We start from the raw sequence: 72,089 nt of genomic DNA, 5'->3' as shown, positions 1-72,089 counted from the left end.
GGCATCACTGGAGTTGTATGGAGTTTTGGCAAGGTTGATTTTCTTTTCATATTAGAAACTAAACTTTTATGGATGTAAGTTAGTTAATGACAATATTTATTCTATTTCTTGAAGAAACACTGGAGAAACGGTGACAGAGGGCTTGAATGCCAGTTTGATCCTACAGATGAGCTTATTGCTGCTTCGATAGGACATTGTCGTGTTTATATATTCAATTCTATCTAGCACCACATTGCATTATTCTAAGAAGGCTGGATCACAGAGGCTGTGTAATAGTTTCTGGAATTAATGGGTTTAAAACCTCAGGTCTCACCTCTGGATGTTACTGTGACACGTACCACCTACCTAATTATAGTCATAGGCTGTGTGCAATTTTTAAAGGAAATACTACAAAGCGATGGCTGCAGCCTCTTTTAACAACGTGATGCTTCCTGTAACTAAACAAAAAAGGATTCATGGAGGGTTTGAGAAGCCCAATGAGTTCAATATATTAACTCATATTAACTTACTACATCTCAATTAAATGAGCAATCTGTGTGATGTGGTCTAAAACAAGTCTATCCAATGTAAAGGACAACATGGCAGGCCCGCACATGTCTGGTGGTGTCCAAGCTCATTGCAGCCTTTCAGCAATCTAGCTCAGTGAGGTCTCAAGGAACCAGGAAGAGGCCACAACAGATGTAAAGATCAAGATACCAAGACCCCCAACTTGACTACCAACATCAAACCTCAAACTAAAGTAGTAAAACCCAGTAACCTAGTGCCGATTGGAAGGTAGAGACAAGCAAATATATCATGCCTTCCAAGCTAACTATAAAAACGAAGAGTGCTGTAGAGAAAACACAACTTTTCATCAAAACATCTCAATGATCAAACTCCATATAATCAACCTTTTCAGTCTCTGTTCATGCATTACGCCTTCATGCACGTGCACCAGACGGACTGTCAGCCAACTCTGCAGGGATGGGGTGGATAAGGACTCAGTTCTCAGTACTTTGAATGGTCAACATGACTTGGACGATAAACTCTTTAATAGAAAAGAACTTAAAATCTGTCCCTAATCTTTTTTTTTTTATTATCTTCATCTTTAGATGGATACAGTCAGTTGCCATCTGTAGCTTGACCACTAAATGTCACCTCATAAACGTTAAGACATTTTTTCAAGACCACAAATGATTTTATCCTAAAGTAAACCACCAGTTGTTACAGTTTAGATGTTTGTTAAGTAATCATGTTTTTTTTAAAAGGAAGACGAAAATAAAATGCAATGCAACAAAAGTGCGACTTTTTACTATTCAGTTAGTGTATCCCATTGGTTAAGTTGTGGTCTTGCACAAATATATTCCACTTTTTGAAGTTGCAAACATGTTTTTAAAAGTGCCAAGTTTTTACCTAACAAATATATATATATATATATATATATATATATATATATATATATATATATATATATATATATATATATATATATATATATATATATATATATATAAAGGAAAGTATGATTATGCCATGAAATCTATCTACCTCTCCTCTCTATTACTAACTCAAATCCAACTCAAAGATACTGACAGTGAAAAAATAAAGGTAAAAGACAGAAAAATATCTTCAGGACAATATTGAATCCCTTCAAATGAGCCTTTTTTTCAATGGTTAAGTGTCTGTCTTTGTCTGTGTTCCTATAATCGAGGTAGATCATTGATTTCGCTCGAGTGTAATTCATTCTCATCTTTGACATTCTGACAGAAGATTGTGCTGTGTTAGCCAGATGCAATCAGGGCACAGAAACAATAGAAGCATTGTCTGCCACATTTCATTGTACGAGGATGATTTCATTCTTCAGCAAACCTACAGCAGCAGCAGAATACCTCTGGGTCCGCTGGCAGCCTTGACACAGGAACCTTAGATCCATCATGCCATATCTTTGTCTTTCTGTGCTTTGTTACGTTTTAGGGGCCTTCTCTCCAGTGAAGATAAATGCTGTAAACACTGCTTTATGAATGAATAAATTTCCCCTGTGCCACCAACGCTCCATGGCCCACCGTTAATAAACTGATTCATGGTGTAATTTACCCTCTCAAGTGTTCAGAGCCCCCTTTTTATACCCTCTATTTATGTTTGCTGTTATTTCAAAGAGTCAACTGAAAAGAAACGCTAGAGAAAGAAGATAAATCACATCATGCAGCTTTAATTTATAGACGTGAACTGGAGTAACACGAACAAATTCTGTCAGAGCAGATACCACCAAGGAAGAAAAACATGACAGGAAGGAAAAGCCTCATGGCTGAAACCTAGAAAGAGAAAACCAGGTTGTTTTAAAAAAAAAAAATCTCTTTTCTGCTGAAGGAGGGTTTGTATTTCAGTGTTTTTAAAAGCATCACAATCCCTGATGGTCTTTTTTTAGAGTTGATAACAGATGCATCCTTTTTAGAGGTCTGTGGGATGTAAAAATAGTAGTATGAAAAGAAAAAAAATGATTAATGTAGTATTTATATTAACATAATTTAAACATCTGAAATTGTATTATTGGGATACATAGGTGTCCCATCTGGTTCAAAGTGAAACCGGTAAAAGCAAGCTGAGTGACTTTAACTCCACCAATGATTTGAAATTCCAATACCTTTGACCTGTTGTCAAGGTCTGACAGTGGGAGCATCTGTTATCGAGTCACAAAGCAGTTGGTGGACAGGACTTCAGGTAACCTCACCTGCTTTCAATTGGTAAAACTGAGTTGCCATTTTTTTGACAATACAACAAAAAAAAAAAAAACAACTGATATCTTTTTTCCTCCTCCTTCTTTCTTCAAACGACTTTTTTTTTTTTTTTTTTTTTTTTTTTTTTGTAGATGTTAGTGCAAATGATCATGAAAGGGTTGATTTGTGAGCCTTAATGTCTGTCGTCACTTTTGACAACCATGTAATTCATCATCTGCCAATTAAAATATGTTGTTGCCAAGATCCCCAAGAACAGTGGATCTCAATGAGGCTCTGTTATCGCTATGGTACACCTTACAAAAAAAGCATAAGGTGCTTTTGGTAAATGCATCAATCACTACAGATCAAAGGAAGCTATTAAGTGTATATGAGAACTTGATTGAGTGAGCCCTCCCCCCTCGCGTTCCAAATGGGAAGTTCCCTCCAGTCCTGGAAAAGCGGAAATCCCATAGACTTCTATTGAGAAATAAAAGGCTATTACTCAGGCATTTTCTATTTTTCAGAATCGCCTTTTTTTGCTCTGCTGCATCTTTTTAACATGTTCCTGCTAATCCTAATTTTTTTTTTTTTGGTGATATTTTTGCTATAGTATAGGTTATTCAAGTTACAAAATGACCAGATGCTCGAAAAAATAAGGTGGTCTCACATTTTCCCTCGCATCATTTCAGTGGAAGGGGTGTGGGTTACTAAAATGCTCACTCCTAATTGGAGAGAGTTGTTGCCATAGAAATGTAGACTCTGACTGATGTATCTCATCTTACTGAAGATGTCTTGTTCCAATATGGACATATTATAGAGAAATGGCGGCTGAATTGACACTAATTGGTTGGAACTGGAAGGCAGTCGTTTCTATGGATGACGTCACACTTGCTCTGTCCAGTTCTTTTATATAGTTAGCAACAGAAAGTAGAAGTAGAAGCAGTAAAAGTGACTATAATACAGTTGAAGTAAACTTGGATTTTGTAGTTGGATAGAAGCTGTTTTTCCGTCTTTGGTCTGATAGCCCCTACTGCCTCCCTGATGGTAGGAGTTCATACAGACTGAGTGGGCCTTTTTAATCAGCTCAGTGGAGTTTAGACTCCACAGAGATTCTCCTCTTTGTGGATTTCCAGGAAGTGGAACTGTGCCGCTGTCTCCACAAACTCTCTGTTCAAATCAAACTAGGAAATGTGTTTTTTGGTTCTTATAGTCTATTATTAGTTCATGGGTTTTGTTGGTGCTAAGTTGCAAGTCCTACACGACTCTGTCATCCTCTCCACTTCCTCCCCGCAGGTGCTCCTCACACCCCCAGAGATGAGTCCCACCACCGTAGTGTCATCTACAAACGTCACAATGGTGTTTTGACCACTGGTGGTGCGTAGGGGGGAAATTACTGAGAGGGCTTCAGATGTGATGAACAATTTTCCCCTTTTGACTTTGACCTTGCAGGATCCACCTGCAAGTAGAGGGCCAATATCTTTCAGTTTGTCAGTTTGGTTGAGGAAAAATGGCATTAAAGGTAGAGCCTGGAAATGTGGGAGTTCTTTGGAAAGGGAACTATGGTATCAAAATGTAAACAGGCTGGGACTGTGGAGTTGATTCAGTTACTAGTTGTAGATCCTGGTGAGGACCACCAGGCTGGTTTGCACAGTTCTTCAGCACATGTCCTGGGATTCCATCTGGTCCAACTTCCTTTTGGAGGTTGCCCATTGGAAGAGTGAGTCTCACCTTGAAGTCATCCACTGTTATCGTGAGACTGGGGAGCAAAATCTGCTGGTTCTGTCTCAAAACTAAAAAATATGAAAATATTCAGGGGCTCCAGCATTGGACTTGATGTTAGTGAGCTGTTGAGCTTCCGACCAAGCCTGCCTGATGTTTTCTTCTCTTCACGTTGGTCTTAATCTGCCTTTTAAAGTCTTGCTTGGCCTTTGTAGAACCTTTGTGCTGAAATCTTAATCCACGCTTTTATAACATCTAGAATAGATTATTGTAATGCTCTTCTTTCTGGCGTAAAGAAAAATACTATAAATCCTCTGCAGACTGTTCAAAACTCAGCTGTGCAGCATTTAATTAGAACCAGAAAGAAGAAGCACATTGGTCCAATTTTGAAATCTTTGCACTGGCCAATTCCATGAAAACTTTTATAAACTAATAAAAGGAACCTTAAAATGGATCCTAAAGCTTAGGATCCATTTTAAGGTTCTTTTATTGAGACTTGGCCCTTCATTTTTATCAGATTTACTTTTAGTTTATGACCCCCTCAGAGCCCTCATGTTTGCAGGTGCTGTTCTGCTGGTGGTCCCAAATGTCAGAACAAAAACCCAGAGCGAGGCTAGGTTTAGGTTTCAGCACTGTGTCCTCGCCTGTGTGGTTTATTTATTTATTAATTTCTATTTTTAATAACGTTTGCTATTTTAATCATCCTACTATTATTTATTGTTATTACTATTATTATTTTAATATTGAAAGCACTTTGAAATGCTCCATAGTAGGAAAAGTGGCGTACAGAAATGTTGAATTTGATTTTATTCAGGTTAACTTTGGCTGTTCTGAGGAGCCCCGTCTCCAGACCTATGTTCCTCTTCCTCACCAGCAATCAGACCTCCTGGGTCACCCAGGGTTTGTGGTTCGGATTGATATTTGAATACATTTTTCTGGTGTCTATGCCATTGTTGGTTTAATAACTGTGTGTTGCTCCAGACACTCAGATGCAAAAATATCAAACAACATGCTAAAATATAGTCTATGAATCTAAAATGTCTATAGGGTGAAAACAGGAAGAAAATACACAAAATTGCTTTTTTATTGACTATCAAAACTTTAGATTTAAAAAATAAAACTCCACTTTATTAATGAGCTGATCAATCTCATAGGAGTGAATAAACTTGCCTTTTCAACAGAGAGAACAAGTTGTAAAACATGTTTTTTTTTAATAAATGTAATGCTAATACAAATCAATTTTTTGTTTTACTGATTCACCCTTTGATGCTGAATCATTGCTGTGTATGGGGACCCATGTATTCCATGTTTTTATGCCCCATAGAAAAACAATTTACTGTACAACTCTTTTGCTCTGCCATTTAAACACATGTAGATCTTCCTGTGAATGTTATTTTGCTAATAAAAACGTATTGCATAAAAGCGATCAACCCCCCTCACCCCCCACAAGTGGTAAATAGGGAGAAAAACCTTTAGCCCCCTGCAGAAAACAGGGGAGAGACAGGAGAAAACACTTGTAAATCTTACAGTTTTGTCATGGAAAGCTGCATTCCAGAGGATCTGCATCTGCAAAAAGAACCATGCAGGGAATGTACTCTAGTCAATGGTCGACTGTGCATGGTGAGGAGGAATTGCTAGGCCCACTGTTAGTTTCAAAGCATCCTGTCCACATTAGGAGATGGTGACATTTACTTCAGAAAAACACCACTGGAACCTCACTATCATGCAAAGAGCATTAGCCCACATCATTTACTAAAGATTTTGCAGAATCACAAACAGTTATTTGTAAATAGCTTTTATTCCACAGAAAATATCACAGAAGATATAAACACAAATGGGATATAAAATGAGGCAAAATGCAGTCGGCTGTTAAAAAACACCTGTAGACCTCAATTAAATGATGAATTTTACTGTATCAAATAATTTATTATTTATTAGGCTGTGCTGAGAACTTGATTTGGCATAATATGAGTTTTCTTGAGTCTTTTAAAACTACACCTCACCTGTGGCAGTAATATACCTGCTGGGACATTGCTGGGGCCACATTTCACTGACATTCCTTAACCCTTGTGCTATCCTAGGCACTTTAACGTTGGGAGTTGGGTCATCTAGACCCACTAGACAGTACTCTGAACCTTTTTTCTTCAATGATTTGTGATCTTCACTGGTGTCAATGGATTACATGAAATCTTTCCACCTCTATCCACCTTTGTCATGGTAGGGAGAACACGTCAATGCAAGGGTGGGGTCATCTAAGATAGCACAAGGGTTCAGCATGTCGAACATAATGCAATGAATAGTTGTGAAAACATAAAAGACATGCAGAAAAATGAGCTATGCTGATCCAAAAGACTTCAAACACTGCTCCACATTTCCTTGGGTTGTCATCAATAAATTAGCAGAGTTTGAAGTGGTGAGAGGAACAGTTCTATGGAAAATGCAAAGAAGACACAAATGCAAACACAGATCTTAAAGTTACCATTCGAATGAAAGGGCATGTTTGCAGACAACAACATACATTTTTGACTGCACAATGATTTTAAGGGATTCAATTTTGCCTTTTTTGAAACAAGATTTTGACCTGTTTTGTATATTGACAACTACATGATCCCTTTTCCAAAATGTGTTACAAATTGAGAGGTCGTTATTCTGAAACTTTCCTAAATAGTTCAAATGAAAGGGGGAAAAAACAATAAAAATAACCTTTTAATACCAGAACTGTCCCCGGAAAAACCTAGATAACACGCGCTCTAAGACGTACCAAAAATTCTTCAACTGTTCACACAATCACCATGAATCAGCTCATTCTCTGCAGAGAAAAGTAGCTTCTCATTCCATGTTGCATCACGACTCAAAGACGCTTTTCTCCACGACAAAGTCAGCGCATTTACTGTATGTGGATTGCAAAAGCCTTCTCTACTGTCAAGTGTTGCATAGTGGCTCATATCTGCTTTTATCTGCTTTAGAATCAGCTGGAATTACATTCATTGCATAAACAACCAGAGAGTTATGGAAGTCAAAAGAATGTCATCAGTGTAGTTAAAGCTCCAGAGAAAAAGAGTAAAGTTAATAAAGGATCAACCAAATTAGAACAATGGCAGTCATCATATGCACACCTATTATTATTGACACTTGGATGCTTCAAGTAAAACATTAAGTCAAATTAAACGTTAAAAAAATGTTAAGAATTAAAAATTTTAACTAATTTTTCTCACAATCATATATTTATTGCATTTTTTATCTTGTTTTGGGATAAGGGGTCAGAATATTAATGTGTAAGTCCTGCAGGACTGGGAGACTGGCAGATGGACACTACTGAAGAGGGCGTTCCAAGGACTAAACCAAACGGAAAACCAGAGACTCAGAAATAAAAAAGCCGTTTTTAAACTAAATTAATTTAGTAATTGGGAAAAACATAAGAAGAATAATCAAATTTTATAAAAATCGTGTTGACTGGCCTAAATTTAGAATAATTCATTCTTCACATTCAGACATTTTAAAAGCAACGACTTGGTTACAGATTCCAAAGGTATGTAAGATTCCAAAATGATCAGAATCCTTAACACAAGACTCATAGAAGCTCCGTCTTTCCAAGCAAAAGTAAGAAACTCAGCTTAACGTTTAAGACTCTCATAGAAATATTACAGTAAAACTGCAAACATGATTAGAATCTGTTTTTTGGGTAGTGCGTCTTTTATAAAAAAAAAAAAAACTAAAAAAAAACAGCGTGCTTTGGTGATTAACAGCCCTATGTGCTTGAGAAAACCACAGAGAATTTTCTTACAACCGTCTGCAGCCTCTTCCAGAAGTCCAACTTTAAAAAGTGTTACCCATAGAAACTATGGGTGTATTCAGGCTGGAAAAACCGTTTGGTCCAGACCCAGTCCGCTTACGGTAATTTGGTCTGGATGGGGTCCTGAACCTTGCAAAAAGTCCCATTTACTGCCAAAGCTTGTAAACAAAACCATGTGACTAAAGATCTCTTCACTCATTGGTCAGGAATTACCAGGGTGGGGCAAAACAACTAGAGGCAGAAATTACGTAAGTCCAGCAAGTCCTTCAGTTCATTCAAACGTTATATTTCGCTTTTAAATGTCTGTAATAATCTCAGGATCATCACTTATTAATCACTTTTTTGGTCTGGTAGAGAAATGCTGCGGGACGGTTACTGGCAAGAAGACAGCTAAAAGGGTACTGATAGGCGTTTGTGACATATAGATTGTCGGGAAAACAGTGAGAAGCAATGTGTATTGTGTTAAAAATTGTTTTGTTGAGTCTGAATTCATCTGGTCACATTTCAATGGGTTGCTGTGAACTACAAGGTATCTTTTAGGGATGACATCACAGCAGCTCCTGTCTGGCGCATGCCGCATAACGAGACACAGAAAAGCATGTAAGAAGTGTTTTCAGCTGTGTTAAATGAAACGTTCTAAGAAATAAACAGTCTGACCCGTTTTTCTGTTTGATAATACGACCGCCATTGCTTTATATTTGTCCGTGCCTCATCGGTTGCTTCAGTCTTAAATCTGTTTACATCGGCTACAGTGGCCGTTGAGTTGTTCCACTCCGGCTACGATTGTTTTCAGACTGAGGAATCTCAGAGCGAACAGAAGCTTGATTGGAAACTACCCGAGACCACACCAAAAGATGGGTCAGAGAGCAGTTCCTGGTCCCAGCCCAGGGTCTGCTTGGGTGTTTTTAGACTGAAAATTATGTCTGGATTATCTGGGAAAACGAACTCTTGTTCACTTTAAGCAAACCAAATGTGTCCAGTCTAAACACATCATATACGTCAGTGCCATGGAAAAGCACTTCCATGTGCAGTTAGAGCTTAACTCAGAGGAGCAGAAAAACCTTTTTACGCAGGATCTCTGTGGCCACATCAGCAGGACAATGCCGGAGCTCATGTAGCATGACTTAATAGAGTGCTGCTTCATAGGGACAGGGCGCACCGGTCTGCCTGCAGCCCCCTGCTCCTCTGGAAATGTGAAGCATATCTAAAAGATGAGAATCCGGGAGAGATGATTTCTTTTGACCTGTGGAAATCCTTAGTGATAACAAGAGTGATGTCGATAAAAGAGAAATATTTCGGTCTCTGAGCCATCATATGCCAGATGTGTTTATATTTTCTAATAAAGTGGATTCCTCCGATCTGAAATGCCCTATTTGGCCTTCAGATAATGAATAAAAACAGATTTGAAACACAAGACTGTTTGCATTGTAGCATCTGCTTCCATTTAAGTGTTCATCCACCCCTAATATTGATTCAAAACTGAATTACCCCATTGAGGATAATCCCACTGAGTAATTCCTCCGGCGATGATTGGTCATCTTCAGTGTGCTGGCTTGTTTGAGACTATCCAACAAAATAAAGGAAAGAATTCTAAAATATAAAATTTTCAAAAAGCCTCCATAAAAGCTATCTCAGGCCAAATTATTGAAACCGTTTTTTAAAAGTTTTTTCGTGTTAAGAGGGCAGTAATACGTTGAAGAACACATATTGATGAACATGTATGAAAAAAAGTTTGAAGCATTTTTTTGCCGTCACTTTTCTCCAAGCAGACTAAACTGTCACAGCTTACAGGTTATGAATTACCAAAGTCACAGAGTTTGTTCCCCCATCTGATCAAATTAAACAATCTACACGAAGCAGACTGATCGTACCTCCAAGTGACACAAAAATTAAATAAAGATTCATTATTTCCATCGTCGCTTCCAGAAGAACGTCGTTCCCCCCTTATTTTCTGCATTGTAAAAAGGGAAAAAAATATAATAATTTTCCATTTCATATGTATTTCCGCTTCTCTGCTGTGAATTTTTAGGGCACAGAAAGGCAGTGTGGTGTTCATGCCTTATTAAAAGTCAGCCTTGTGTCCCATATCTTATCAAATACAGAGACATAATTACAAAAACAACCCACTATGCTAGATTGCCAAACTGAATGGAAAATATCACATTTATAATGAGCTTTCTCTGTTGCTCTGTCCCTCTTTTGTAATGTAAAGTGGTTAAGCACCTCTGAGAAAAGGGTGCTGCGTTGCCTCTGTAAACATCATTTCTTCAGTTTCCTGCATCCCTGGGACATCCAGTTCTCCCGAGAAATAAAGTAAACCTCTTTTTCAGCAAACTCAATTATGGTTGGAGTTCAATCCGCTGATTTCTGCCTTTTTATATAGAAATTCTATTTGTCAAAAAAAACACTTAAAATGAAGTGATAAACTGCAACCAAATAATGAAAAGTATGTTGACACTATGTATTATTCTAAAACGTTTGTGAAATAGAAAATTTATCCAAAGCTTTGGAAAAAAAGAAAAACAATAAATAAATAAGAAATTGAAGTTTCCTGTGACACCTATAAGGACCAGTTTTAGACCAGATCCAAGCTGATCTCCATCTGCTGCTAATTCACAGTAGATAACGGTACCAGAATTATAATCATGAACAGAATCTCTGTAATTAGCCCAAATCTATGTCCCATCACTGCCCGAATGTCAAAACGTGTAAAGTCTTTCATGCTAAACAAAAGGATAATTACTGTACCTCATCCTATTCATCTCTCAGTGCTAATTAGGCGACCATCAACTCACTGCAACATGTTATTTCAGGTCTCCAGCTTGTTTAGGTTTTTGTTTTGTTTTACTTTTTCAGGAACAAGAAAAACAGTAGATTTTTCTTGCATGTTTTACTCATCATAGTATTCCTATTATTAAAAATTGACTCCATTTTGACGTCTTGCTGTACAGCTTGCATTAATATGCAACAAAGCATCTGAAACAAAGTAAATACTGATGGCTTCACCTCATAGTGATGGACATTCTGAGCTTGGGTTTTTAAAATTAAGAAGACTTTTGAGAGCAATGGCACGATTTTCCAGTTTGTAGTTTGAGTTGTTGACATTTCTCCAAGTAAAATAAACAATTTAGAACACCATGACATTTGAACCCTTTACTGTTTGGGTTATCTTCATTTTAGATTTCAGAGTAATGTGTGTCTGAGGATTTACTGTATATTTGTCAAGACAGACCCCTAAAAGCTTTTACTGGCAGCTGTGAAGACATCGAAGATCTTTACTGTCATTTCAACACAAGGTGGAATTAAATAAGTTTCTGTCATCCTGGGCCAGCCAATCACAAAGCATTGTCACAGCCAATCAGCTTTCACTGATTTGTACTGGTTGTGTGGCAGAGATTTTAACACCGGATGCCCTTCCTGACACATCCCTGTATTTTCGTCCAGGCTGGGAACCATAACAGGGGGACCAAAACTTGGGCCCCTTTGTTTGGCAGTAGCGTGAAGGGGTCTTGCCCAAGGACCCACACTGGATGAAGCTCATTCCGCCTCTTGGAAAGGAAACCCTAGTTTGCTATTTGCCAGTATTTGCCAAAATAAGGGTTGAATAATTAAACTAAAATGCAATTAAGAATAGAATATGTTAAAAAAACAGTATGTGAACACTGCAAATTGATATAGGATAATATGTTGATCATCAGTTGGGGTGGGGCTGCAGGGGTCCTCCTGAGTTTAGCAGTATTTTTGCTGCATTCACACTAAACATAGCAAATTTTGTGTTTGCTGACTCTGATTTGACCCGCAGAGAATAAACTACTTGACGTTTGTCTACAAATGTGTTCACAAACCTGCTGCTCCTGGCACAGGTGGGAGGAGCTTCTGTCAAATGTTTTTAGCCTCATCGCTACATACAGGCATCTGAATGATGGCCACTTTCAGCGGTACTTCCATCTCTCTGTCATCCAGTTTGACAACTTGCTGTCCTGTAGTATTTAGAGAGAAACAGTACAAATAATATTACAGAAATTTTTATTATTTCTTTGATACAAGACAAAAATATAAAGTTTAGGAGAAGAATGACCAGATTCACAGAGTTGGTTTTAGAAACCCACATTGATTAAATCATCAACGCGACAAAAGGCCAAAACGGAGTTCTTGATTGGTTGACGCAATACAAATGCTTTGCCGAAGTTCAGATATTTGAACTCTGGTAATAGATTTTTCGCTATGCTATGCTGTTGTGTCGTCCATAAAGCTTCCGGGACAAAGCCGTGCCTCAGTCTAGTGATCCACTAAATAAGTTTTGTTTTTAAGTGTCAAAACTGTTTTGAAATTCCTGCTACAGTGGTCAGGATTCAGCAAATGGCTGGTTTGTTAGGAGTAAGGAAAGATGGAAAATGGAAATGTGTGTGTGGATGTTTGTGTACTTGTATTTGTTACCTTGTTTAGACCAAGCATGTTTGAATCACTGACCTTCATGGCACTTGCAGGCTTAAAGGGAAGGGACACTTCTAAGTCTGTTCAAAGACTTGTTAGGCTTCAAAGATAAGGATTTAAATGGAAGTTAGGTGAAGGTCAGGATCAGAGTTGCTGGTTAGACTGAAGAACAGTATGGGAGTCAGTGGAGTGTCCCCTCAAGAATAGCTGTACGAGCATGAATGTGTGATCACTGAAAAAAAAGACCTGTTGGATTGACATAAAAAAATCATGGACATCGGTTGCGCGCAAAAAAATCATGTTGAACCAATATAATTATTGCACATAATAAAATCATGTTCTACCGTAATGAATGCTTCTTTGTTTCTGCACCTAATAATTTTACATTAACAAACAAGATATTATGTCATTTACCATAATTTTTTCAAACATTTAAAACACTATTATTTGTTTGAAATTACATAGTTCATTTAATTTATAAATTATTTTAATAAAATTTAAATTGAAAAATAAAATTGCAGATTATTATTTAAAGCAAATACTTTCTTGTGCATTATGAAAATCCAATGAACATATGACACTGAACACAAATTTCAGATTTAACTTTTTTATTATCTAAACTTGAAAAATATGTTTACAGTGTAGCATAAAATGACAAATCACAATAAATTGGGCTTACTATTTTTATTAAACAGAAGATAACAGAGCCAAAGCAAACAGCTGGAATCCCTTCTTAGGAAAAAGTTAAACTATTTAAAGGTCATTTTATTCAAAGAGTCGGATCTTTAAGCCTGAAACCTTAGACACCACTTTGCCTTACAACTCTAATACAGTTTTTTTTGGATTACCTCAAAGGTGTGTGACGGAATGTCCAAGGGAGAGAACCCAAGAGCAGGAAGAACGACCCAAATCCAATAGTTCACTCGAAGGGGCTTTAATGCCAGAGAACCATAACACCAGAGCGTAGAACGAAGACGCTCCGACACAGAAACAAGATCAGACACTGCATAAATAGACAAACCAATCAACATAATACAGAACACCTGTGACCAGCGGGAGAGCTCAAGAAGGGAAGGGCCTCCAGGAGATCATAGCAGGAGCAAAGTCACGGCCCCATGACAAGGTGTTTCTGAGATGAAGATGGTAATCAGATTTGTGCTGTAAATAAGGCCAAAAAAGCCTTGGCAACTGCCACTCAGACACTTGGTGGGTCGACCACCACAGCCTGGGAGATGTGGACCACGAGAATGTCCTCTTCCTCACCACTGCCAGTTTCCATTAGGAGGGAAATTTCCACCGTGGTGTCCTCGATTGCCTCCTGGAGTGCTGCATGGTCTTCATTCTAAAGAACACAGAAGATATTTGTGTGCACAGTTCACATTTGAAGTTTAGTTAAAGCGTCTAGATTACACAACTCACCTGTACTTTGAATAAACCCCTGAACTTGCTTATATTGGCGAGAAGGTCAGCAGTCTGAAATACAAAGAGTCAAAAAATTTTTAATTCACATGAAAACTTTGGAAAAATACAATTCTTACCCTTGGCTCATCAATAAATGTTATAGTTACTGGGTTAACAAAATCATTATATACTTAGTGTCATGTTAACAGAGGTAGTGGGATAACCAATTTCATTATTTATTATGTATGTATCTCTCTGCATAAAAGGTGCGTGTAAAGAGTAGGGCTGGCAATCTTGATTACCTCCCGATTCTATGACAATCCAGGAGACAATAATTCCAATAATATATAGTAAATGCATGGTGACCCACCTGACTCAGTGAAGACTGGAGCATGGAGCCCAGCATGATCAGGGAGGAGCAGTTGGAAGTGTTGTGTGATGAGCTCTGTAAATTAATCAGGAAATAAATATAGTGACACTTCCACAGCTTTGTTGTATAATTTTACTAACTAAATATGCATTGGTTTGAAATCAATAGCTGCAAAAATATTCTTAAGAAATTAGACCAGAAAGAACATTTGACACCCCCCTCCCCCCACAGGATTCAAACCACGCTTAATGAGAACCCGCGAATTTTGAGATGGAAACTGCAAAACTAAACTAGCAGATCAGGAGTAGCTAATCCCCCCACCCATAAAGGATTCCCATATTAATTTATCAAATAGGGGGAATCTGTGAAGTAGTATTACAGACATTAATATAACTAAGGCTGTAAACTTTTTACTACACATTATACACTTGTTCCAAAAGGACATGAATATTTTCACTCCATTAAACTCTCAAAGCTAAAATAAAAATATGTTCAGCATCATAGAATGAAAACAAAGCTCTGATTGAAACCAAAGATTTATGTAAACTGGACACACCGAACGCATTCTGTGCACGAGACGCGCACGGAGAATGATTGACAGCTGACTGAGACAGAAGTGCGGTGCTGTTTGCTGGTCAAATAATGCTGTCCTTAAACTAGCTCATGGTGGAACGGTATGGAAAAACTAAATAATGACAATAGTAATGATAGCTTTTCACATTTTCCTTCAATTTCGGTCTCCACAACGCAGAATTTAGCAAAAAGAAATCCACTTAGTGACGATGAAAATTCCCCTGGCAGAGTTTCTGACTGTGGAAAAAAAAACGCCGTGCCCGCAAGCGCCCACTGCCCTCTGTCAAAAGCGAATTCCTACGGCATAACTACTCACCACTCTTCCCCGTACATCATTTGAAATCACCGCGTTTACAGCTGAATCTGCCTGCGACGTGAAAGTACAATTTACCGCGCACACACACCTCTCCCTACCTGCCGTCCGAGGGCTGCGGCCGGCAGGGACAAAAGTGGCGCGCAGAGCCTTAACTTTGATAACTAAGACAAAAGTGGATTACAAAGCTCTTCCCCGTGGAAAAAATAACACTAATGATACATTTAGGCCTTCCACTTTCTTAAATTAATTTGTTAGAGTAAATTAACTTACCTTTTTTAAGTTCCTCCAGCCAGAGCAGGTGCTTGTAGCTTCTCTAAAATGGCTGACTGCAAAGTTTCCCCTCCTGGAATTCTTCTTCACCGATGGGGTTTACTTATCCAAAATTAAGGGGCAAAGGATCAAGCAGAACTATTTCATGTTTTGTCAACATGATTTAAATATATAAAAGTAACACAGCAAGAAATTATGTGTGATTTTCAAGATTATATTATGTTTCGAAGGTAAACATAATTTGTTCATATTAAACAAACATGTTTACTATTTGTAAATTGAACAACCCCACTTTTCCCGTTTTTTCAGTGATTGTGAACTGTTATTCTGCATACAGTCACAGTCAGGAGGTGTGCTCACTCTAGTCTGTTTACTGCGCACATGTTGATCTGTTTGATGTCTCCTGAAAAGAGCAGGTCACTAACTACTCCATACAAATAGGAAGAAAACATTTCTATCTGTCACTGCGACGCAAGAAGTGTCATTTCACCGAGGATCCTCTGCCGGTGATCTGTTTTTTTCTTTGAAGTATCAGTGACAGAACTCATGCTATCTGTTGCAGAACTGCTGTTTATATCAAGCTGACTGTGCATGAGCTCCTTAGATCCAGAAATCCCTCCAAGTATTTGACAGACACAGAAACTATGCTAAGTTATTTCCCCTTCAGCTTAAAAAAAAAACACCATTTAGATATTTGTTAGTGGCTGTTTCTTTAGAGCAACTCCTGAGTCGGAAAATATGTTCTTGCTATATATATATGCTAAAAAACATATTCTTTACAGTAAAGTGGCAAGAATATATGTCACACTGCTAATGCACTATTGAGTAAAGTTTGAAAAATGGAAGGAATTCTTGACTAAAGTCGCGATTTACTCACTTTAATTGCATCACAGCGGCTGCCTGGGTTTTAATTAGGATTATTTGAGATATTTTTTTCTTTTGTGCGAAAATGACTTGATGTGCGGAACAGGAAGTGGAAGCATAATTGATGCTACAAAAGCCAAACTCACATGACAGCTGTTTGGGCTAATGGCCAAGGGCTGTCACTGAAACATTGTCCGTTGCCGTCTTCCAGGATTCAGGTAGATCCCGTCTTTCCCATGTGTGGTACCTGTCCAGGCTTTTATGTCAGAATTATCTTTTCATCTTTTGATGCTTCTGTTTTGTGAATGAACACCTCTCTCTCTGAACTTTTTTCTCACAGTAACTTCTTAAATCAGCCAATCTCAGAAGTATTTTAAATTAGTTTGATGCATTTATGAAAATTAAGAGTTTGTTTTACATCTGAGCATATATTTTGCATTTTCTTTTATGCGAAAAAACAAACTGGTGCATCAGCTTTAGCTGGTCAAAAGGCTTATTTTAATAAGGTAAAAAAATGCAACCATCAAGATTTGTTAGACTCTTAACAGAAATTAGGCTTTATCCTGCAACTGATGCCTTTTTTTGGGTCTGACATTTCATTTTCCTCACCATGTCAGGCTGTTTTTTTAGTTTTCAAAAAACGTCAAGCAACTCCAGAGCTTTGAATATTTATAGTTTTTATTTTTCATTTTATTTTAATTGGCAACCAGACTTTTTTTTCTTTAATTGATTCAACTAAAGTAATTTGGTGACTCATTATGTAAAACTTTCTGCACACTAATTTTAAAAAGAATTTATAAAACAATCCAAAAACACAAATATAGTGTGTGAATACATAGCAATCATGAATTTCTTTGTACACAAGCCAGGTTGAGTTGGTGAAATAGAGGTGGCACTCTGATTTAAAGCACTCATTTCTCTCAGTCATTACATTCTGTGCATGAGAGCCATCAACTCCAAGACTCGTTTTACTTGTCTGTGGTGTTGCTTCAGCTGGCCCTGCAGAATTGATGTCTCAGTAATTCCTTATTGAACGAAAGATGAGTTTAGCATCCAAACTTCATATGAGGGATCCATAGATGGACACTTGTTTTTACGGCATGGTCTCTAATAGAAACCTCAGACTGTATTTGTCATTTCTATAATAACCTCTTCAGGTATTACAATTGCTTCCTGTTGTGTTTGTGCCTGACGATTGTGCGCTATACTGCGTTTTTTTATGCAATAAACACCTCATGGGGTATCAAGTTCTTCATCACAAATGTGCTCCAAACAAGCAGTAAAAATTAAGCCGTGCCATTTATATCTTTGACAGCAAAGAAAAACCTGTAAATTGTTCTGCGGAATCTTGTCATCTTGATAGCTTTTGTACTTGCACACCTTTCCTCTTTACCTCCCCCAGCTGAGATTAATTGCTCCTATATCCAGTACTGACAACAGCATTTATGGAAAGAGGACTTGGGGTGTAGAATGCCTGTATTTCCGGGCCTCTATTCAGCTTTTTTATATCATTATTAATATTATTATTATTCTTTCTTTGTCTTCCTTATTTACCACTTTTCTTGGATTCGTCAGAGGAAAAACACACAGGGAGCATGTAATGGAAAATATGACAGATATGGAACTCCAGGCAGCAGCCTGCAGGGGTAGAGGAAAGGTGATGTCTCGATTTATGATTTACCCACCACATTGTTCGTAAATGCATCAACCCAGATACCACCTGCTGCCTCCACCGGTGCCTTTGTCACTCACACAAGTGCACCAAATTTAAATCACTGAAGGAACAGTGAGACGCTGCATTTGCAGAGTTTTATCTGCGTTCAGAGAAGCGCAAACACAGACAGTGAGCTGTTTCTGCAGCCAAACTGTTCCCAGCATTCAAACCAGAACTGTCTTCAGAGAAGCTATAAACTCAAATGTTTGACATTGCCCTCATCTTATATTTTTGTTGACTGAATCAAATTAGAGAAATCCTCTTTTTAACGTGCAAGCTTTCATTCATAACACCATAAAGAGTGTTTGGGATTTAATAGATCTTATTAAAAGGTCCATTTTTTTTTTCTCACTTTGGATTTAGTTCTCTTTTAAGAGCTCTGCCGTCACTGCTTTCAGAATTCAAGGTGCTCTGGCACTGAGGTGCTGCAGTAAAAATTTCAGCTGCTGCTGAGCATGATGAAAGCTTAATAGAGCGAGTTTGAGTTCATGTGACCTCCAGATAGGCAGCCATCTATCCGTCTTTTTTTCTAAATCTACTTCATCCCGCTCTGGGAAATGGGGGGGCTGGAGCCTGAAACCAGCAGGTTCTCCTTTTTTGTGACCTGTGTGCCTTTTTATGTTGACAGCAGGAAATAATATTGTTAACTGTTAATAAATGAAGAGATGCAACTGACCTTCAGAAAATAAACAGCTGTTGGTCTCTGGGATAAACGAGTAGTGCACTTTGTTTTTTTATTTTTATTTTAGTACTAACGTAACGGGTTCAAATTGATTTATTACATAATAAATACCAATAAAAGTCTCAAAAATGGTTATATTCTAGCTGTTGTGTTAAAAAATTAGCATTAAAGGGTATGTCACATAGCCACAATGTACATTTTGCACCTATTGCACAGCTGAAAATTGGTCATATGTGAATATAGGTGGAAAAGGTGAGAAAAGTTGTGTTCTTTCTGAGATATTTTCGCAGATGAGTCATGAATGAACCATGGACGAAGTACAAATAAATCACGCAAAGAAGACGTAAATAAATGTAAAAGTCAAATCTGCCCTAAAATGTGTGCGTCGATTGCGTAATTTTAAGGTGATATGAATGCTGTATACACCATATATAGGCCATACATTGGTGCGTGAAAAGTTAGACATATGTGGAATGGTCATGGAAAGCCAGAAATTTGTGTGTCCATGTCACAAAAATCACGCACAATTGTATAAGATTTGCATAATAATTGCGTATAAACTATGTTAAATAAGCATAAATTGCGTAATTCTCAACAAAACAAAACAAAAACTTTAAATGGTTTTAAACCAAATCCAACTCAAGATTCGTCGGCAGAAACCCTTGACGGTCATTAATGAAACCCTCATGAATCACGTATATTACGCATGTGTTACGGAAGCCTGAAATTTCATATGTGAAAATGCGCAAAATGTAAGTAGTGGCTGTGTGACAATGCCTAAATATTTATTTTTTATTAGTTTAGGATTTTTTTTTTCTATGTCTTGTTTTTGGACAGGCAAAAACAAGAAATAAAATAATTCTTGTTTTTGGATTCCCACCTTAATCCCTACAAACAAAAAAAAACTATATGGTACTGGACTATCTAGTGCCCTGTAATTTAAAGTACTTTGGACACCATGCTCACTATTTCTTTTTAACAACAAATATGACTTTATCGATTTCTAAAATCGAATTGATATGAGCGTTTTGCGACAACCATTTATGAATCCACTGAGTTCTGAAGTTGAAAATGTTGATGGTTTATCAAAAAAAAACATTTAAATAAAAAAATGTGCCAACATTGTTTAATGCCAATGCATTGTGGTCTATATTCGCCAATCTAGTGAGTATTGATGAACAATGGTTTTCCCATAGACTTCTGGGAAATTTTTAGGGCACTGGATTTTGGAATTGTGGATTCAGTCCACATTTTTTGTCCACATTAAAGGGGTCAACGGGGACAGATTACTAGTAAATATTGAAGAATTAGCAGAAAATTAGCAATAAATCTATCATGCATGTTTTTTTCTGTCTGGAAAAAAAAAACGAATATATGACAGGAATGGGAAAAATCCAAATTAATCTTGTTACATTTGAAATGGAAAAATGAGCTCTGATTCTAGGTGAATTTTACTAGTTGTAAAATTTTTTTAAACATTTCTCTTAACACTGAGCCTTCAGCATGAGCACCTCTTTGCTCACTTGCTGGACAGTTTTGTTAATCCGAATTGGTTCATCATTAATTCTTGTCGACAACACTTTTGGACAGTTCCTCTCTATATCTGAAAGAACAGACTCCGCTCAGTATCTTGGAGGCAAATCACGTCTCACTTTATTATTTATTACAGCAAAAATATAGGCCAGCTCCCTAAAACAAAACAAAAAAGAAAGTTTTTGTCAAGAAACACAAAGTAACTCCCAGATCATCTCCATGCCTTACAAACATTTACATATGCTTTTCAGATGAAACCAGGCTCTGATCGGGCTCACTAAAGGGGCAGACATCCGCCAGGAAGCCACATGAAGACACACTGGGTGCATTTCTGTTTACACGCTGCCTGCCTCCACCCCCCTGCCCGACCCGCTTTCAAGCCCCAGTGGCATTCTTCTGTTCTACTGATGAAAGAGATTGCTTGGGTCTTGAACTAATGAATTGCCGTTATTATTAAATGATGTTTGTAAATTATGACCCAGTTTGCTTCAAGTGAATAGTGCAGAAACCCAAAGCCTACATCATCAATTAGAAGCTCCCAACAACTGCCAGCAGTTAGTTGGGTTAAAGTGGTTTTTGGATGGAGTTCTGAGAGCAAAAGAAAATCTATTGGCGGCTCACTGGCGCTCCCTTGTGGTGGAGAAATATATTGTTTCTCAAGTTTTCACCTTGAAAAACTACTATTGGTAGACATGCTCTTAGATTTTATTTTGTGCTTAATATAGTCAATCAAAAAAAGAGAAAAATCTGCTTTAAGCTGCTCTTCATTAAAGCATGAAGATGAACGATTACTATTGTTCAACAAACAACATAAATCTCCTTATTTGTTTGCTTGTTTTATTTTAAGAGTGAAATGTAAATGTCTAAACACTTAAATGTATTAACCCTTGTGCTATCTTAGATGACTCCACCCTTACAATGACGTGTTCTCCCTACTATGACAAAGGTGGATAAAGGTGGAAAGATTTCATGTAATCCATGGACACCAGTGAAGATCACAAATCATTGAAGAAAAAAAGATTCAGAGCACTGTCTAATGGGTCTAGATGACCCAACTGCCAATGTTAAAGTGCCTAGTAGGACAGCACATGGGTTACGACGCAAACAGTCAATCCCAGCTTTGGCCACAAGGGGGAATTAGAGAGACGCTTTTGATCAAGCGTTTCTCTCATTTTAAAATTCTGCTTTGGTGTCAAGAATCCTAAAAAGTTCACTGAACTCCTGATGTGATGATCAGAAACGAATAAATGTGAATCATCTTCATGTGCAAAACTATTTTCAGGCGACAAACCTTAAGACATTCTTTTGAAAATGGGTCATTCATGGCTCGCTGAAGTGACGTTTACTACTCAAAGCAATATTTTATCTCATAGAGATGGCACAGAAACATGTGTTGCTCTAAAATATAGCAACAGCTTTAAATCAGTCCTTTTTGATGAAGATTTTTGAGGATAAACTGTTTGATAAGAACCCCCATTGATGCTCAATTTCCTTTTTTAATCATTCTTTCTGAGAATTACATTTTTATTTACTTAAACCACTCATGAACTCTTCAAGTCCTCAATTTGAAAGAAGGCATCACAATACTACATTTCTTAAAAGGCTTTCTCCTGTAATCTAATCATATTGCAGTGGCAAATATGCACAGGGTGAGCTGCAGTTATCTGATATTTAAAGGTCACATCTCTTCTTAGTGCTTCTGCATTTCTGTCTTTAGCTGAACAGACAGTATTTAGGTAATTCATAAGTTTATGTGATATGATGGGATCTGTTATGAGCAAAACATTCCTTTTTGTACAAATAAAGATATTCTGAGTGTGTTAATGCATTTCTAGGTTCTGTGAAGTGGTAAGAAAACAAATATATATTTTATAATAAGTTTTTGCTTGGTTAGGATGCATGTATTTGCTTATATTTATATAATATATGCTTTAACGGTGTAAAAGAGCTTTGTCTAAATCCAATGTAAATAAGAAAACCTGTGGGAGGTCCTAAATTAGAAAAAAAGAGAGATATAAACAACAGAAAACCTTTGTAAATCATTAAAATATAATAAGGTTTTTTTTCATAAAAAAAGCAGTCTTACTAACATCAGGGAAACTGTCAAAAAAATGTAAGAGACAAAAAAGAGACAAAATAATCACTTACAAATTGGCATAATAGGAAGACACGAGATCGGTAATGTGCATGACTGCTAAAGTGAGGATCTAGGAGTGTATTACTGCATGTGTTTATGTGATTCAGTTATTCATCTTCTCAACCCGTTTTGTCCCTTCGGGGTCATGGAGCTGCCGGAGCCTATCCCGACCACTCGTGGGGGAAGGCAGGGGACATGCTGGACAGGTTGCTAGTCTGTTGCAGGGCCACTATCACACAGCCATGCACACTCACATTCACACCTAGGGACAATTTAGGTTCACCAATTAACCTATGAAGCATGTTTTGTTTATCTGATAATTATTTTTATTGCTGTTGAAAAATGCTGCAGCTGGATTTTAGCAGGCTTTGTGATGGATTCTAATTTTTGCAAAGATCCCCTTTGCATACCTTCCAAAAAAATTGCCTCAGGAAGACAAAGTTCATTTAGTTCTGTCAAGCTTATGATGAGAAAGTCTTTCCCGTCGTTTGAGAGTCATCACAGTAATTTCACTTTCTCGGCGGAAAGGTTGTGAAACCGAATTGCAGGAAAAAGCGTGCAAATGTAAAATTGAAGTCGTTTTTTTTAATCACTACATTTGCCCAGAATGAAGTCCAAAGTGAAGCATGACCTGTTCCATTCCACTCCTCTTCCTCACTGAGCAGATGTCGGTCCCACATAGCTGTAATGTGGGACTGTCTGCAGAGCTCTCCCTTCACACATCACTCCAGCCCACCAGGGAAAATATCCATCGCTATCAGGAGTGAGTCATGATGTACGTTTGGTAAAAGTAACTCCTCTGAAATCATGTCGTCCTCCTCCAGGATCTCTCAGGTTTCTGTGGGACTATAAATCCCCTCCATCTTGCGGCTCACATTCTGTTCTATAACTGTTAAACAGACCTATCTATTTCATTGAGTCAAAGTCAAATAACCACGCCGTCTGGCATTTAGCTTAATGTTTCATTCATGACTAGGACCTAATAAAAGACAAAAAAAAAATCGCTTTATGCTTTCTTTTGTGTTTTTTCAGGCCACTGTCTTGCAGTTTTAAAACCAGTCTAGTATTTCTCCCTAACTGGAGCAAAAATATCAAAACAAAGCTGCCATTGTCTGACTTTTTGCTTTTCTTGATGCAGGTCAAAGGAATTATATTCCCACACTGCACACATATCTACAGCCCTGCCCTCCCCCCTCAGTCCGCAGTAGACTTGTTACTTGTACCAATTTTGACATAAATCCAGACGTCTTGGTCTGTGAACCTCCGCCATCTCCCCCTGCAGATGAATTTCACAGCTTAGTGCAACAAGGGTTCGGGGGTGGGAGAGGAAGGGTGTCACATTCCAGACCTAGTGAGGCTAAAAGGGAAGGAAATCACCTCTGCCCAGACTATGATTCATTAGTTTTAGACTGAACTTTCATGTTGGCCTGTGTTGGAGGCTCCTGCAATTCTGACTGTTTTGGTCAAAGTTGCATGAGAGGAAAAGCACCTGGTCAATTACACTTCTTTTTCAACACTAATATGTTTTTCCTAATCTACAAAAAAGCAGAATGGCTATATTAGGAGTTCAAAATACAGTTTTTTTTTCAGTTTCTGAGCTCAGATTTCATTTTTTTTTTCAAATGCCTTACAGTTGGCAGCAATGGAGTGAATTTCACATTTAAGACCTAAAGGAGAAATATGGGACTAAATGCAGGAGGCAGTTTAGTTGTATCTGTTATATTGGCAGCAGAGTGAAACCTTCCCAAAATTTAGCAAATATCAACACAATCAAACAGAGCTCTCAGTCAGAGAAATTACACTTTATTCTAGAAATAATTGGTCATAAGTAAAGCTACAGTGGGAATCAAGAATTTGGGCACCCCAGGTAAAACATTGTTGTGCATCAAGAAACCAAGAAAAGATGGACAAATCTTCAAAAGACATCAGATTATAGATGAGACATAATTGTGATATGTGCAAAAACAGGCTTTATTCCCATCATTTACCTTTTCAAAACAACAGCAAACAAAATGTCTTCGTTGCCCAGCTCTTGCTTTAACTTCTACTGTTCCTGTTGATGCCATTTCTAAAATACATTCCGAACAGGGTATATTTACATCTTAAAAAGTTTTGCTATCTTTTATAGCCTTCTTCTGCTTCGTGAGCTTTAACTATTTTCAGTTTCAGTGTTCTAGTCAACTGCTTGGAAGAGTCCATGATACTGATTGTTGGGGGCAAGGTCAGATGACTCATCTTGTTCAAAATCTTGGTCTTTGCAAATGATGATTGTGAACAATCCATGACATTTTCAGGTCTCAGTATTTTATTTTATTTTATTTTTTACATTTTCAGTGTTTGATTTAAAAAAAATAATGGTAAACAACAACTTTGTCATATTTTATAATTTAGATGTTGAGCCCATGTCAAAATCTTTCACTTATAATAAAACAACAAATTCAATAAGGTATCGAGAATAGAACTAATATAGAGATGAAGTGTTTAGTCTTGTTGCCACAGAGCAACAGGCATACTGGCTTGACTCTCTTTGCGAGGGATTTGCCTGTATTTCTGCTGGCATTGTGACTTTTCTTTAATTCAGGTTCAGTACCAAAGTCCAAAAACATTCATGTTGGTGAATGGTAGTTGCAGTTTGTGTGGACATGTGATTTCATTCTTGTCCCTGCTGACTTCAGGGACAAAGAAAATATGCGCACAAGTCTTTCTTGCCAAACCATCACACACAAATACAGAACATATTGAAGGAATGCAGAAGAAACATCTCTATGCAGATGATACTCTGCTTAGCCTATCATTTTACCATATGGTACCCCAGCCAGGGGCAGAGCTACAAGCCGACTTCTGTGACATTTCTGCATGAAATGCAGTGCTGTCTCTTCTTAAACTAGGTATTGACCTTTTTTAAACTAGAGTATTCAGCACAATTTCCACAATAATACACTATACTCCTCAGAGTAGTTCACACGATCTTGATTTCAGCCATTTTGTTATGTTTGACACTAACTTTTGAAAACTTTCTCCTCTGCCTTCTTAAAGCTTTATCATTCTCACTTTTTTAAAGTTGTTGAAGTTGCCAACTGTTGATTAAGGGTCAAATCATCAGTAATCCCTTTACAAAAACCCATAAAAGGAGAAAAAAGAAGTAAAGTGTTCCTAAATGGTGCCAAACACACGACTATCAAATCTGGTGTTGAATGTTTCTTTTTCTTTTTTTTAATCAATAAAGGTATCTAAATGGGAGATGAAATTCCCCCTACCTGTGGTAGATCTTTTTAGTCAGAGCCAAAGTGCTAATTGGAAGGATTAGGGTGGATCACTACTGTTTTTTTTTTCTTTTCTTTGTGTGCTGTGGTAACCAAATTGCCAACATGATGCTGTGCTGCCTCTGTTTTTTTTCAGAGGGCACAGAGTTCACATAAAAGGCTGTAAACAAACACATATTTTGACCTATTTCACATGTTTTCTTTCTAGTGATACTTTAAGACAAAGTGTTAACTATAAACCCAACAAAAGCTGCACAACTGGAAACATACACTTATGCCTGACCAATGAGGAGAACTGGTTGACAGCTTTATAAGGAGTGAAGTCAAAGGCAGGAATATGAATACTTTCAGGTCACTTCTGCACATTGCTTTTTTCTATTCAACATGGCACAGTTTGATTGTATTTAAACAAAATAGTTTTAGCTGATTTAAATGTATATGCTGAGCCTGACTGATAACCTGGTTCATTGACATGAATAAGTTATAACAACAGTGACAAATCTTCAGTATTTCAACTTTTCTGGTTGGTGGGACTTTGATATGTTTGCATTCATGCATAAAAGTGGCCCTTTTTATTTTTGAAATTGTTTTGTTGGGTTAAATGTCCAACTCTTTGAAACCTCCTTGCCCACTTTGAAGTGACAAACCACTCTCCTGTGGAGTTTCCAGGAATCTGACCACCAGCCTTCCCTGATTCCCTGTGCACGCATTCTGACCTAAGACACGTCGGCTCCATTTGAGCACACAAACCCTGACATCAGAATATTCCACATTACTGTTCTTTCATCACAAAGCAATGGTTTGAGACACACAAACAGACCAAAGACTGAAAGAACATGCACAAGACGCCAAAATAGATCACAAAGTTCACTTCTTTTTTTTTTTTTTGGTCACTGTAAACTGAGGTCCTGTGGCTTTTGACAACACCCCATCCTCCACCCATCCTGTGTCCCTCTTTTGTTTTCCATAAATCAATATCTGTCAGGGGGTGTGGGGCTGCTGATTGTTTTTACAAAGCAATGGTGTGTAATTTGGTTAAATGGTACGTGCACTCAGTTTACTTTGAGATGGCAAACAGTCTGGCTGGTAAAAATAAGGGATAGTCTCGTCTCCAAAGCATACAATCAGCTTTAATTGATATTGTGGACTGAATGCATTTGATTACTTACCTGAAAGATAGGCGGGATGAAAGGCTTGCGGTAATCATATTGTTTTGGTGCAATCATATGGATCTCCTTACACTCATCTTTTTTGGTGTGGCATGCAATCATAAATAGTTTTTTGTCAGGAAAGGCCAAAAACAAACACCAACACTAAGTTTTAGAACAGTATTTAGGTTTTATGAATCTATATTTTCCTCATTTCACTTAATGCATTGTGCTCACAGAAATCTGTGTTTATTGGGAGTCAAGAATAATTGCGTGGGCTGCACGGTGGCGCAGTGGTTAGCGCTCTTGCCTCACAGCAAGAAGGCCCCTGGTTCAAGTCCCAGCTGGGGGACATGAAAAATACATCAACGGGGGGCCTTTCTGTGTGGAGTTTGCATGTTCTCCCCGTGTCTGCGTGGGTTTTCTCCGGGATCTCCGGCTTCCTCCCACTGTCCAAAAACATGCTTCATAGGTTAATTGGCAACTCTAAATTGTCCATAGGTGTGAGTGTGAGAGTGCATGGGTGTGTGATTGAGGATATTCTACCCTGCGACAGACTGGCGACCTGTCCAGGGCATCCCCTGCCTACGCCCAAGTAGCCGGGATAGGCTCCGGCAGCCCCGTACAGAAAAGCGGTACAGAAAATGAATGAATAATCGCTTAGAGTTGTGTTAAAAATCTGAACATAAAATGAATGTAACACAAAAACTGAAACACTCTGAGGGATCCTTTGTATTTAGGTAAGAATCTATGTTAAAGTATAAATCTTTATGGGATGTCGTATGCTCCTCTGGCTTCCATATGTTTTTAGCCTTCCAATAATGTCCAGAAAACCACCAGCAAAATTTCCTATTGACTGTTGTACATACTGCTTGTTTTTTTGTTGTTTTTTTATAATGTTTTCCTATCTTTTCCATTTTCTTGTTAGTTTACACCTAAAAGGTTTATTAGGTGATGGGTTTTGTCAATGCGTTATATCAATCTTAAAATAAATGGTATAAAGAAAAATTGAATACTCTGTGTGTTAACTTAAAACATATACCTTTAAAAAAAACTAACTGTAAGATTGTTTTCCTAAATAAAAAAAACTTTTCCTTAAGTGTTTTATAACCAAAAAACCTCAATTCGTATCCATATTGTGATGAACTGACGTAAAAATGCCTTCTCCAGCTTCACTGCTTCTTCACAGAGCACTGTGACTTGAATGCACAGCTGCACCGAATCTTTCCTCACTTGATCTCTCACTCCTCATAGTACTTTTCCACTCTCTGAAAATCGCACTGAGCTTGAACCCAAATAGCTCCCGTCGCTCCACCTCTCTTCTTCAAACATAATTAAAGAAATTTACAGTGGGTTAACTACGGGCTTGTTTGAAAGTACACACAAGTGTACAAAGTTATCCTACATCAAATGGTGTGGAAGATTCAATAAATAAAAGTTCCACTACATTTCTTGACAAGTAGTTTTAAGCCATTTGATGTTTTAACAGTGTAAGTGTAATTCTTCTTTTATAGGGTCCAAAAAAAAAGTAAAATTTAATGACTCCAGTGGAACATAACATCACTTATCTCGACTCTTGGGTGTGACTTCCTTCTTTTTTATTTCATGTTTAAAATACTAAACATAGGAGTTCAGTCAGTGAAGTTTAAATGAAATCTGAAAGCTTCTGTCTTTGAAGAGTTAACACATTTTTCATATACTATGAAAATAAAGCATCTGACAGTTACATTGATGTAGTTTAGAAGGCTGTCAAGTATCTGCCACTGCAGTGTGATCCTTTGTGTGCACCAGCTGAAGTCAATATTGGATGGAGAAGACTTTTTGTTGCCACACACTCTTAGTCTGTAAGCCATGGGCACCAGCTGTGACCACACACTTCACTTCGAACATGATTGTAAACACTTAATTTCAATCCATTGTTTAAACAAGAGCAGATTGTACGCTGCAGTGATGGCTAAATCACCATCCTCCAATGGCCACCCTGCAATTAGAGGTGTGTACCAATTTAGTCTGGTATAAGATCTCATTCTCCGTCTCTACTGGCGTTCACCATGAGCTTGGATATTCACTGAACACAACCAAACCCAAAACGAGAAGAATTATAAGACGGAAATGATTCGTAACGTCTTTTAATTAATCGGACGTGTGAGATTCTCCCTGTTTTGTCGATGTGGAGGTTTTCCTGCTTGCCTGGCAGGGATCAATGTCACCTTTCAGCGAGTACGGATGCAGGCCACGGGAAATGAAGGCCACAAAGGACTCTTTCAGCAGGAGTCAGCCTCTCCCAGTCTGACCTGAATCTCCTTCTTTTCTCGCAGTGTTGATTCTCTCAACGACTCCGGCAGCTTTAACCCTGGCCTTATACGGAGGTAGAAATGGGCCCTTCGTCAGCCAGTCAACTGTCAGACTGAAAACACGACCACGAAGGGAGTCTCCAAGGGCTGCCAGTGCTAAGAGGTAACAAGGTTTGGTGAAGACTTTTCATGCTTTGATAACATTCTATTCAGCTGCTCCTTCATTCGTGATCATCACATCTCACTTAAATTGGGATAATCACATGAAATAAGCACTTAGTGCCTTCCTTAAGGGTAACAGAATCTCGGAAGTCTGCATTCAAAACACTCCTGCCATGTATTTAACAGCCCTCATCTGTACAGCTTTCATTGAGTAACATGTACATGTTTGCACACAGTCTCTAAGGTACACCGAACTACATTTGCACTGATGTACATCATCGTACCACACCCCCAACACTTAAGCAACTTCCTCCTTCCTCCTGGTCTCACTGGAGAAGTTGAAACTTCCAGACGTTTTTCGGCACCTGGCTAAAGGATCCTGGTTTAGTCAGTCAGAAGCAGTGTTTTCTTTACTTTTTCTTTTTTTCCTCCATCCAGCAGGTGGGCAAACAGTGAGCAGCTGAGGCAGCTTTCACTGTAACAATAGGGGTTAAACAAACCGACCCTCTTGGGCGCTTTAAGAGGTACAGTTTCTCTGCAGTGATACGTTATAAAACACAGTGACAGACAAGTTTTGTCTAAGAGATAGATTTATTTAACGTTGACAATAAATTAAAGAAGTTCATTTTTGCTAAATTTCAAAATCCAGTCCCACCACAAATGGAAAAATAAAAGTCAATGAAGGAAGTGAATGCTAAGCTTTTCATGTAAAAACAATAAACCAGAATGCCGGTATTTGGATTTTTAAAAGTGCAAAATTACAAAAATGGTTTTCTTTAGTACAGATTTGGAAAAAAAACAACAACCTTGGATGTAGAAACAAGGGAAGTCAAAAAGCACCAGTAGTAATCTTTATGTTTTAGAAAAGAAGTAAAAAAAAAAAAAAACACCTTCAGTGATATTCATCCCTGAATGAAAAGTAGAAACACAACAGGCATCTGCACACTTTCCTTAATGTTAACAGCATTTGAATGACGGCCTCCATAATAATGCTGAATCCAAACTTTGAAGATCATGGCAGCCTACAGTACATGTACCTCCTTCAAAAGTGTTGCTTTATCATGCTTCTGTGCTTTTTTCAACATCACTTCCCTTTTCTACTCTGTTTGACAGAGATCATTTTCAACACTTCAGTTTTAAAAATAATTTTAAAGCAAAAGCTTTAAAAATTGCTGCACAAAACTACATAAGAAAATAAAAAGAGAAAATGTGTGGAGGGAAAAAAAAAAGAAAAATGAATTTCAAGGATCAATGAAAGAAACTGCAATGTAACGAGTGCCGTTTGTGGTGGGCAGGCCTTCGTGAAGGTGAGTGAGTCTTCCTGGATGCATGAAGCTCCAGCCTTTTCTTGGTGATTCTATGGAGCAGTTGTATCTGTGAAAGCGACAGCCTCCACCCTTCCAAAAAATAAAGATAAGACCGAAAGAAGTGTGAGATTTTATTGTTTTGGTTTCTGTTTTTGTATAAAAAGGATTTAAGTGTTTTTCAAAGTAACAGACAAAAACCCTCAGTTACCTGAAAGTCACTGCCTTTGTTATTGAGAGCGATGTTGATGGTAAAGGTGGAAGAGTCATGGTGGGGTCTTAAGTACGCCTGCCTCTCAGGTGTATATTTAACAACAAAATTCATTAAGGCATAACCCTATATAGGGACAAAGATGCATCAAGTCAACTTTCAAACATAAATAGAAATAGTACTCAGTAAGAGACGTGGTATTTTTTAAAGACCCACTCCGATGAAAATCATGTTTTTAAGTGTTTTTTAATGTGACCATGATAATAAAAGACGTAATTTAAAAATATTAAGCTTAAAATTGCATTTCTGAATATTTCTTTATTCAAATGGCTGTCAATCAGGAGCAGAGGACAAAAATGCACTTGGAAAAAGAAAATATATTGGGTGGGCCACAAGCTCCCTTCCTGACCATTTTTTTTGTACTGGTAATGTTAGGTTTGGGGGGTTGAAGAGCTGCAAGTTAGCGGGACAGCTTGTAAACAGACACCTCTGTTTAACAAGGAATGGAAGGGGGGGAAGGGTTGCTCTACCCAAACAGTCCTGGCCAAAATTAAGAGGCAAATTTTCTAATGAAATCCTGCTGTTCTGCAGAAACTATGTCCTAGAAAATGACAGGTTTTTTCTTAGAACTGTGGCCACAAAACAGCATAACCATAATTGAAAGACCACTGGGAATATTTTTCAATATAAATCAAAAGATGATCGGAGTGGGTCTTTAAAATACCCTTTTCATTCACCCTATGTGTGAATCTTCCCACTAGGTGATTCTAACCTTTGTGTAATAACCAGAGAAGACCTTTAGTGTAACGGGTGATATGAACTCTCGGATGAAGTGTAGCCACTCTTTATCAAACCCAATCTGCTTCATATGAATATCATCTGTCGGCACCGTCTCATAGCCTCCAGAAATCCTTTTGTCCTGAGAAATCGAAGGAAAAAAACCCAAAGCAGTGTGATTAATAAAAGAATAAATGACTTTGAAAGAGAGGGATCACAGCTTCCATTGAAGTGATTAAATTGAATCTGTTTCCCTGTAAAGATGCTGGCTGAACTGCTATGTCTGGAGGAGGTTCAGCTATCAAGTCTAGCCCTTCACTGAACACTATATTGCTAGTCTGTACTTATTCTTCACTGGACAGTAATATGAAAATTAAAGGCTGGGTAGTGGTAATATAGACAGTTTCCTACAGCAAAATCCTTAGAAACCACTTGGATCCCTTTGTCCAGTACATACAAACTAAACAGAAATGGTACAGCCCCCCTGTTACAGTTGGGGTTCTAACACTGATTTCATGTTGGCTCTGGTTCTAGAACTCCATTTGAGGCCTTTTTCTTAAAATCAGGAACAGTGACATCATTAGTTGTATTGACATCCTCACTTCTCACTACCAGGAACCATACCATACCATACAAATCAGGTATGTGACAGCAGCCATTCCTCATTTCCTTAATATTGTACACAAACAGCTACACACACAAAACACTAGTTGTATTGTAGGGCTGCCCTGTGAGGATTAATTCTGCTGACAGTACTAACCTCATGTTTGCCCCCAGACCATGAACCATAGTGCTCCATTTCCTCTACTATTTCATCACAGGCCTTCTCTGAGAGAACTGGGAACCAATACACATCTGGACAGGGCTGAAATGCAGACACACACATAAAGGGGACCACAGCAAATAGTCTTGAATCACACCTCCACCTAGACTTGCAGCAGCAGTAATGTTAAAACCAGACGCTGGGATTTCCGTGCGACATGATGTCATGCTGTTTTGCTGTCTCTTAGTCTGCATTCTGCAGGAAACATGTCGATACAAACCTGTTCCAAGTAGTTGTGTGTGAAAATCTGGGTGTAGTTTTGGTGGATGTACTTCTCCTTCCAGTCCTACAAACACAAACATTTTTTTGACTCTTTGCTGACCTGCACACCCCACAGAACTAATCCCCTTCTCCCATATAGCATATCTAAGCTTGCTAAAAACAGCTTCCCCATTAGTGAGCCATGCCACATTAAAGTCATTTGGTTCAAAATTATGTCATATTTCCTATTTTTACATTATGACTAGCAATGTTCACAACATGTTGTTTATCTCATAAATTTACACGACTGTGATGTGCTTTTAGAGGAAGAATGACAGGAAATAACTATAATTTACCACAGGGTTTTCAAATATCTGCCACAGGTCGTTGTTGTAGTGAGAAGTGTTGTAACTGGCTGTAGAAATCAGCCTCCCGAAGTCGTGACGGTTGGTGATGAACATGAAGACTCCCTGCAGCAAACAGGAAATTGGTCTGTACGTTTTAGGCAAGATGGAGAGCTAAATGAGAATACATGTTGCCTCTCAGCCTAGATCCTAAACAGATTGATAACTAAATAGCTATAATACATGCAAGAGTAACACCACACTTGGACCTCTGGAGGTAAACGGTGAGATAAAAATGAGAATAAAAGACTGATTTCAGTGAGTTTTTAGGCAAACTGAAATCAATTTGGTTTAACTGGAGTTGCATATAAATAATCAGAGATTATTTATGAGTGGGACAACGAGGATTTTTAAGTACATGGGTTGAGAAAAGGACAAATGCGATCGCATTAGGGGAGGTAAGATTGGGAAAACAGAACAAGAGGGGCAGTGTGGGAAAAAATAAAATCTGGAACCTTCCTTTGCAGTGAGGAGTGTTGTGTGTAGAATTTGACTATCAGACTAGGCTTCATTGATGGTAAAAATTACAACAAAATGGACAGTTTTGTGATCTTCTGATGCAAATTCCCAAATGTGAATACCGTAAATCAAATTTTGAAAAGGCCAGATGCCTTACATGGGTGAAAGGAGATAATGCTGGAGCCTAGTCTGAGATCAGTCAGCGTTTTGAGAGAGAGCAGCTGGTTACTGCGTTTGTTGTGAAGTTTGGCTGCCCAGGATAAAGCATCAGAACAGGGGACTTGCATGTTGACTGCCTTCTGTCTTCTATGTTACTTTGTCTTAGAGAGTAAGTATTTCTTGTTCATTCAGAGGCAAAAAATCATTTCAATGAAAAGTTATCACAAGCAAAAGGTCAACATCAATTTCCAAAAAGCTGCCAGTGACATAGACAGCAACTGACAAATGAAATAGTTTGCAATTGTCATTTTTTACCCAATCGCAAATGCAGATGGTCCATTTTAAAAATGTTATTGTGAAGAAAAGCTTAAACCAAAATATACATGTTTTTATGCAAAAATAAGCCTGCAAAGGAAATGAACCAAAGCTCAGATCCATGCAAACCCATTGGAAATGGATGTTTCAGGATATAAAATATTCAAAGTAGATGGAGACCTTTGAGGGCCTGAGCATATGGAATGATTCCGGAGAAGGGGAGTCTTTTTCTCTGTGACTGGTCTAAAATAAAAGAAAGAAGCATTGTGTAAACAAGATAACATAAATAGAAAAAACCTGAGAATAGGAGACAGCAGTGACAGTCACGTAACGCTCATGTCACAGGTGTAAAACTCAAGAGGAGTGGAAATGTGCCTGCATGGATAAAAGGAGCAAGGGTCCCTCTGAAGCTGATGTTTTTTTTTGTGGGTTAATGTGAGAGGAATGCATGCTGGGAAACGGGCCAACCAATCCAAAGCAGTTTGGATTAGACATGGCAGTGGTTCATTGCTGAATGCAGGTGGCATGTTAGCAAGCAAAACTTGGTGAATAATTAATAACTAGGAGAAAGGCACAAAAAGACGAGGCAGCTTTCATCAGCCAGCACGCCAGGCAACGCTGAGCCAGGCTGAGGCGATGACAATGAAGCTAAGAGATGGCAGAGGATCATGAGATTCCACATGAGCAATGAACCGTAAAGCATCACAGAGGAACAGCGGAGGATCATGCATCAATGACACACACACCCAAAAAAAACACGCATTCTTATACACATACTTACCCAAGCATGGTTTCCTGTTCGCTTTGACAGCTGTTACATGCAATCTAACTAAGCCTCAACTCTTCAATACCATAAAAACTAAATATCCATGTTGTGATCTTATGCAAATATTCATTGTGTGACAAATATTTCAACTAAAACACTTTTATCCTATAACTTCTATTAAAAGTTGTTTTTGACTCCCTTACCATTTCTCTGGCATTTCTACACAAAGCCATATCTGGGTCCAGTTTCTCCAGAACAAAGTAGTTCCTTTCTTTAAGTTCCTTCCTCAACACAGCCCCCTTGATGAGGTATACATGTGCCATGTAAGGAATGTTCCACACGCCCCTTGAGTCAACAAGACATGGTGAGAAGTAAGAGTTAATTTTGCAGTGACCTTCATTTACTGCATTCTTTCAAAAAAATAAAAAAGACCATGACAACATTGTCATTCCTACTGTTGTGATTTAATATTGATAAATTAGACCAATTCTGCCTTTATTGACTCTTAGAAAGCACATTCAAAAAGGAAATTCATGAAAAATTAAGCTATTGTTCCACTTTATAACAAAGAATTGTTTGAGCAAAATGAAGCAGGACTTAAAGACCCACTCCAATGAAAATTGTGTTTTTGGTGTTTTTAATCATGTCTTTTGTGTCTTTTTTTCTTGATAGAGGGTATATACAAAGAAAATTAGGTTTAAAATTGTTAAAATCATTGTTAACCAGGAGCAGTTGAAAAAATGCAGTCGGAACAAGTATGTAGCAGGGACGTAGATACTATTGGCGGACCACAAGCTCTCTTATTCCCCCGATGGACTATTTGCAGATGATTAGATCCATATACGTATTTGTTTTCCTTGTCCGATCTGGCATCTGGCTCAAAACTGTACGGCTGTATAGCTCAAATATTGCTCATAATTTTTATTGCACCGGTAATGTTAGGGTGGAGTTGTGAGGGGCTGTAAGTTGGCGGGAGAGCATGTAAAGTGATGGATGATGGGAAGCGAGCGGGCTTACTATGCACCAACAGTCCCTAACACAACTAAGGGACGAATTCCTAATGAACTACTGCAGCTCTGCAGAAACTATATCCTCGAAAAAATCTCTGTTTTTTTTTTTTATTTATTATTTTGGCTAAAAACAGCATAAGCATAAATAAAAAACCACTGGGAACAATTTTACAAAAGATCAAAAGATGACTGGGTTGTGACATTAATAACACATAAAAGATCAAATGAGAGATCACACATGCAGGTGTGAATGCCGACCATATCATGTTAAATTCCACTTGCAACTTACACACGCTTTCTTTGGACAATGTCTACATAGTCTTCAGATCGTGCATAATACCCATCCAGACTCAAGGCTCCCCAGAAGTTGGACCAAAGCTTGCCATGTCGGGTGACGAGGGGACCAATTATTTTTCTAGAGGGAAAAGAGGAAAAAGAGCAAAGAAATGGTGTCGGAGCAGATAAAAGTGGGAGAATTCTCACGGGCAGTCAACCACCTAATGCACTGGCTCTCTTCAAATCAATGTGCTGCAACTGAGAGATAAACCTCCAGATGGAAATACAGAGTCACTGTAAAGCAGATGGTGAGGATGTGTAAGGCTAAACCAGACCTATGCCTCCTGCAGAACTAATTTACATTATCATAACAAATTCTTAATGGAGTTTTGAAAACTGTAATCAATATATATGGAGCATATTTCCCCCAGACTATGATTTAATAAAAAACAATATTTTTTGTAATAAAGACAACTAGCAAAAAGTAAAGATTTACTATAATTTGACCATGAAAGACTTGCTGGCTGGCATTTATGCAAATAGGTGCACTGCGGCAAGCTTAATGGCACATTTTCATGGTTTTCCTCCCACAATCCCAGTGCCAGCAGAGAATTCTCATGCTGCCTTTAAATATCCTAGAAAGGCTTCTTTGCTTTTCATGCCTCCAGTCTGTCACATTACCGCCACAGCTGCAGTGATATACAGTTTATGTGAGGCTTTCTTCCCAGTCATGTGCAACAGAAGGCAGAAAAAAGAAGATTTGTATGTTTGTTTGTTTTTGCGTGATTCTCAGTGGCATTTCAGGGTTTAGTGCAAGAGACTCCCAATGTTGCCGTGCGGCCGGGAAAAAAACAGGAAGCCAAAACAGCTTATTTTAAAACGTTAATCGTCTCGCCTGTAATGTTCTTGAGGTTTAGCCCCTTTAGGGATAATTTCAATGGTTCAATGATCACGACAGAAACCGAGAAAGCTGGCTGAGCTGGCTCCACTGTGGCTTCTTCTGCAGTCACTGGGTGATTACCTGTTTTGCTCAATGAGAAGCTTTAATGTCTGTCTGTTGGTTAGCATCACATCCGAGTCGATGCTGAAGTAATAGTCACACGTGGCATCCTTTCGACAAAGGTCCCTAGTGACATTGAAAAAGGAAAATAAAACAAAATAACACTTCATAACTTGAACTTCACCATTTTATAAGTCAAACATTTCTTTGATCAGAATTTTTACAAGAACCAAAGTCTATTGTACAATATCATAATCACAATGGATGAGGATGGGCATGAGGCAAATTATTTTAGCATTTATAGAGCTTAATTTAAATAAAAAGTCTTTAAAACAAGTTTTTAAAACAAAACAAAAACACATTTTCGTATTTGTCCTGGCCTATTACCTTTGGTGTTTTTCTGGTATTAACAGAAAGCTACTAAAAATACAAATTCTAGGATGTTGTGTGTGAATTTTGTCAGCATTACCCACCCAATTGTAGTGAATGTACTGGATCGTCTTGGTGTGAAAGTTCCCAAGTTTAGCTTATCCTGTTGAGGAGTTAGTCTAAGAATTTTGATTGAATGTAATTAGAGTAATTTATTTCTACCACTAAATAGCTCGGGGCAAAAATACATTATATAAATTATATTATATGATGTAAACTAAACTTGTTTGCAAACTGTCAAATTCTAAAAATAAGTTACAATTATAAAGCAAGCCGCTAGCAGGAATGCCAACTGTTGATCCCTAGCTTTCACAGCTGCCCCCTTCTTATAACGTTCACAAATCGCAAAGGGAGTTTTCAAAACTTTTAAACATTTAAGAAGTATTTATTCAAACGTAAAATTTTGGAGCAGAACAGCATTTAGCCGTTTTAAGCATAATCCTTTGTTAAGCCGTCACTGACATAGAGCAGAAGGATTTTATTGCTTCATTTTGTGTTCTGTGTTAAAACGACACACATACATGCCCATGTTCCTGGCCTCTCCTTGGCTCAGGTTCTCTTCAGGTCCAACAACTTTAAAACTGCCGAACACATTCTTGCTTTCTTCCCAGAAGGTCTGGATGTGCTTTTCGTGGTAAACCTCCTAAGCAGGGAGCCCAAATTAATGACTAAGAACAACCATGAAGTGCCGAAATATCCTGAAGCCAACCTGCGAGCAGCTGCACACACTCACGTTGTTGTGGACAAATACTTGAAGTTTATCTTTGGGATAATCCAGAGTCAGCAGGCGGTGCAGGAATTCAGGTAGGAATGGGGTTGGCTGCTCGATGAACACTCCGACCAACACGTTTGGATATTCCTGTTTAGATTAGAGGGAAGATAAATTACATCTGTTTGAAACCGCTAGCTGTGGCCATCCCGCTTTGTTTAACATTTAATCATAGATGTTTACATTTTGCTTCACACACGATTAAACAATGAAGCGGCTGCAGATACCTTGACGACAGCCAACTTGTGCTCATCTTAACGATTCTACTTGAACTGTTAAAATGACACCATACTGTTCCTAGAACCTGATTTACAGTTTTCTTACTGCTGATTACAGCAACTGGGTATGTTCAGCCAATCAGAATCATTTAATTCAGGTAGAGAGGAAGGCAAGGCGAGCTGGAAAAAAACAAGGAGGATGGCAGCTGTCAGGGACATGGGAGAGGCAACCCGCCTCTGACCAAGCCAACTGACGATGGCACAAACATAAAAGACCCATGCATTTAAAAAAAAAAGAAGACAGTTTGGGGTAAAGATGATATATCGTGACCAAGAGACAGAGTGGAAGAAAGACTTTCCCATGACACTCAGCTCCAGCCTACTCAACCCAGTCTGGACTCGTGATCCTCTTGACCAGTTCACAGCAGAAGTCTGGGCCGGAGATGAAAGGCGATCTGAGCAGAACCATCTAATTTGCAAGTTTCACAATGACAGTGTTTCAAGCACAAGCAGGGAACCTCGTGCATCAAACCAAATTACGCTTAAATGTTACACCAAGAGCAAAGACACACAGGCTAATGAAGTGACAAAGGCCAAAAACAAACTAAACTAAAGCATACATAATGGCATAGAATAGAAACACCCATACTTTCATACACCACAAGAAAACAATATAGAAGACTGGCAAAGCCCTGGTCTCTGGTGGTGAAATACTTAGTGTCTGTGCCGGACATTGAATGAAACCGGTCTCACAGGCCTGCCTGTGAACCAAGTTTACACCACAAAAAAGCCCTGGACACAGTGTGACCACTGTTTCCACATGACCTATTCTTCCAGAAGTCTCTATTCCAAACAAACAGAGAATGAAATGTCTCAAAATCATTGTTATGAAAAGCATTTTCTGGACAAAGAACCGTGGTGAGAAATGTTTAAAAAAGGCCTTGGTGCACAATTATTTGCGGCCTAAAAACACTATCTTAAAATCTTCTTTTATCTCTGCATTACATTTTTGCTGCAGAAAACACTGTAAAAAAAAGGGAGAAAATAACATTCAGGGTGTCGACTGCCCACAAATAGGAAAGACGTTGGTAACATTCTTCTTCCTTCTTGTCAAGACCCAACCACACATCCAGAAACGTTTCCAAGAGCCTGCCATTCCTTCTGTCTATACATTGCCAGCTTTGGCTGAACTCTGTGACAAATGTTCAGCATAACCACTATAACTTACTGCTGTGGATAAAACCCACACAGAGAAACCCACTAAAGGCAGGCTGGTCAACGGTGACACCCCTTTAAATGAACCTTTCTGAAAACTTCCAAAGCCATATCCTGCACCACAGTGGAGCAGTGCTTCCGCTTCTCTCTGGAATTCACCTCGTGTTTATAGTCTTATAAAACTGCCCAAAAGGATGCAACTATTATTTTTGGACAGATTCATACTAACAGTCTTGCTTATCTGTTCAAATAAGGCAAGTTAGAGACTCCTCTTACTGTCTAGACGGACATAGATAGTGGGCTCATGCTGGAGAATCAGAGAATAGAATTGTCCCAAGTTGAACTTTTCCCAGGACAAAATTTAAGTGACCAAAGAGCTAAATAATGACTTAGAAAAAAAGCACATACTTCTAACTGGGTCAAGTCCAGAAGGTCATCATCACAGCCACTGCAACCGTTTTCATAGTTCCATGCATTGGGAACATAGTTACCCAGGTAGTTCAAGTACATCTGTGAACAGAAAGCAAGTGAATAAATTACTTCTGTCCATATTTCAGAAAAAAAATGTGTGAAATGTCAGCTTTTTCCCTATGAGTTAAATGTGTCATTGATATTTGAACTGAAGCAGAAAACAAAAGATCAATATTTCTATAATGATGAACCATGCCCAAAAAATTCACGTTTGGTAATATTTTAAATAGATTTAATTTGAACTATTTTCTTTTTCAGAAGCCTTATACATATAAAATACCCAAAAATGTTTAGCCTGCAATGATTTCAAAGGATATTTATAATGCGATGTATAGTTTTACTTGAGGTTTTACCACAAAAGTCAACAAATAAATTTCAAATAAATCATAGAAAAAGCAATATCCATTTATTAAAGTATTTTTTTAAGGAAAAAATTAAATTTATTTAGTTTTTGATGTAACCTTTTACAATTTTTATCAATGAAAGTTTTCACATGGTTACGGTTAAATTACCAGTATTAGTTATGAGAAAAGTTATTTTTTATAACTAAACAAAATTGGCTTTGAGTAGAAATTCAAATCAAATTGTCAACTTCTGAATAATTAGATTTATTTTCAGTATTTTGGCAGTAATGCCAACCCCATTACCACTGATGTTACTTTCATATCATTCCGTATCTATTATTCATAGATGTTTCATGGACTTTTGCCCTTTTTTTAAAGTTTAAAGTTGTTTGGTTGAGTAAATTGAACCGCTCATTAGTCCAAGTATGAAGCTAGAAAGTGGTGCTTAATCTGTTTTTTTTGTTTTTAAGTCTTAGCAATCTTTACACAAAATATACTGCACTGAAGATGAACATTGCATGCACAATTTCCAAAGTACTGCAGTTTTCCAGTCTTTTATTGTAGACACCAACACTGTGATCATGTGCTTGTTGCCACACACCATTTGGCAAAGTCCTTGGTATAATAATAAGCTTCCAGGCAGACAAATGGTAACTTCAATGGTAAAAACCACTGCCAGGACACTTTTCTGTCATCTACCATTCAGAGCTTCTCCTTCAGCTGTTTAAGGCTCTGGGAAGAGTGAGTCAATAGTTTGGTGGTTTTAGTTTGTCTCCAGGGAGATCCAGACACACGAGGCTGGCGGGGAAACAGGACTTGTGAGGAGTTACAGGAAGGAAAAGACCAGATTTAAACTCCATAAAAGTATCATGCAGGCCTTTTTTTGCTGATTGATCGCTCACACTGACATAAAGACTAATAGCATTGAGTAAATTGGGAACAGGTGGTAAAACATGAAATATATCCTATTTTTGTTGATTCTTCTTCAGGGCTGCCTTGAAAAAGAGGTTTTAAATCTGAACGGGACCCCCTTAATTAAATAAAGCTTAAATTAATTAAATAATTATAATAATAAAAAATCAACTGGTCTTTGTATTTGGGGGTAATATGTAGCATCCTGTTTACGTATTTCTGTGCTATATTTCATTTTATAATCTTTATTTTCAATGATGTTTAATAAACCGGTTAAAAAAAATGTTGCTAAGATAGATCATCTGAAAGTCATGTAGATGTGTCAACAGGTCACAATTTTTTTTTACTTACTTTAGTTTTTCCGTTGCCATGAACGACAATGGGCAGAGAGTCGTACATTGTGTTTCGCACTCTTACTCTGCCTGTTCCAAACTTAAGAAGCACTTCATCTGCCAAAAAGGGGAACACAAGACATTTCAATCCGGCTGATAAAAGCTGACTATCATATTTTGTCATAGGCCATGTTTCACAACAGAAAAACATCCAGTGTTTACTCCAGTTTTGAAGCAATTCAACGGACACATTACTGTAAATACAACAGTTAGGTAAAGATAAAATAATGGTGAATTGGGTTTCTATAATTCCTCACCAACAGCTCCATTCAAGTTCTGGAAAATCTGGCACTTGTGGTCAAGAGTCATATTGAGAGTTTCCTGTGAGACACGGCAAATTAGCTTATACATAAAAAAAACAAAAAGAAAAAATGGTAAAGTGGATGGTGGTGCTGACACAACAAAAACCTACTCGTTTCAATGGATCCAGGTAGATTTTGGTGTAGAAGAGCTGGTCGTCGTCATTATCGTGGAGGTTCCATTCTGAGACAATTCTGTTTATATACGGGGCATAGCCAATTATACCTGCAGGTAATTAACAGTGTGAAACACATAGTGAGATCTTAAATATAGGGTTAGACATGTTTATAAGGTCATTTACAACTGCCAGACTGTTGGTGACAATTACACTGTGTGCTGGCTCCAGGGAATGCACACTTTTCCCCTTCAGAGTCTGTTTTGTTGTTTTTTTTTGCCATCCTCAGTAGGTTAGTTTATATTTTTCAAAGGAAAGAGTGTTTTTTTTGGCAATAACCCCAAACTCACAAGACGTCAGCCTTCTGCACTCTCTTGACAGGAATTGGTGTAAAAGTATGTGACAGGAAACCTGTCACCTTTTTGTCATGCCCTCTTGCTGGTGGCTGAGCTGCAACCACTGTGTGATTTCCCTCCCGTGAAAATGTTCTCATGGCAATCTCTGCTTCAGTTTCCTCTGGCGCTCCCGTTTTTTTTTTTTTTTTTTTGCTCTCTGCCAGGCACACAGGCCACAGCAAAAGATTGCAGGGTTTTGCATACCATCATTTGCGAAAAAGCCTTAGACTTTGTAAACAAGTCAATGGATATACATGACATAATGTAAGTGGCAGGAGTGAGAAAATGGAAATCAAAGGAGATCGGGACTTTTGTGCAGACTATGTTGTTTGGCCATGAGAAAAAGATCCTGGGAAGGTGCTGCCTATTGACCAACTCCATCCTTTAAAAAAATGTTTTGCGCCATTTTTTTTTTTTAATTGGGAAATACAAAACCCTACTAAGTCGGGAGACAGACTTTAATCTATATGCTATATCTAGCAGTTAAAGCTTTTTTTCTGCTCCAAAATAATAAAATCTTCAAATAAATTAGCTGGGATTATTCTTATCTTTGTAATACTGCCTAAATAAAAAGCAAAAGTGACATATAAGCCCTTCATATCCTTCCTTCTGCTCCATAACACTGCACTCTCTGTGACATTGGAGTGTGTCCAGATACCAAAAAACTTTCCCTACTGGTCACTTGGGCGGTAGCTGTGGCAACACAAACAAAGCCTGCATTTGTGGCATTTTCAGGGCCCCAAGACAAATCCACATGTCATGTCAATGACAATGAGCGCTAAAAACGTTCTCTGATCGGTCTAAGACGGCTAGACTCCACTATGGGAGGTCAGACCAGACTGATGGCCACAACGAAGGCAGCATTTCCACTTCTGAGGAACTCTGTCTTTCAGACCAAGTATAGGAGCATGCTCTTTGCTGGACGTGTCTGCACATTTCCATGTTTTTTTCCCATACATCCCCAGCCCATGATATCATATTTGCATTACGCCTACAGGCATGTTACATAGCTATCTGCCAAAGCAACCACAGGGAGGCTGATTGCTAAAAAAAAGAAATCTCCAACTATGTAGTTAATAACCACATTGATGGACTTCTCCCATATTCTATGAAGTGTGGACAGGAAATACCTCAAAGTGCAAGTTTACAGAGTAAAATACGCTCCAATAATGCACCTCGAGACACAGAAGGAAATCCTGGGGTTTTTATATTTTCAAAACCAACACTAAGTCTGGTCCGATCCTGCAGAGCTGCCCCACTACTCCTTACACTAATAACAGCAAAGATTTGCTGCTGTTCAGCCCACTGAATTCCGACGAGGCCTGCAAGTCTTCAGAGGTCGATAGCTGATGGTGGAATGTGCAAATCCCTGTGCACCCAGAAATGCTGAGGGGGGGTTGGATAGATTTACAGTCCAGTTAGAGAAACACTTTTCTAAACTAAAAAACCCCAGTAAACCTCTTCATGTAAACAGAACAAATCTTAGTTGAAACTTTATCTTATCTCCAGATTGGCTTTGTTCAGGAGGGCAAAGACCCTAAATAAGATGTTGTTGTTCTCTACAGATAATTTGAAATACATTCATAATGTTGTAGCATTCATAAAAGCAGATTTCTATGAACAGATGATTTTTTTTCCATTGTTTCACTGTCTGGATGCAAAATCTACTTCAGCCCTGAAACCACCCAGAAGCAGCTTTTCCTGTGCCATTCTGCTGAAGGTCTTCTCAGGTTAAAAGTGAATTTTCCATTCCGACAGTGGCCTACTGCTCTGTCCAAAGCCAGGATATGAAATTAAATCCAATTTAAAAGTCTATTTTAATGTTGACTTTATAAAATAAGTGGATTTTCCATTTTCTATGAATACTATAAAATGAGTTAGAACAAATTCGACTATAATTGGAGCATAATGAATTTAATTTTGGTTGTAATTTCTAGATAATTGGCTTTACTGGGCTCTGCCATTTCCAGATTTGAGTAATATCTAAGTTTTGAACGTTTCTTGAAGCCCTATATACACAATAGAAACAGCATGAAGTCAGAGAACTGTAAAAAGGTTCACCTTTTTTGAACATTTATACAACCCACCTCCGGAGTTAAGGAAACGTTTGCCACTGCGCACCGAGGGGTACTTGTCAGTCAGGCGTTTATCAGGCCATATCAACCCCTCTGCAGCAAACAGAACTTTGTGATTGGCCTGCTTAAACTTCTTGAGAATCTCTTCAGGTCCTCCAGCGAAGATAAGATCATAACTAAAAAGAAACAGTGAAGATAAAAACACACCTGATCTTTATCGTTTTTATTCATTCTTGAGGAGTTGTTTTTTTTCTAGAACATGCTCGAGTATGTCAGACACCAGACCAAGCCATCAATTTTCCTGAAACCAATAGAGATCTAAATGTCAACACCGAACATTCCCCATGATTTGTTAAAGCAGGCTTTCAGGGAGCTGGTGTGGTGTTTCCAAAAGTGCTCAGTTTTGACACACACTAACAGACAAAGGGACACAAACTGCAAGAAGGCAGACTGACAGACAAAAAGAAAACGTGTCCTTTTGCAAAGACCAAATTTTTTTGATGACTCCCTTATGACATTATTTTTAGGTAAAACATTGTCTATTAAAAGAAAAACTGGAAATGTGAGATGTAATTTACCATAACAAAGGAGTCGAAAACAAAAAGTCATGCCAGAAAAAACTAAATAAATAAAAGTTTAGTGTAGGTGAGGAAGTCTGTATGTTGTGTTCACATCTGGAAAACACATGCTCATACAAGTATCCTTTGTGACTTGTTCCCTCATAAATCATGGTCATTTCCTTCATCTGAATTAAAAAGTCGAACTATAATTTCTTCAAACCACCTAAGTAAATAATTCAAAACAAATCCGTCCAGGAAACCTATGACCCTTGCCCTTTTATGACAAGCCGACTGCAGCTCAACTCCAACATTTAACGGTCATTCAGCTCTTGGGCAAAATGCCCAACCAAACATTGTGACCGAGTGTGAGAAACATTTAAAAAAAAAAAAAAAATCTTTTGATGAATTACATGCAGATTGAAATAAATTGGACACTGTTGATTCAGCGTTATGAGCCCCATATTGTTATGATTTACCCACTTTTTTGCCTTTATTTTACTGGTTTCAACAAAGGTGCATTAAATTTAGGTATAATCATACTTTGCAATTTATCTTTATGGATCTCTTTCTGCCGTATTTAGATATTTAGTCAAGAACTACTCCTTGCTATATTACTTTCCTATCTATTCATCAAGCCTTGCATTTATTTTTACATCGGCCCCCCAGCCCAGACATCAAAATTTGGAAGACATTTTAATTTGCACTTTACAGATGATATCTGAAAGTGTCAAACCGCTTTGGCTGGCTCAGCTGGAGTGTACATAGAAAATAATTGCAAATGGCTGACAATCTTCTTCAGTGTAGAAACAGTTTATTAGACTAAAATCACTTCCTCTACAAAAAAAAAAAAAAGAAAATTACATTCCAATTACCTGTTTCAAGGGTGTGACAGCTCTTCACAGCAATTATGGTTCACATTATTCAAGTTGGTGCAGTAAATAAAATTACATTTCTCTCTATTTAGGGAGAAATGAATGCCATGCAAAGTTCTTATTATTTTTAAACCCTAACAATACTTATGTGAAAATTTGCATTGGCCTTGAAAGCTGATAATTCAGTTCCATGCATGTGAGAAGTACTTTCTTCTCATATAATAAAGCTTTAGCCTGAATAAGTGCTGTTTTTATCCACAAACACCTCTCACTCAGGAGATACCACATCTAAAGCAATAATCACAGCCTCTGAGAAACGTCTCTCAGCCACAATTAAAGTGTTTTGCACTATTTTTCTGTGGAAGAAGTTGAGAAAAAAGTTTCTAAAAGATTTTGGCTGCATAATAAAGTGAATTTGTCTGTGAAAAGTGACACCTGAGTATATATTGTTTTCTAATGTGTAGAACCGAGAAAAGGTTAGTGAAGTACCTGTCCACAGACAGGATTACAAGGTCCTCCTGGTCAGCGAGAGCTTCCATGGCTTTCTTCAGTAGTCTCACTTTTTGTCCTCCACCGATAGAGTGACCCACATCACCCCCTTTCCATTTCTCTCCCATTCCAAGGACCTAAGATAAACACAAAGACAAATGTAAAACTGAAAGGACAATATTTCTTCACATTTATTTACTGCCCGAGGATTTTTAAAACTTTCAATTGATACTATGCAAAAAGCAAAACAAAGGAAATCTGTACAACAGATTGTGTTTCTAAATTATTTTATCAGTTAATTTATATGGTAGTGATGGTGCTATTTGTTATTCATGGTAAAAACAAGTAGAAATCTTGTTAGTACAAGAGTATACAGTCATTGTTTCAATCTTTTAATGACATCAATCAATGTGTCTTTGCGACATTGAATAAAAAAGGTTTTCTTAAACAAATTAGATTTTTTCTTGTGGCAATGCCAAAGTGATCTATGACCTATTGATTTGAAATGACGTAGAACATTATCAGACAAATGTGCATCCAGCTGTAATGGCAACATGGTCTGTTGGTTTCAAGATAGCTGGTGTGTTTAGGTGAAACTAGGACCTCACCAGGCTGTTCAGAGAATTTATAATCTGCAAGTACATAATGACTTCTCTAATGACCAACATAGGCCATTAAAATAAATTCATGTGATTTTTTTTTGTTCTACCATTTTGCAATTGATGACAGTAAGAAGGGGATGGATGACACTGCTGAAACAATAATTTGAAACCATTGTTTAGCTCCCTCATAGTCCTCATTGCATGATTTGACGCCACAAGAAACTACATACACTTTGTAGAATCAGGCAACAGGTGCCACAAACTAAGAATTTGGAGGTCAATATGAAAACGCCATGTACCCATTTCAGAGCAACTCTTTAAAAATGTGTGGACGCATGGTGATGTGAAGGCTAACACTGTTGCTTCAAAGGGTGTGATTTCAATCCCAACAGGTTTTATTTTGGGTAACACTTGATTTTCCTTTTCATAGACCCGTGATTTTACTTTCTCAAGGTATACTCCAAAGAATTGCCCTGCATCCAGATTTTCTTCCCTTGTATCAAAGAAAATCTCATCTCTGTTATCTGCTACTGATGTTCCTGTCTCAGATGCAGCCCTTATTATACCCCCATCGTGTGAATGGCAACATAAACTTTTACCTCTCTCTGCTACACTTGATTTTAAATCAACCATTGAAGTGAACTGATGGGCAAAACTAAGGAATCCATTAGCGTTCTTGCAGTTTGTTTTCATCAGACCCAGTAAAAGACGATGCTTTATTGCTGTGTTTCAGTACATTCATTTTAACATGGCGGCATTTGGCACCCTTTAAGAAAATAATATCTTACCTTTACAGTGTAGTTGAAATAGTTGGCAGAACGCATGAAGCGCAGAAAGCCATCCGTTTCCTCTGTGGCCACAGTTAAGATGAGCAGTTTCTCTAAAAATGAGAGACATATTTTGATGAATATGATGACATTTTTCAGCTTCCAGATTAAAGGGATAAAAGGGTATGCTCTCTGAAATGAAAAATGAGTCACTTGAAGTTGTAAAAATTTTGGCTTCAGTTAAAAGAATCCGCAGAGACATTCTTATATTTTTCCAAGCATAAATATAAGTATTGAGATTCCCATTTCTGTGAACCATGTCTCTTGTAAACCTCAAACCTATATGTCAACAAACTGTGGACTATTTGGTTCGGCAGTGTAGACCTAAGTTTCTAAATAGAAAGAAGTACTGTAGTCTTAATTTGATTCCAAAACAGAGGCTTTTTTTTCTCAAAGACGGGCTCAATTATCTCTTTCCTCTTAGGTAGGAAAAAGTCCCACAAACCTCGAGGACATGTCCAGTGGCCATGAGCGCTGAAATCTGAGGTTTGACGAAGGGTTAACCAAACACCAATCTTCACCAAGCCCTAACGTGAAACCAGAGACGTGAAGAAATTCTTGCAGAGTTTGTGTTTAAAAACAGGCAGCTCAGTTGGAAGCAGGAAGGTTCCTTCTGTTCAAGTGTGAAGGAAAAAGCCCTTTGGTTTTCCTGATCATGTCAATGAAATGTTATTGCACGAATGGGAAGCGCCACTTCGTACCCAGCTGCCCTTTAAAAATGTGTAAAATATTAATCTGCGCCAGTCTTCAAAGAGAGAGTCTAGCAAAGACGTTTAATGACACTTTAATGCAGTTTTAAAGGACCACTTGAAGAGTAATCAAAATTTTCATTGAATTCATGGCTGCCAACCTGCCCTCTACAGAAACACTCAATGTAATCCACAAAATCCTTGTAAAATATTTATAAGTCATTGGCACTCCAATTTTGATTACAATTTTAGAGTCCAAAAGAACTATATCAGGATCTATAAAGGCTTGAGTTTGAGTGAGTGTAACAGTTTAGTCAGTTCAAGAGGCAGAGCAGCACCTTATGAAAAAACAATTAGCAAAGCTATGAAAATAAGTGTTTTGTTTGAACCTTTATTTGTCTATTTTTTTTCCAAGACCATTTTTACGACCAAATTAATTCTGATAAAAAAACAACTTTAACCTGGGATTTTTATATTTAATTTTTAACATCCAGACTGATGGTGTCGTGACTAGTCATTCTATTCGAACATTTTCATTACAATTGAGTGATACCTGATAAAAAACTTAAGCTTACTTACATTTTCTGTTTAATGTGACAAAAGTAGGTATCAGGTGAAATAAACTGTCATTCCATGAGACTGGCAATTTCCCTCAATATATTGTCAAAGTCTAGCATTTTCTGAGTCTTAATGCTTGTAAACTCAGACATGAGTTGTAATAAAAAATTAATGAAGTGAGTTAACCAGACTGAGATCTGTCTACTGAGTCTACGCTGCTCCTAAAGTAATCTAAGAAACCGAGAAAATCCCAGGTTTAACTTCATGAACTGTACAAAGAGCAGAGACACTTGCCGTCTGCAACAGGTGCTCTCCATTCTTGCTCTTGGCTACAAGGAAGATGTTGGAACATAACTGAGGCAAGAGGAGTTTTCCTTCATCTGGGAAACACATTTCTCTTACAGCCCTGTAAAACAGGTGGTTCTGGTAGTAACACTCGATATTTACGGGCTTTATTCGCCTAAGCAAAGACATTGACAGGAGCAAGTAAGAGGTGGAGGGCAGCAATATGATGTATAACATGAACAATCTCCATGTTTGGATATTTTATGGAAACAACACACCTAGTTGGAATTGGAAAGTTTTCCTTCTGAGACATTTTTGAAGTGCTTAAACTATCCTAAAAGCAGATGCAATCCCGTTTTCTTTTAGGATTTCTTGACATGCGGAGAAAATCTTGAGAGAATGATTAGTTCTATACTATCATAATGGTACCCATAATCAAAATAGTGTTCTTTTTTTGAGTATATTTGTTATCTGTGTGAGGTTTTTTCTGCTTACACTTTTCCTTTTTAAAATCTGAGAGTTCCCTCCAGCAGGCCTTCTGAAAATAAACACTTGTTACTTCCAATGTCATGCAAACCTTTGCTGTCAGGAAAATAGACACTGACAGCTAACACCAGTTAGCCTTTTGGGATGTTTCCCTGACCCTATGAAAGCTCACACTTTGTGTCTGTCGTAAATATGGAGGCTGAAGGCTGCCTCCCAAAGAGCAGGCCTCCTCTAAAGCACACCCCAAGGATGTAAGCTGTGTTTGTGAAGAGAGCTAAAACTTACTGTTTACTTTGAGTTTATACAGCACATCTGCTGTACAAACACTTAGAAGTTTCTTATGTGGTATGAACACAATAACGCCCAGACAAAGCCTTGTGTGAACTATGGCTGAGAACCTTTGATGGTTCTTACAAGACTGCCTCCAAAGACAACACAGCTGCCAACAAATGTAATTCCTAGAAAGACATCAATGCAGCCAAGATTTGGATTGTGGAATGATTTACTCTCGCTTTCATTTAAAATATATCACTGTGATCTCAAACCATGTTTCCACTGAGCAGTATGGTCTGGTCCAGTCTGGTCCGGTTTAGAATGGTCCATGCAATTCAGGTGAGCGTTTCCATCACTTGGACCATCACGATACATGTGGAGTGAAGCCAACAACAACAATGGAGGTCATCCAGCAGCTCAGTTTTTTCCGCTTGGCTTTTGGTACATGGCATATACAAAGCATGTCATGTTGTTTGAGAGAAGATTGTTTAAGAGAAATACAGCTGCCTTCATAGCACTTTCTTTTGTCATTATGACCTTCAGCCAATCAATGGGTTTCAACAATAGCTCCGCTCTGAACAGTCCATTCGATTTTTTTATGGACCTACAACCAAAATGGTACAGTTCGTCCAGCTTAATGGTTCCATTTTATAATGGAAACGCTCAAAATCCCGGACCATACCATGCCGCTCAGTGGAAACAGGGCGGTAGTCATTAGTCATTTCTTATATTATCTCTTTTGTTCATAAACTTTCACATATTTAAAATAATGTCACAGAACCTGAACCGCAGCAACCTGAACAAAGACTATATGCTCTCACCTCTCTCAACGTCCTTCAGAAGGACATAGAGGAGGAAACCGCACAGCAACATGGTCTGTCCAATATTGTTTGAGTTTGTCGCAGGGCCTGGTCCTGGTGAAACATGCTTGCAACAACCAGGAAGCAAGACATTAGAGCTCATCACTAACCAATGCTACCAACCTTCCAAGAAAACTCTTTTTGACTGAAACATCATTCTGTGACAGTATAAGATTCCTGTTGTTTTTTCCTTTTTCTTTTTAAACGTGGCTCTAAAAAGCCAAAGGCAAGGGTTTTCATTCAGATTTACAAGGACATGTCAACTACACAGTTCCCTATAGCATTAAGAGTCTCGAGAAACTCAATATGGATCTTGCCCATGCCCAACACAATGCCACCATGGAATGTTTTGACCAGCCCCACAACCTCAGTCCTTGCATGAGGCAATCAGTTCCTGAGTCTACAGGTTCTGACTCCACGGAAGAAAACTGATTTCCCCAGGTTTTGTTCCCGAACTAAACAGCAAAAAACAGACAATGTTAAAAAGGAAATGACATATTTAGGCATTAGCTGTTGGAGGACATTACTGACAAAAGAAGTTCCAATCTGCACCTTTATGTAAACTTTTTATCTGTATTTATTTACCCTGAAAAAAAAAGTGTTTGGGTTTTATGAAGTTTTGGGAAAATGTCTTTTTCTAATACAGCTAAGGTTTCTATTGTGGGCATGAAAATTATACAAAGACAGAGTTTGCTCTTGACAGTACAGTGTGAAAACTCCAAGAGGAGAGGAATGAAACTCTAACAGTGCAGCTGCAACTCATCTCCAAAAATAGACATTGATGCCAAATGATCTTTCCTTTGCAGTCATTCTCTGTAACACAGCGCTCAGCTATCCATGTAAACTTCTGCGCTTGGATGAACAGAAGTCCTGACCCATTGGCTGGGGCTTGGACAGGGCAAGCTTTTCATGCAGAAAGAAAAGGGGTGTCAAGGGAGCCTGCCTAGGTCTTGACCGTGGGGATCAATTTTTTCTTATTTCTTTGGCCAGAGAACAAATGCTCTGTTCTATTTTGGTTTTCCAAGTAAATAAACCCTCGTTACCTCATGTCTCACCAAAATTGTCAGGTCTAGGAAACTGTAAGTCGTTTATCACATGTCACTATTTTTTAGGGCAACAGAACAGAGTTCTGGATGGTTCAGTTGGCTGCCTGTAGGACTGGTGCATAGGAAACCAGGTTTAGGGGTGACCCTCCATGTCTGGGTCACCCCTGTGCAGATCCCCCGCTCAGATTAAATACCGGGTTATTTCAGGAAGGGCATCTGGCGTAAAAATCTATGCCAAATAAACTTTGTGTATCGGTGCACGCTGCTTCACTGAAGGGAAATGCCGAAAGGTGAACAAACAAAGACTACAATTCATAAGTATGTTGTGAATGTCTGTCACTTGATTTTGTTCATTTGATGACAAACAGAAACAATTCAAAATGTATTTGTGTTTGTCCAGCCAACTTTATCTAGTTTGCACAAAACTCCATCATTTTGAAAATGCATCACTATAAAATATACAGCACTAGAACAGGGAGAGTTTAGGGATGTGATTCAAGAATGTGTTATTCTAAATAGGCAATTCATCTAGTAAATTTCATAGCAGCATTTTCTGAGCTGTAAGGATTTGTAAATATTAACCTTGACTGTGCATACATTTTTAGGGGATTCCAGGAATCGGAAGGATTGTCAGCGCACAAAGGGTCGCAGAGAAAGCCTAAAGTAAAATCCCTTGATCTTTTTTTTTTGTTTGTTTTGTTGATGATACTACATTGCCATGTATTACACTAATAATATTTTCAATAATAATATAACAATAATAATATTTAACCTTAAGTCTTATTGAAAATCCTCCACATTGTTATTAAAATCAAGTCCGAGAAACCTCTATCTATGCATTTATTTTTGTAAATTTTTGTTTATGGGTTCCATAAACGCCAATAAGTTACAGTAAGGCTGCACAAAATGGTAGGGAGTGAACGCAAAAGTCCTATATAGATTTTTCCACATGCCTAAACATGTTTGTACTGATGTGTGTTTAAATTCTCGGAGCTCTGCCAACATTTTATGTGCAAAAGCTGCATATCTTTAACTTTTTAAAAGGTCTCACAGACCTTTTCTACATTTTTTAAACATAAATCTAAGACACATTTGCAACACTAGAGTTTGTCTCCAGCTTTAAAAGACATTAGAGCTTAAATAAACCACAGACAGATGTAATATGTATATCTATAAAACAGAGGCCTATAGTCATTAAATTTAACCTACAGTAACAAATAGCTTTGTTGTTGGGTGAGCACTCCATGTGCAAGCAATTAGCCCTGAAGGGGGGGGGGGAGCATGACCGCATACAACAGAGATAAGACAAACGCTCAAGCAGAGTGATGTCAAACCTTATCGATCAAAACTAACATCTGAATTTTAATTTTAGTATTTTTATGGAAGCATAATTGGTCGTGTGTCCTCAAAAAAAGGCTGTACCTTCAATTACACGTGTTAAACCGCAGGCACTGCACTCTACGGATGTGGCATGATGTCACCAGCATTTTAGCCCGGAAACTACTTTTCAGTCTTGTCATACGTCATTGTGAATGTGGAATCGTTTATTTATTTAACCCTACCAAAGTAGCTATCATGCTTTTGCTATGCGGTGTTCCTATATAAAGAATAGTCATTTGCTTTGGCTCCAGTTCAGGCCTCAACTGTTTAGAAAACATAATCTTCACCGAATCCTCATTCTAAATAGGAATAGACATTTTGTGGCAACTCTATGAAGTACAACAACAGTTTGTGGAAGCAGATAAATATGCGACTTTTCTACCTTTTATCACGATTGGATTTTCCACCGTTACAGTGTTGAGTGCATACAAAAGACTACAACCAGATTTTTACCCCCGTTCTGCCTAAAGGTATCTTTACTTCATCGCCATTGCAACAATATTTGACTCACAGTCCCCTTTGCCAAAAGGAAGCAAGTATATTACTGATTGATTTAAGCAAGCAAATATGTTAAATATGTTAATAAAACCCAAGTTCCCTCACACATTCTATTCAGATACTGCAGCTAATGGCATGGCAAATCTACATGGAGAAGATGTTACAAAAGTACCCTCAGCTAATGCGAATACTTATGATTATTCATAGGTAAGACTAAGGAAAAACCTCATGTCTACTCTTTGAGACTAATTTACAAACAAAAACGACTAGAGCCAGATCAGTTCATCAAATTACCACTAGGTGCTTACTAGTAATTAAATAAGCAAGTTAATCCCAATCAACTTCAGTAAAAAATCTGTCTAAATAAAAAATAAATAAATAAACAATGTGTGTAGGTAAATGTAATTGCAATCATTTTTTCTTTTTGCATTTGTTGTTATATTAGGGTTGTGATGATTGATGGACTTAATTGCTGCATCGATTTATATTCCTACAATCCAACCAGATCGATCTGTCTGAAGCAAGTTTAATCGAATCAAATCGACCTATACTATTATAACATCATTTCAAAATGACATAAATGAATATTGGAAAATACAATTTGAATTGAGACTTTGTCAGTTTATAATGCAAAAACATCCAAGTGAATCACAGCACCAAACGCACTTGATGACAGCAAAATATGATCAAGCCATCATTTACAGTCCAATGTCGGAAAACACTTAGAATTTTGCAAAGACATGTGATCATACAGTGTGGTAGAATGTTATAACAATGTTCTGTTTGTATTATTTTGGTTTGGAAAAACAACAGTGAGATGAACTCAACAAAACAGAAATGTGAATGGATTTGCCATTAATTCTTGTTTACCTGTTTGTTTGTACACATATTTAACCTACACTTGATTATCTTGCAAGATATACAAAGGAATATGGGAAACTTCATCTGCACTGTTCAGTACCCATTTATTTATCTCTGATTGACACTGGTAGAAGTTTTTGCTAAAGATGTTTTGGATCTATTTCAGGTCAGTGAATTGTATTTAATCTGATCTTTCAAAACAAACTAATGTTGACTATGAATCATATCATCAACCACAAAATCATGGTATGAATTGAATATTTCTTAAAATGAAAAACTCAATCAACTCAAACTCATCAATGATGCCTATATACATAGTTGCCTTTTATGTATGGTTTTTAACAAATGAAAATATAATTTTACATAAACAGCATGTGGTATTGTGATTGACAGCTGACATTCTTATCCTTGTCTCAAATCAGTGTGACTGGCCTTGTTTTCCAACAAATCCAGAGTTTTCCATCCATTAAACCCTTTTTGGAAAGTCTGTGGTTTGGTGATGTTATAACTGAAGAAGAAGACAACAATCACACATCTATAAAACTTTGCATCTGGCTTTAAACTGGCCACATACAGACCAACAGTTATGCTTCAACCGTCTAGTCACTAGATGGAAATGATGCTGCAAATCACCACCATGGTAATCCAAGCATCACCTTTTAGATGTTTAGTCGTCATCAGATAATGTAAAACACTCTGAGTAAAAGAGCCTTTACCCAATACTTAATTACAAATTTAAGAAAAAAAGGAACAGCACAGCATATTTGGTTAGAACGCAGTTTTGAAATGAGCAGAGTGGCAATAATGTGACAATGTTTTAAGGCAAGCTTGCAGTCTTAGTCTGCCAAATTGGTTTGTTAGTTTGTTACACTGTAATTATAGGCAGTAAAACGTACCATAAACACTGCATATATACGAGTAACTTTAGGAGAGATTTTTCTCTCCTGTTTAAAGCCCTCCCTGAAGCATATTTTACATACTCGTGGCCATTGGATGGTGTCAATTTACCTTTTACTAGTTTAAACAGAAAAAAAATATTAAACATTATAACATTTCTGATGACTTTCAACTACAGAAAGTTTATTTATAACGTGTTATTTTAATTTTCCATTAAGACTACCATGAGAGGGACTTATTTTATTCTAGCACCTAACAGATTTATTATAACTTCATACAAATATATTTTGAAATGCTTAATAATAATCAAATCATTTCAAATATTTCCTGAAAAAATAAACGATCAGACAACAAACAGTTGTGTTCCATCAAACTATCAAATCTTGGCAGGTTAATGCACAAAAGTGTGCAGAAGCACGACCTCACACCATAAAACCTGCATGTTCAAATCCAGCAGTGAAAAGCGTGAAAGGCTCCATTCAGGTTGTATGAACAGAGGGGGTCCAGCAGCCAAATTTTTGTAACTTTCCAAAACTACCAAACCAATACCCACACCCTCTGCTCACAGCGACCATCCAGGTTAATGCTGGTGAGAATTTGGCAGAGGCCTGCATTCCTACATCATACATGAATCTGTTTCACTACTGAATCACACTGTTCGTATTGGATTTCAACCATTTTATGCTTTGAGTTAAAGATATAGAATACAGTAAAAGAAAAAAAAGTTTAAAACTGCACCAACATGTACGACTTCTGTTTTTGACAATGAACAAGAAATGCCAGGAAAACTCAACACAATTAGGAACCAGCTTTGGTTGACACCAGGGTTTGCTGTGAGGTAACGTTGCCTTTTCTGAACCCACCATCCAGATCGTAAACATTTCATTCATCAAACTGGCACTTCAATAGAATCATACACTTCACATGTTTACAAATGTGTTCACTATGTCGTCAGTGTCAATTCATCTGTAAATATCTTTAAAAACTGCGATGGATTTTCTAAAAACTAGATCTAAGACACTGACGTCACAGTACAGCAATTCTGTAATACTTTTAAAATTCCTAAACGATCTTTTCTCTACATCAACATAAGCAAAGTGGATCCAGATTTAGGACCTAACTGTGGGTGGAGATGTTCCTAATTTCCCAGCAGTAACTTCACTTTGCAGACGTCTGCCATCATCTTTGGTTCTTTAAAAATGTCTGCCAAGTTTTCTTAACGTTTGTGTTCAGTACTATCCTAAGTATGAAAACAGCACAGTGTACTATGAGCTTCTTTCACACAAAAGCGATACAACATTCTAGCATTAATAATTTTCCATCATTTTTGTTTTAGCATTCTAGTTCAAATTCAAAAGTCATATTTAGAGTAACTCAACTGTTGAGCCTTAAAGTCCCACTCCAATCATCTTTTGATGTATTTTAGAAGCGTTCCCAGTCTTGATTGAGCCAAAATAAAAATAAAAAGCTGCATCGTTTTCTAGAACACAGTTTCTATAGAGTGGCAGTAGTTCATTAAAAATGTGTTTGTGGGCGAGACTGCTGCCGCTGAGTAACGCCGTCCCCTTCCCATCTTTCATGTGGTTACGTGCTCTCCATTGACTGTATAAGAGAACTGGACTGAACTAGTGTGATGTCGAAAAAGTTGCACTAGTCACACTAGTCGATTCTTTCGCAATTTTTCCGTTATTCAAACACTATCATTTGGAGTCATTCACTAGTCATTCAAACATTTTGAACGTTTAAGGTGGGGCTCATGCGGCACCACATGCTTTTATTGAGGCATCTGATTGGTCAGTTTAACTCGAATAAATTGCAATAAAGAAAAAAGATATATATATATATAGAGAGAGAGAGAGAGAGAGAGAGAGAGAGAGAGAGAGAGAGAGAAGAATTAAAGGGTATTTAGAATGTGCAAAAGTAATAACATTAAACAAAAAGAAGAATCTACACCTATATACACTATTACGACTTAACATATGTTATACGTAATAATAAAATAAAATAAAATAAGGTAAAAGACGGTATATTCAGATGGGCTATGGATGCATGATAACCGGTTTTGTACGTGCATATTTAAACTGTGGCATTGTACGATCTAACAGCTGTTCATTCCTACATGGAGGGTGTAACAGTCTGCCACTGAAGGAGCTGCTCAGCGCCTCCACTGTCTGATGTAGTGGGTGAGAGGTGTTGTCCATGATTGATGTTAGCTTGGCCAATATCTTCCTTTCACCCACTTCCTCCACAAAGTCTAGTGGACAGCCCAGGACAGAACTGGCCGTCCAGACTAGCTTGTTGAGCTGGTCAATATAGATGTCAATCGGATTTTGGCTTCTTGGAGCGGGGACTTCCTATTTGGGGGTGAGGGGGGAAGAAGTTACTCAGCCCAGTTCTCTTATGCAGTCAAGGTTGCAAGGTTACAGCACCTAACCACCCCATCCTAACATTATTAGTGCAACAAAAAAAAATGGCGAACAATATTGGAGCTATCCAGTGTACAGTTTTGAGCCAGATGCCAAAAGCGAAGACGCACATGGATCTAGTCATCTACTAGCAGATGCATCAGAATGGAGCGGAGCAGGAAGCTTGTGGCTTGCCGTAGTAGCTTCTGCAACACACTTACAAGCTTTTTCCAACGACATTTCCAACTGCAAGAGAAAGTAAGATTTTTTAAAGTCAGAGGTGCTCTCTTTAAACTTGACCCATTACCTTTTAGGTTTTAAGACCCAGGTACTGCTTGCATGGCCGGCCCTCCCTATACGCGAATTACGCAGCCGCGTAGGGCCCCCGTCATCACCAGGGCCCCGAAGTGGCGAAAAAAATGAAATAAAGAAAGACCCAAATCTGGCAACCCATTTCATAGAATTTCCGTACCAACGTGCGCCCTGAATCTTGTGCAAAAGAAACTTGCCTGCACTTTTGTGATCCCCCCTTCAACACACCTGAACCAATCTGGCAACCCAAATAAGGGCGTCACGCCCCTCTTAGCAACGATTGGTCAACATCATTCCATCTGAACCATACACAGCGTGCATTGACGAGCGCATTTTGTTTCAATAAAGTTGCGAAAAAGAAAAAAAACGAGCACATTTTATCACACTGATCAAAACGACAAGAGAACTTCATGCCAGAGAGACTTTATCCATCAGGAGCTGAAAAAAGATTAAGAACTTCAACATCAATCTTAAGGTAAGTTTGGAGGATGTTGGAGCCATATTATCCTGCCTTTCTGTGCAGATGCGCAATTTACGTAAATACTAATCGATCCGAGGTGAAGATTGCACATAAACGACCCCGTTTGTCGTCATTTCCAATGGAAAACTGGAAAATAATTCTGATATCCAAGTTTCCAAGATCATGAGGTCGGACATGACCTTCCAAAACGGCTAATAGCAAAGAAAAGTAAATAATGATGATGGTATGGTGGCTGAAAAATGTTTTAACTCATGTCATAATCGTATTGTTTAATTGTTTTGCTAACACATATAGTGCGTTCTGCATTTTCCGGTTTATGTCATTAAAAAACTGCTGTTTATTATAGCAGGTCAGGTAGTCTGACTTACTTTTTCAACATTGAATGTGTCTTAAAATCTTGCATTGGCATACAATATGGAGAATCAAAACTGCCAAATACAAATAGGAAATAAATGTTCTCATTTATAAATGATAAACAAAATAAATGTACTTATTTTAAAATCATGAACGTAAAATAATAGATAAAGACGTGTATAAATGCTTGTATTTCCATTTATACTCAAATTAGTGTTCACATTTATTATTTATAAATAGGTACATTAATTTCTCATTTGTATTTTGCAGTTTTGATTCTACATAATGATGATGTTTTGCACAGTTCCGTCTCAGCCGACAGTTTCTTCTGCTCTCATAACGTATTGGAGGAGGTGCAGCGTCCACATCCCAAGATGTTCTTGTCATCACTAAGGATGGACTCTCAGGTAATTTTATAGCATGTAAAGTAGCTTGAAAAACAGTGTCTGCATAACCCCTTATATTTATAAACAGCAGCTGAAGAGAATGGAGTCCCAAGTTCTTCATAATTAAATTAATAAATATCACCTCATGCAAATAATCAAACAATAAATCTCTCATAAATGTATAAAAAGATCATGAAATTGTGAAAAACTGGCTTTTTATTGGCTTTATCAGTGATTATTCTATAATAATATTTCTTGTTTTTTAGCTGCAGAAGGAACTTCTGTCACCACATCTACTGTTGAAAGGGAAACATTTGACTGTTTTACTTTTCACTGTTTTCTTTTGTTGAAGTTCTGTATCTTATGTTCCAGAGGCTCCAAGAGAGACTATGGAAGAGGAGCAGACTGGATCCAAAATTCCACCAACCTCCAGTCCAGTTGGTCCAGCTGAATCACCAACCACACTCTCTGATCCAGTAAGAATGGATTTGGTGCAGAGAGGTCCTTTTCAGACTGAGAAAGACTATGACTTTCCAAAATCCCCCTCATTGAGCTGTTGTGTTCTTTATGTTGGATTTTTTTATCGTTATTTGATTTTCTGTTAAGTTGCTGTTTTAAATAAGTTGGAGTTTTGTGAATGTCATTTGTTGAGTGCCTAATGTTACATTAAAAAATATATATCTATATGCATTTGTCATTCATATTTATTTCTTTGCATTTAAAATTTGTTGTGCACCACTAAATGTGCATCCAACATGCAGGCAATATACTGTATTCAATTCTTCGGCAGCAACAATAATTCACAAATGTATTAATGGAGATATTTCATTTATATTACAACAACAGTTGCGCTTTGTTGGTGCTGCAGATCAGTTAGAGGGCCCACAAATAAAATTTCGCTTAGGGCCCCCAGAAGACCAGGGCCGGCCCTGACTGCTTGTAAAGGCGCCCTCCTTACACAGGCTTTTGTGTTTCGACATGCAGACCAAACATAATAAAAGCTTTATTTTAGGTACAGGCACATCTTTGAGTTATGACATATTCTTCCTGGTGATAAATCTGTCTGCATGACATCTCTAGTAAAGCCTTATATATCTCTGTTAGGATGTGAAAGAAGGTGCAGAAGTCAAATACTTCAGTAAATTCTTTATTGTGGTTTGATTTTCAAACTACTAAAAAATCAAAAGGTTACCTTATAATGTAAGTACTGGATTGTGTGATGCTGGATTAAAAGGTCCCTACAGCATTCTAATAAAACTGAGACAAAAGGTTTCCATTGAGGATGATCATCTCCATTCATCCTTCACTGCTTTAGCACCTCACCTCCATGACCTCTGCGAGGTTAACCGCACGATTGGGTGCTGTTGCTTCAAACAAGGCTGTTTTCTGCGCAACACATAGCTGCACGTTTGTGACGGGTTTCACTCCCACCATCAAAGCTTCGCTTCCACTTGTTTGATTGTCGCCCTGAAACGTTAAAGCCTGTCATCTGTGCGTAAAAGAGCAAGCTGCGCGCCGTCAAAGGACGTGAATGAAAAACAAGTGAGAAACCGCAGACGGCTCGAGCCAGACATGTTGAGATTACCACAAGGAGCCCCAGGCGTGGAACCTGCGCCGCATCCACGGTGACATCATGCAGCCGGCAAATTACATCTCCGAAACACGCGAGTCCTTATGTGCACTATCGGTGTGAATCCTCTGAAGCGCAGCCAGAGTTTTAGGATTTACGCCTCCATTACGCACGGAACAGCAAGGATAAAGCTCCCCGGCGTTGAGGAGGCGCAGCTTGCATGAGAGGCAGGGATCCCCGCAAAGAACAGACTGAAAGTTGTATTTACCTTTGGGAATACTCTCAAAAGCCGGCGGAGCATCCGCAGAGAAGACAGAAGCTGCAAACTTGATCCCAAATGAGAAGAAAACGCAAAACCTTAAGTACTCCATTTTTGTTACAGTGCCGGACAGAGTGACCAGCGGTGGTCTGAGGGGTCTGGATGCAGGCTCTCGCGATAATTGAATAATTGGAGGGGAAAGTGGAAGAAAAAAGTCGTGCGTATTTGGACCAGCCGGTTTGGAGCTCCTTGAACCAAACTTTTAGTTCCAGGGAATGGATGTAAAGTGCTGCAATTTTAGAAGAAATTAGAGAGCAACAGGCGTGGTTCCTTAATTGCTGCAGCAGTCACTTGGGTTCCTGTTAAAAGCCCAAGTAGAAGAAGCAGTGAAAGAGAGAAGAAACGTTCGCACCCACAGGGAAGTCCTGCGTGAAAGTGCGACTAAACACAGCTGTATTTGTACCCCCCACCCACTGGCTGCTAAATATCCCTCCCCTGGTCCCCTCCTCCCTGGGCGTCCGGCTGACCAGTACTGCTCCACCTCAGCAGTCTGCCTCACACTTTTTATGCATTGTTTCACTTTTTCATCCACAGGGTTCAGTTTTGACCCAATGTTATTCAGACATGACCCCAAACTGGGTTCTTACACAGAAACGGCCCCTAACCAGCACAAACAAAGAGGCATTTAACGGTAAAACATATCTAAACCTCTGTGAACAAAGTTATAGGGCACAATAAATCTGCATGTTAACCTTTTTTGGGGGCATTTTCTTGTTAATTCACTGAGGCTACTAAAGCTGAATAAAATATTTAGTGAAAATACTTTTGGACTGCAATTACTACTATTAAGATTTTTTTATGTGTGTATTCATTTAATTACTTTTGAGTCTTTGTCATTATCAAAGCCAAAAATTTGATTCAAAATGTATCAAATGCCTAAAATGTCAAAGATGGTATAAAAAAGTTACTTTTTTTATCAATATGAAGCAACAACGGAAATAGAGAAGAGAAAGTGATGATTCTGCAGTTAGAATTCCATCCATCCATTCTTTTTAACCCACTTTATCCCTTACGCTATATCCCTGTGGAAGCCTGTCCTGGTAACTGTTTGGCGAAGGCGGAGTTCACCCTGGACAGGTCTCCAGTCTGTCGCAGGGTACACAAGCATTCCAACACACACTCACACATGCTCATATTGGGACACTTTAGACTCCGGTTCAGTCAGAATTAAAGAAATTAATTACCGGTTATGTGCAATCAGACGAGTAAAATAAGAAAATAAGATGATAATTAATAATGATTTAAATCCTGGCAAGACAACTTATTAACTACCAAGGTTTGACACGTTGCTTTTAACATGTAGTTATGTGTTTTTAATCTAAAACTGTAATATTTTCACACCACTTGCTCTTTTTTTCATTTTTTGATCAGAAATCTTAGTGAACCAAGTGGATTCCCTCAGTTTTTGATCCTTAGACTACATCATTTCAACGAATACATGAGGACTGAAGAGGAGGTTAATGGATGTAGTGAAGGAGGACATGAAGGTGGTTGGTGGGACTGAGGAGCATATGGATGCAGACCCTACAGGGAGCGGCCGAAAATCAAAGACGACCAATAACAGAAATTGGTTTTAATGTTCATATCTAATGTGAAGGGGCAAAAATTAGATTTTTCTTCATCTTATAAACCTGGCAGAGTTTTGAGATCCATATGGTCCACATGGGTCAGGCTGTAGAACCTCCGGTTTAATAAAAATGAATTTCAGATTTTTCCAGCCCAACTTTCCAAGAAATTCAATGTACTTCAATGTCCCTCCATCTTTAAGAACAGTCTTCCGATCTTCCTTTTTTTTCCTTTTTCTGAATAACTTTGTGGGACGGTTGTAATGAATGCTGGCAGATTGTTTTACCTAATGAGATCACCAGCTTTGTGGCTTTGAGTACAGACTAAGAGGGATTCTTTCCAGTAAAGCCCTGAAAAACCTAGAAAACAGTTCAGAGGAAAGAGTGACAGAATTGTTTGCCCCCTGAAGCTCATTGCATCCCTCTGTGAGTCTGAGTGCCAGCTGCAGCAATTGCTTCATATGACTTCATTGAGTTTATGGCTTTTGACTACATCGTTGGTAGAAGTCAATCTCATTTTATGAGAATAATTACTTGTTTCCAGATAGACCCTGAAAATACCGAAAAGTCTGCACAATGCCAGAAAAGTCAACATGAGATGCTGCGCTTGGATGTCTGCCATGTTGCTTTTACTGCTGTTCAGTACGCAGCAGACACTGGAGACAGCTCACTGCAGCCAAACTCATAGAGATGGGTCTCCTGTCTTAAATTGCAAGAGCAACACAGAATAAGAACAATGTTCTTGATATGAACACTGAGTTAGTACAGCTCATTATCCCTTGTTTCAACACTTACACTGCAGGCTTCTCCTTCTTACAATTAGAGGCAGTTGAGAAAATAATGTGCTATATGTGACCAAGTACAACTGGGCTCTTTGCCTGTTGGTTTGTGCAGAACTGTTGCAGCTGGAAAAGAAAAGTGTTTGTGCTGCAGGAACTATTGCTAGGAACTATGGCAGCATGTCGCACTGTTTTTTTTTTCATTTCACTTTCTTAAAGCTGCTGAAAGGCTTGTGAAATGTTTGTTTTTATTTATTTTTGCCTTTAACTACACCTGGGTGAAATAGATAACAATTATACAAGCTTGAACTGCCATTACAATACTCCTGTGGGAACATGGGATACAGATAAAAAAAGGAATTACAAGACCATTTGATTTGAACATTTTCTGCAGAGCTGCTTGCAGATGCTTGACAAGTTTCACATTACATGAACCTGGCAACCAGTTTAAACCTGAGGTTGTTGGTGAATACTAGAAAACGTCTGGATACAGAACATACAGACATGCATTGACAAGTTTGCAAGAAGGTTTCATAAGGCTTCTGATATATATATATATATATATATATACTGTTCTTGGTTGATACACATTTTATAAAGAAGGTTTGAGTATCTATTATGTCTAATATGACAATTTAGCAACAGTCTTTAAAATAAAACAAAAAAACAAAATAAAAAATCTGTTGCCCTTCAGAAACATTTGTTTGAAAAGACACAATAAAAAGGTTTTTAAAGGTGAAATGTGGCCCCAGCACTGCTAATGTACTGAAATCCTTTTTAATAAAAAGTTCTGGCTGAGAGCATTTAATAAATTGTTGCTTCGAAACAAAAATCATTTGATTTATTGACCTTGTGGTCAAATTTTCAAGTAACTTAAAAGGTTGAGCTTTACCAAATGACCTAATTACCATAGTACCTAATATTTTGGTCATTGCCCATTTAGTGCAATGCTTAACCAGAATTAGCTGCGATTCAAACTGTAATCAGTGTTCTTCAAGTGAACATTAGCACAACGTAGGCTGCTAATTATTAGCACTTTCTGAAGATGTGAAAGGCTGAGTGAAATGGGCGAGGTCTCCCCATGAGGTGAGGCAACCTGGTTATTACCTTACACCTTACATGTAAGCCCATGCTAGTGCTTTTACGCTGGTATAACGCTGCACTCTGGATTCATTTGTCAGTCTCTCTTTTGTTTGCTTTTACACTAAACCAGGTCAAATCATCTGAAAACGTCATGTAGTAATTATTTGCTTGATTGGGGTCAATATCGCTTGGAAAAGAGCTCTGATTAAGAAGAACATGGTAAAGGAACCAGCACTTCCTGCTAGATTTCTGATGTTTTTCACTCCCCACTATTTTTTTAAGGTTCTTATAATCCTTGCTATTTCTCCAAATACCCCAAATGCATGGCTCTTACTTCTTACTGGTTTACTTTTGTTCTTTGGCTCAAGAAAAAACTTTGTGTGCATTCCCACACCCAAGGTTTATTAGTATTTTAACCTAGACTATGAGGAAAACATGTTGCTTTATTGTGTACATCTGTGTGTTGAGCTGTACAATTGTGAAAGTGGTATGCTATGACTTTATAAGTCCCCACTGCAAAGTCACATGTAACTTGGAAACCACAGACATATGTTCTTAGTTCATGCTCACTAAGCAAACACTGTAAAACTGTGAAAGCATCTTGGCTTTCTGACTGGTTACCTGTGTTTTAATATTCTGCCCTCATGCCTGTAGTACCCCCCCCCCCCCCCCTGTTGTTCCGCTGAATGGGTAAAATACTTTTGTCATAACATTTACTACATAAGATTTCACACTTAAGAAAATGCTCTTACCTGCAGGAGGCATACTTGGACATTAGTATTATACAGTTGTCATTGAAATTCAAAAAATGGCCCCCAAAACCGAAGCAATTGTCAACAAACTAAGGTGAGAAAAAAACGTGCAGTTTTTGAAACTGTTGAAACAGTTGACTAAAAGATGGCAAAACCTTGTCAGTTAAATAAGATACAACAATTGAAATGGAATAAGGCAGTGGAGAGCCACGAGTCCGCAGGAAATGTGAAAATTTGCATTAGACGTGCAAGTGTTACCATACATGTCTGTAATGGTGAAAAACCTTGAACCATAAATGCAATACCAGTGTGGCAGGAAAACAAGTAAATAAGTTCAGTTTTTGATTTCTTCACTGCATTTTGCCATTTTGGGTCATCTAGCAGTGCAACTTATTATTTCAACTTGCAAAGTCGATTGGTTGCGTTCATTTATTGATAATGGACTCATTTCAAATTTATTGTAAAAACCAAGCCATAAGTTTTTTTATTGCGTCATTTATTAATTGGCATAATTCGGGCTAAACTTTGTTTTTGGGTTTCCTACATGTAAAAGGATGTTCCGTCTGCTTTTTAAGTACAGTTGCAACATACACAAAATACACATGCTGCATTTGGTGGAGTTTTAAGCTCAGGCTTTTAACAAAACATCCATAAAGTTAAACCCTGAATCTGTAGAGCCATATATTAATAATGACAGAAATCATCATAAAATCATTTGATCACATGATTCCTCAATATTTCAAGTTTTCAAATTTACTAAACCAAACAGAATCCCATAGACTATTCTTGTCTGGATTCACCCTAAATAAGCTTTATTAAAAATTCACGTCAAATTAAATAAAATAAAAAATAAAATAAAAAAAAAATAAAAAAAAATTCACATCAAATTAAGCTACACGTCTCTTTAGAATCTAAAAATAAAAATAAATAAAAATAAAAAATTCACGTCAAATTAAGCTACACGTCTCTTTAGAATCTACAAAACTTCAAGTCAAATTTCAATGTACTAAAAACTATGTCATGTCTCAGGCTGGCGCCTTCTGCCCGCTGCAGTGTGGGGCTGTAGCTTCCATTATTTCCTTTATTATGGTATCATATCCACTGAATGAAACATAGAAGCCCGCTGTCTGCCAAAAACAAAAGCGACACACTGGAAGCTTTGAAGACTCCACCCACTTTACTGTGAGGACGCCACATGCTAGACACTAAATGTCCACCGAGTCTTTTGGTGGACACATGATGTCACCAGTCGCCCACAGCTTCTGGCAATTTCCAAGCCCAAAGCACATATCTGTATGTGGTTGAGACGCACCTTTGATTTCCCTCTGCTTTCTAATCTTTTTTGGTGGTAGAAGTGAATGGTTTTGCAATTACGCTGGTGAGTCACATGTCCTAAAAACTTGGCCCCTCAACCTTTCTACAGAACCCACAATTACACCGTGATTGCAGAAGAATAGGTTTTATTTTTATTCCCAATGCTTTGATCACTTCACAGAGACTTAAATTACAAGTCCAGAACAGTGGAAAGAGTATCAGTCATTTCTTTCACTCAACTCATCTCCGAGAATTCATCAGTTCAGACCACTTTGGTCGTATTTATGGGGCAGCAAAGGGCTCCACTGACCCAGAGTGTAGTCTGGACTTGCTCGATGGCGCCATGTTAACCTTGTTTCATCAAAACTAAATGAAATTAAAGAACTTAAAAAGAGTGCACGCGTTTACCTTTTTACAGATTTGAAAGTTTAAGGCAAAAACGTCTTTCTTAGAAAATAGCATCTTGCTGGATAGGTTTAGGCTTTTGGGCAGTGTTTCTAGAAAATAACACATAATGAGCTCTTTGAGCAGCCTCTCATTTGAATGTAACCATGAGGTAGCTAACTCAAAACCACAAAGCTTCCCTAAACTAGCCAGAAGTAGGTTGAGGAAATGAAGATTCAACCTTCCATAAAACCTGTCTTCCAATGCCACCTCAACGCTTTCCATGTTCTTGGACTACTAATTTGGTTACTGCAGCTTGGGGGAAGTCTAATTGATGCCTTGCGTCCGTTCACTCACAACAGTTGTTCCAGTCCATCTGACATCTGAATTCTTTTTATATCCAAGTGGTCATAAAAGAAGACTGTGTGTGGCAAGATGGTCAAGGTTTAAAATTTACACACGAAAGTTTGGTGTCCCAAAAAGTGACTATTTTTACATTCAATGCTTTATTATTAAAGCGTTTTTTTTTTCTCAAAACAACAATGCTATCTTGTATGCCTAATCACTATTTTTAGCATTTTTATTAGTACTACAACTGCAAGTTGCTTTTTTATATTTTATTTTATATTTTTATATTTTCTGGTTAAGTTTTAGACATAAATGCCCATTTTCTTCTTTGATATATAATTTTTAAAACTTGGTTACAGGTGGCTTTTGATATTCATGATGACTATGTGTATAAACGGCAAAGATGATGATCCCTGTTGTCATTTTAAGGATTCTAATTTGTTGTCAGGTTGGGGGGGCTGATGAGCATGAAGGACCCAAAATGTAGAGACGGGAGGCACACGGTTCCAGGGCAAGGGGTTTATTCTCAAACAAAAAGCGCTGCAGAGCAGGGAAACCTAAACAAAACTCACTGTGGTAAAACATGAAAACATGACAGAAGACGGTCAGGGAAGAGAAAGGCAGACACAAGATTTTAATACAAACAGCACTGACAAGACACAGGTGAACATGATCAGAAGAGATTGGGACGAGGGAAGTAAAACTCAAAACCATGACATAACAGTAAACCTTTCAAAATAAAACAGGAACCTGGGGGGTATTCCAGGAAGCATGTTTAAACTAGCCTGACTTTAAGCCTGAACTCTGGCTGAAATCTGCCTGAACTCGCTTACTCTGGGTATGTCGGTTCCAAAAGACCGGATATGAGTTGGCGTAATTACGCTCGACTTGGTAACCCTGGGTTAACGCACGGTACATAAAGACATTCTCAATAGATCGCCGATTTCTGGAGTCACCATGGAAACGCGTGGTGAAAAAAAAGAAATCGCTGTACTTAAGTGAGACGGAGTCTGAGATTTTAATGACGGCGTATGAAGATTATACGTCCATCAAAAAAGTAACATGGCTGAAAAATAATTTAACCCTTGTGCTATCCTAGGCACTTTAACGTTGGAAGTTGGGTCATCTAGACCCACTAGACAGTGCTCTGAACCTGTTTTTTTCAATGATTTGTGATCTTCACTGGTGTCCATGGATTACATGAAATCTTTCCACCTTTATCCACCTTTGTCATGGTAGGGAGAACATGTCAATGTAAGGGGGGGTCATCTAAGATAGCACAAGGGTTAAATAATTTAGTTAAATTAATTCAAACTCAATAATTGTTTATACAACTCAAATTTACGTATTTATCTAACTAAATGTCACATTACTCCATTAATCTTTTTTCCATCTTAATTATATTTCTTGAACTTTCATATGTCTAAGTTTGAGCCGGCAGATATGCTCATTTTTATAACAATAAAAAGAACGGGAAAAAAATGCACGGAGTGCCAAAATTCATTAAATAATTTTCCGTCACTGTTATAACATATGTGGGTGGTAGGGGTGCTATATAAACTCATCATCCTCTCCCTTACTCTCACTCATGGTGCAGAGACGTAAGCATAGTAGGACAAAATAGCTCGGCAAAACACGGTGAAACACAGTAAAACAGCTATACAACTAAACACATTTTGTAAAAAACCCACACTTAAACCCAAATCCGTCCAGACGGGCAAAGGGAATGATATCCCAGAATCCCTTGCGGTGCCGATCTAACGGCAGCACCAAAGTTACACCTACTTAATTGAATTAATTTGAACGAAAGCAAAATAACTGTCTGAAAACTATGTTATTTTTAAGGTGACCTAACAAAAAAAAATGATTTATCTTAACTGAAGCAAATAATTAAGTTAGATCAAAGTAAAAAAGTTTCTCTTTCCAACATCCATATGTGGTCTTATCGCGGTGGAAAAAAGTATTATCTGAGCTTTTTCATTCACTAAGTCATCTTTAAATGGACACGCCATGCTGCTTCACCTCTCTGTAAACAAACTAAGCTTCAACTAAACCTGCTCCAGACCAGGTTATGTTCAGAGCATGAGTTGCCATGGCAACTTGACCTACCCTGAAACATACCTCCATTTCTGGAACCAAAAGCTGAGGTTATCAACTTCCTTAGCCTCAAACTTATCGTGGGAGCTAGCATAACCTGCTTTCTGGAATACCCCCCAGAACTCAAACATGACAGAAACAAAATGGAAAGCAAAAACCAATAGAAAGAAACCCAAACCATGACATTTGTCAAAATAAAGCAGGAAGTGGGCCGGTCAGGTTGACTGGAATTCACTGGACTCCACTCAACTTGGCTACACTCCAAAAACAAGCGGGTCAGAGTAAAGTAAGCTTTGTTGATTCCACCCAGCTGTTATTCAGAGAATCAAATTCAGTAGTCATGAAAAGAAAATAATCAATAAAACTTTCAAGGCCAGGATTAGTGTGGTGTAAATCTTCTTTAAAAATGTGTTGTCTACCTTTTGAAACCATTTTCTGGTGGTCGTTTAAAGAACTGCAACATTTAGTACTTCTAGGTGAGTTTCATGTTTGCCAACAGAATGTGAAGGCTTGATTCAGACGTGCTCTCTTGGAGAGCATATGTTTCAATGTTCAGGTACTTACATATTTAGGACGACTTAGACCAACAGCTACAGAGGACACATAGTGTCTTAAAAAAACTCATTTGTTGGATAAGTGGAATAATATGTATTCTGACTCAAAGGAATCTTTTCTGTTGCTAATAATGAAGGATCTACAAAAAACATAGTTAAAATACACTGTGCTAAATAAACAATAATTATACAGTTGCTCTTTTCTATTTAATAAAAATTCTTTATTAGGAAATTACTTATATCGATTGAGCTCACTTAATTTATTTGTGTGATATGTAATTAAATATGGTTTTCCATGTTTTATTGTCCAATAAATTACATGATCAAATTACAAGATGGCTTTAAAACCATTTAATTGTAAAACAATTTGTGAAACTATAAGTTCTCAACTTTTTAGTGTGGAGTTACTCTCCAACTGTGAGACTGGGGTAATAAATGGGTAATTATAGCAAACATATTAGTCTGGTTATCTGTGTTTCCAGTCTCAAGTATCTCACCAAGAAGAGTGTTTTGATATGTAATTTATGTAAGATATGTAATATGTTACAATATAATAGCAATAAATCACAATCTACACATTTTAACTATATGAATTTAGGATTGTGTTATTCTATATATTTTGAAGACAAGTTTATGTGAAGTCAGAAACTGACTAACAGTCATGAGCATCAGATAAAAAACAGCAACAGAAGAGCAGATAACTTGCAGCATGTTTTCCTTTAAGAATCATAAGACGTCATCTTTGATTTTAAATGGTTTAAATTGTTTTGAAATGAGCATATCATGGTTTTTTTTCTGAATTTTATATTAGTTTAATTTTAATAATATTCTTTATTCCCTTGCATTGTGTTGCTTATTAACTTATTAAAGTAAATATAGAACAGCATAGACAAAGGACTCACACTTATCCCCTCAAATATATTTTCAGACAATATAAAGGAAAAATGGTTCTCTGTTTGTGACTCAGCTGTAGCTCTTGATGACTCACCAGTTTGTGGTTTTTGATTACTGTAGAGGTCAGACTTTAGCTAAAATATTTGACAATTTAGAAAGCAGCTTTCTGGCAGCATAGTAGTTTTTTTTCTTTCTTTCTATATGTTCTATAAAATAACCAACAAAACATTCACAGAATGCAAAAAATAAACTGCATCCACTGCTGCCTGATGTGACATTCATTTGGTAAAATAAACCAAAAAACACTGTTTTAAAGATTGTGATACATTTAAAAAAGTGTTTGTGTTATTATTTTGAAGCTCCATTGCCCTTCTTTTAGTATATGCTGGAGTTCTATTCCCCCTTGTGTAGCCTGCAATTACAAAGTAACTGAACTGTTCCGTTATTTTTCTCTTAATACAGTTCTTGAAAACTGAAAAAATCTAAATTGAAGCTTGATTTTAGAAACTTTATCAAAGAAACTGATTCATTCACTTGTTATAACATGGCTCCATGCTTTTGTTGCCTTGCTCTGCTATAAAACATTGATTTATATTTGCATAC

General features: G+C 37.8%; 1 protein-coding gene across 2 annotated transcripts; it reads right to left on the bottom strand.

Moving 5' to 3' along the window:
• Nucleotides 1-29,938: 29,938 nt before the first annotated feature.
• On the bottom strand, nt 29,939-62,097 carry plod2 (procollagen-lysine,2-oxoglutarate 5-dioxygenase 2). 2 transcript variants are annotated; one of them, XM_023950214.1, is made up of 20 exons: nt 61,666-62,097; nt 48,018-48,109; nt 46,628-46,764; nt 44,719-44,882; nt 42,234-42,346; nt 42,079-42,142; nt 41,781-41,878; nt 40,111-40,212; nt 38,234-38,359; nt 38,022-38,143; nt 37,093-37,197; nt 36,085-36,210; nt 34,989-35,130; nt 34,200-34,262; nt 33,039-33,152; nt 32,702-32,767; nt 32,419-32,523; nt 31,654-31,800; nt 30,882-31,007; nt 29,939-30,763 (listed from the first exon to the last, which is right to left on the bottom strand). In XM_023950214.1, the coding sequence occupies exons 1-20, from the start codon at nt 61,766-61,768 to the stop codon at nt 30,608-30,610; spliced, it is 2,271 nt and encodes a 756-aa protein (XP_023805982.1). In that variant the 5' UTR covers nt 61,769-62,097; the 3' UTR covers nt 29,939-30,607. The 2 variants fall into 2 exon arrangements, with proteins under 2 accessions (XP_023805982.1, XP_011487276.1); XM_011488974.3 differs by lacking the exon at nt 34,200-34,262.
• Between the last annotated feature and the right edge of the window lie 9,992 nt (nt 62,098-72,089).

This window comes from Oryzias latipes, chromosome 20 (genome assembly GCF_002234675.1).
Source record: "Oryzias latipes chromosome 20, ASM223467v1".
In the NCBI taxonomy this organism is placed as follows: domain Eukaryota; kingdom Metazoa; phylum Chordata; class Actinopteri; order Beloniformes; family Adrianichthyidae; genus Oryzias; species Oryzias latipes.
This window is presented reverse-complemented; position numbering and strand designations above follow the sequence as displayed.

Excerpts from the sequence above, each read along its gene's own strand:
- plod2 (XM_023950214.1), bottom strand. The coding sequence starts at position 61,768 with ATGGAGTACTTAAGGTTTTGCGTTTTCTTCTCATTTGGGATCAAGTTT. Across the intron at positions 32,524-32,701 it reads CACACAACTACTTGGAACAG|CCCTGTCCAGATGTGTATTG; the intron begins GTTTGTATCGAC and ends TCTGCATTTCAG. Across the intron at positions 31,008-31,653 it reads TCTCTGGTTATTACACAAAG|GGTTATGCCTTAATGAATTT; the intron begins GTTAGAATCACC and ends GTCCCTATATAG.